Raw genomic sequence first — 72,089 nt, 5'->3', positions numbered from 1 at the left:
GAGCGTTGCCATGGTGACCCGCAGCAATGCTCTGATTGGCCAGAGATCGCAAGGTTGCAGACTGTGCTGGTTTTCTCTCCTGTGTGCCGCCAGGCCCCTTCCCGGTTTTTCATTTAAAACTACTACTGACTGGGCCGCCCACTGTGGAACTCGCCTCCACACCTGATTATATTTAGCAATCGAGTAATGAGACTCACTGCTGATTGGCTCGCTGGGGTATTTAAAAATTCTTCATTTGGAGGTAAGACTTAGCCCCTGACGAAGGTGCAACAGTATGCACCGAAACGCGCGTTGGGTTTTGTTATTTTCCACTCACTTTTTTGCACTTACGGAGGCACTGATGGTTTAGCACTTTTATTTTATTTTGACTTTGCTTAGATTTCGTTATGTTGAGGGGGGCTTAGGAGATATAGGGTGTGGCGAAACCAACCTCGCCACTGGGCATTGGAGAAGCCTGTTTGCCCGCCTCCTGCCTACTGACTATGGCCCCTGGGAGATTTGGCCCTTTAAATAAAGTATTTGGGCATATTGTATTTTATTATGCTGCTGCTGGCCCTTTAAGAACCCTCTGGGGACATACTGTGACTTTTGGGAACAATGCCCCTTTAAGACTATGGCCCCTGGAAGATATTGCCTGTTAAAGACTAATTTAGCAGATTGGATTTTAAAAGACTTGCTGCCCCTGTAAATTGTATTGGAGCAGTTCTGCAGCTTTAAATTGGCACTTCAGATGTAGCCGAAGTGCCGAAGTAGTCGAAGCATCTTTGTTCATTCGAACGAGGTCTACGGTATGTGTAGCCAAATCCATGGAACTGAAATCGGCTACACATTTCAACGAACACCGCTGACCCTTACCTCCTCCTACACTCCGTTTTCAGCTGCAGAGACGAAGTCCCGTTCGGCAGTTTGAACTCACTGCTATACTAAGCTAAATGCACGAACGGCCCCGTTCGTGCATTCGAATGGGACTTAGTAATTTTTCTGTGTAAAATAGACTGACCACACAGTCCAAATCTATGGAACTGTTTTAGGCAGGAAAATGTGCTTGCGGTCGGTCATAAAGGACTCCCAGCTAACTTTTGATCTACTGGATGGATTTGTCTGATTTTTTAGAGTGTTTATGTTTAAAGTGTGCTGATTCTGAATATGTATGAAGATTGGACGTATATTTTTAAAGTTATAGTATATGTATAAAAACTGTATTTTTCCTGCTTGTGATAATTATGTTAACCCATTGTGTACCATAATTATATCACTGGCAGAGGGAAGGATTTTGTGTATAATTGCTGGGAGTGTTTTCTTTAATGTACGTGTGTTATTGGTTGTTCTGTAAAACCCTGTGGGCAGTACTATGTTTGTGGATTAGGAATAAAAGAGGCTGTATGTGCCAGCACAGTCAGTTCTGCTTGACCTCAAAGCGAAGTGTCGTCTTGTTATTGGGGGAATTGGATTGTATGCTTTTCCTGTTCAGCGGTTTACAGCATTCATATGCCTGAGAGCATTTGTATACTTCTCCGATTCGGTGGTTGTGGTGTCTGCTGCAGTGCTTGGAATCCTCAGGAAGCGCTAGGAGCATCCTTCAACGGAGGTACCCAGTCGGGGTGCACGTCGATCCGTTACATAGGGTATCTGTATAGCGATATCAGGGACAGACTCAGAACACCCATGAAGGTTTTTCATTAGGAGCAGTAGGGATACTTTGTAGGCAGTAGTTGCTATACTTTTGATCAAGTGTAACCAGATATCCTTTTATGCTCTTTACTTGGGTTGTTATCTGTCCCTTTAGCTCTAGCTCTTGCTTTCTAACAATTAAAGCCAGTACAGTGTCTCCCCCCCTCTTGCTCTGTGGGGAGACATTTCTCGTTCACTCTATTTTTCTTTATATCTACGTCTTTTGGGTCAAGACCCATTTGGGTGGATCTGGCACCACCCCACTGACCACTGTGTGTCTATCCCAGTTGCCACTGGGGTACACACACACACACACACTATCTTTGTTTGTATCTGCAATAAGGGGGGACCTGGTACAGGACCCATTCTCCCATGGTGGTGTTGTAGAATTATTAAATTACCTATTATTGATTGACTATTATTCTTTTTCCTAACAGTATTTAGAATATTAGAAGGAAATGCTTTTCTAGAAGGTTATGAGCAGCACCGGAACAGTCAAGTTCCTGTAGTATGAAACATTGTATGCCATAGTTAGATCATGAGAACTGTACTAATAAAATGTCTATTCACTAAAGCTTGAGAAACTAACCTTGAAGCTAAATGGTGCCAAGTACTCAAAATGGCTGGCTGCCAGATCCCCCCCCCTCCCATCGAGCGAGCCTCGTGCTAAACAACAATGGCGCTTGTATCTTATGTCCACTCCCTTGTCAAAGATGACGACATCCCATGATGGGAGGATGCCCAACTAGCCACTTAACAGCTAAACCAATTAATAATATTGATGGGAGGGTATTGACTTAACCACTTAACACCTAATCCAATTAATAATGTTTATTTGTTGTTATCTTGATATTCTATGATGATGTAATATTGCTTTTATAAGGGTCTGCGAGCCCGCTTTTTATTCAGATGCCATTAAATTTTCTCGAAGTTCTTTTAACCTGAACTCCGTGTGTCAGTGTGAATTTACTTCTGCGTATACGCAATTTTAATCATCTCTGATTTGGACAGGAACAGATAGTCATTCAAACTTATTTGTTTGCTTAAAAGAATCTATATCAATTTGGCGCATCCAACATGGAGCTCTGGGTTATGACCTATCTGGCAGCCGTCCAAGAAGACGCTGGGTGGATGAATCCTTGGGGAAGGAAGGAGATTGATCACCTCTGAATACACGGTAGAGTCTGCTGCAGCACCTGGCCGGTATGTTCCTTTTCCCTGTGATTTACCTGTCCCAGTGTCTGTGATTGGCTGCCAAGAGGACATCAAAGACAGGTAATATCTTGCCCAGAGAACCTATACCTTATTTGTTAATACCTATTTTACCTGCATGTTGACTATCTGTTGCCTGGGTGTGTTTGCCTTGTTTTGTTTTTAGCTTAGTGCCCGGGAAGAGTGAATGCCTGTTTACCCCTTTTAGGAGCCACGTGGCTGTGGCTGTACGGAAAAAGTGGGGTGGACCTGTGGAAGTTTTCCTGCGGGTCTTCTTTTGCCTGTTTACCTCTTTTAGGTGCCGGGTAGCTGCGGCAGTAAGGAAAAAGGGGGGTGGGGGAATCTGTGGAGGTTTGTGTAGACTCATAGCTTCCTGGGGGTTCCTCTGGTGTCACTTTGATAGCCTAGCTAGCCTCATTGTGCACATTGCTCTGCTTGCAGAGAGGTGGTACCCTCCAGCCTCGAGCGCTGAGGCTGGTGGCATTCCAATTTTTCTTTGTGGCGCGTGGATTCGGGCAGGCATTGCTGTCTCCATCACCACGTGGTAGTGAAACTTACGGGTGGGTCCGTAGGGGCACTACGGGAGTGAGGGAAGTGGTGGTCAAGGTAGTGAGACTTGAGGAAGTCGTTCTCCGAGCGGGGACACTACGAGGTTGAGGGAGGTGGCTTTGGCCACATGAGTAAAGGAAAGGGATTACTGTTGAATTTATTTGAACTGTGATGCATGCACTGTATTTTTAATTGAAATGTTGTCTTAGTTGGGAGTCATTCAAACTCCTGTGTCTCTCTCTACTTTCACTTTTTACTTTTACTCTACTTCCTGTGTTATTTACACTTTCCCCTCCTATTTCTCTTTGTGAGAGAAGTGATTGGTCACACACTTCTCACCTCGCTCCAATCCGTGGCTACCTCGGGTAGGCGGAATAAGTGACTAGTCTACGTTTTGGGAAGACGTACGTAGGGACCCACCCTTACGTAGCAGTCGAGCATAGTAGACACTCTGGTTCCCTCTCTTCCTCTATATCTGGGACGCCTTTTATAGGGGGAATGGGACAGGGGTTAGATAAGCCCCTTAAGGGCTGGTTAGCGTGTGATCTAGTTGAAGACAGAGAGGGTGAAGAGATGGTTAAGAAAGTTGAAAAGATTGCTAAAGTGTGTGGAATTGCTGTACCTTCATGTGGTAGATTACAGCCAGAGAGCTGGTGCAGATTACTGACAGAGAAGAGAGGCAAGCTTACAGATAATGATTTACTTCGTACAGCAGAAGCCTGGTACAGAGTAGCAAGAGCTATTCAGCAGGAAGGTTGGGTTGAGGAAGAAATTGATCACAAAGGTTAAGATTGTATGTTTATCATAATAATTGTGTTACTGGGAAGCTCTCCTAGCCAGCGCCCTGTCATGGCGTCCAGGAGGTGACCACTCCCATCATCCCGTCAGTAATGACCGAAATGTAGCTGACCTCGGTCACCATCCCTGGTCCCCACCCTACCCCAATCTTAAATGCTGTGGTGTTTATGTATTTTGTGTTATTAGATGGCAGAGGACCACCCTAGTAGAGGGTTGGGGTTTTGTATTGAGTTTCACTGAGATTATTACTATATTATGATTGAACTGACTGGATCAGGAAGTTATTTGCTGTGTTTTACTGTTTATATGCGCATTATCCTAATGTGTACATGGCCATATTACTTTCTGCTATAGTATGGGTAAATGTTGTGTTTTTGTGTCTCTTTGCTTTTGCAATAACTGTAACGTAACTGTCCTTCCAGTGCTGACATGGTTAAAGATTCATGCTTGCAGTCTCTCTTGTTCCTCTCCCCCTCTTCCCCCCCACCCCTCCTTCCTTGCTTTCTATGAGACGCGAGGGGGGGTGACATGCTTGCGATTCGGGTCTGTCTCTTCAGTGAAAGTTATTCAGAAGCTACTGATAAGAGTTAGCAATGGAATTTTTTTGCTAGAAAATATTCTAATTGTGTATTTTGTTATTTACATAGGAGTTGATAGGATGGTTAAGGAGTGATGTGTCGTATAAGAGGTTTCTAGGGTTTGTATATTGTTATTGTTGTTACCATTTATATGACGCCAACAGATTCCGTAGCGCTTTATATATATATTGTGTTTTGTGATAAGGCAGTGAGGATCGTGGGGGAGACTAGCTCACAAGAATGCATTCCACCTTTCTGAGGCTGTATTTTCTTTCGCGGTGCAAAGTAAAGACTGGTGTATATGATTACGGAGGTTAGGAAAATGAATCTGCTACAAGAATAGAGGAATATTTGGACGTGTTAAGTGATTAATGGCTGGTGGATGATAAGGGAAATTGGTTGAATTCCGTGAGTTTATTTTGCATCATGTTATTTTAAAGTATAGAGACAGCTTTACAGGCTATTAGATGCATGTTGTTTTCAACTGTCTTATTTAACCTGCCAGGTTTGTTTATAGTTTAGTATTCCATTTTTGCAGAACAGAATGTTGCTTCTCTGATTTATTTTATTAGCTATAATATAGTGTAATGTTGAAAGTACATCAGCCTAGTACAAGAGGAGGTTGGCACAGCCAGTCCCGTGACCTCCACCTAATTACCATACCACTGATGTCACTTCTGCCCTTACCATATCAGTGAAGTCATTTCTGCCCTTATATCCTGTCATCATTTCCTTCCCTGCCCCTGTCATGGCTGCCTCGATCATAAGACCTACTCCTATCATGCTCATCCTATCTTAAGACATGCTGTTCTCCCTGAATCCCACATATTATGAACAGGAAAGTTATAATTACTGAAGGGAAAAATTAGAGAGTTTCAATAATTTAATTTAATGGTAACACAATTAAAGATTGGTCTCAAAATGTTTTGATCTAATTAAAAAGGAACCAGAAAACAGTATAAGCCTAACTATTAACAAATGGATAAGGTGGGCGTGTGCTCCAATCTGTCTTTATTGGATAATGATAGCCTCCAAGATTAAAGACTGACTAACATAATTTTTGAGGTAAGCCCAGATATTTTATTATTGCATATACATATAAGTCGAGACTTTGGGCATTATAGTGTATTGATTCCAGATCTGTTACTAGCAGCAAGTGCATTACATAGAAACATAGAATGTGACGGCAGATAAGAACCATTCGGCCCATCTAGTCTGCCCAGTATTCTAAATAGTTTCATTAGTCCCTGGCATTATCTTATAGTTAGGATAGCCTTATGCCTATCCCACGCATGCTTACACTCCTTTACTGTGTTAACCTCTACCACTTCAGCTGGAAGGCTATTCCATGCATCCACTACCCTCTCAGTAAAGTAATACTTCCTGATATTATTTTTAAACCTTTGTCCCTCTAATTTATGACTGTCCTCTTCTTGTGGTAGTTTTTCTTCTTTTAAATATAGTCTCCGCCTTTACTGTGTTGATTCCCTTTATGTATTTAAATGCTTCTATCATATTTCCCCTGTCTCGTCTTTCCACCAAGCTATACATGTTAAGATCCTTTAACCTTTCCTGGTAGGTTTTATCCTACAATCCATGAACCAGTTTAGTAGCCCTTCTTTGAACTCTCTCTAAGGTATCAATATCCTTCTGAAGATATGGTCTCCAGTACTGTGTACAGTACTCCAAGTGAGGTCTCACCAGTGTTCTGTACAATGGCATGAGCACTTCCCTCTTTCTACTGCTAATACCTCTCCCTATACAACCAAGCATTCTGCTAGCATTTCCTGCTGCTCTATTACATTGTACATTGTCATTAACAGCCAGAAACTGGAAAACAAGAAAGGTAAATTAATGTATAGCTATTTATAAAGCTTAACAAAATCTCCATTATTTTTTTCATTTATTTCGCAGAAAACAATGTTATTTGTCTATTTTGTATGTTTTAATACATTATCAGTGAAGAGTAGAATAAGTTTTATACCTTTTGCGAGACATAAAATTGTGATAATGTATATTTGTGATGTATGTAAGAATTATATTTTGAGATGTTAGAAATAAATAAATAAAAGAAAGAACGGAGAGTCAGGGATAGCGTCTGTCTCCACGGGCACAAGTCTGGTGTGGGAGATGTAGTGGGCTAGCCACTGCGGGATACCCACGGAGTGAAGCGTTCAAGGCCTGTTCAGACAGATGAGCATGTTAGCCTTTTATTATTTTTCTATAGGGAAAGCATAGGGTCAGTTAATAGTTGTTGTAAATGGGCTATTTGCGGCCTTCTACCTGGTCTTGAATGCTGATGGATCCTTATTCTTCCCCCCCCATCAGTTCTATAGATCTCGTCACCCTCATCCTCCCATTTACCACCCTCCCCCTCTAATCCATTTCTCCCGTCCACTTTTCCTCCCTTCAAACCCATCCACAACCCTGCCCACCTCCACTGCTTCATCACCTGTCTGCTCCCTTGCCTGCCCACCTCCTCTTACTCCTTCCACCGATCCCTCCTCCCCCTTCATCTCCTGTCCTTCCTACTCCACCTCCTACTCCTTCCGTCCTTCCTACTCCACCTTCAGCTCCTCCTACTCCTCACGTCCTTCCTACTCCGCCTTCTCCTCCTCCTACTCCTCCCGTCCTTCCTACTCCACCTTCTCCTCCTCCTACTCCTCCCGTCCTTCCTACTCCACCTTCAGCTCCTCCTACTCCTCCCGTCCTTCCTACTCCGCCTTATCCTCCTCCTACTCCTCCCGTCCGTCCTACTCCACCTTCTCCTCCTCCTACTCCTCCTCCCTACTCCACCTTCTTCTCCTCCTACTCCTCCCACTCCTCCCATCCTTCCTACTCCACCTTCTCCTCCTCCTCCTGTCCTTCCTACTCCACCTTCATCTCATGGCCTTTCTACCCCACCTTTTCCCCCTCCTACTCCACCCGCTACTCATTCCTCCATCTCCCCACCACCATATCTATCCTTTATCCTCCCTTCTTAATCCCTACCCATCTCCTCCGCCCTACCCGTGCCCCGCAACTCCGCCCTATTCAGCCACTTCCCATGTAACTTCCATTGCCACACCCCCAACCCCAATCACGCCTACCCTGCCTCAACCAATAATTCTTGCTCCTCATGATATTAATTCTATTCCCTACTGTATCCAGCCAAAGCACCTTACTTCTCTAAGACATTTCCGCCCACCGACAACTCTGCCTCTACCTGACATCATATTTTGAAGAAAAGTTGCTCCGGCCACTCTTCCGCCACTTCCCAGGGGGGAATACCACACTACGGAAAAAAGTCAGACTGGTGGAGGTACACTTCATCATGAAAGACCTGTTTTGGGCACTCTCAAGGAAATAGTGCGGTCCTGATCCAGATACCCATGGAAGTAAGACACATGTATCATCACTGGGAGGTGGCTGTCCCTCATGTTTTCTTCACTAAGTCCCCAGAAATCTCATGAAAGGAACCTGACTCATTAGAACAAAAACATGAAACACTAAAAAAAAAAAAAAAATCGATATCAGCTCTCTACAGAGGGGGGTCAGCAAGAGAACTATAAATGGAAAGACAAATACCCTTCATCTCACACAGAAATAGGTGAGGATACCTCTCCTACTGCTCCTCATGGTTGCTTTGAACAGATGAAAGAGGAAACAAGACACCTCTCAACAGGGCATACAGTAGCTTTGCCAGATCCTGACTCCACTCTGTTTGCGGATGAAGAAGGAAGGTACCATACTGGATTTGCTGTTGCTACAGAAGATCAGGTACGTCAAGCATCTTCACTTTCCTCACCCACATCTGCATGGCTATTAAAAAGTTGGTGGATGCCCTACTCCTGCTGAAGAAGTGGCCATACTGAAGGAAAAGGCCCACGGAAAACTGAATCTAGAAGAAGCACCACTCAGCTGACCAAGCTGCCAACCAAGCCACAAGTGCACCAAGGGAAGTGGACAGAAGGGTGTCCGCTGAAGAAACTTCTATACTCACCATGTAGATCCTATCCACAGATCTCAAGCTCCTGAAAGAATGACAAGCAGCTGCTGACCCTGAAGAAATACAAAGCTGGAAAACAGAAAGGGGCAACCCTTGAAGACGGGCTGTACTCCAACACTCAAGTTCTGTTTACCCAAAAACATGTACTGGGCAGTGGGCCCATGGTGACTAGGGTCTTCCTAATCACCCACTCAAATCAATAAGACTGATCTGATTGGTTAATTGAAAGGCTCATGATTTACCTATCAGAGCACTCTTATTGGTTGGCTTAAACCAACCAATCAGAGTGCTCTGAGTCAAATTGCAGGGTGTGCGAAGGCTTTATAATCCTCTGGTGCCCTCGCTGGGTGAAGATGTATTATTTTGTTAGCGTCCGTATTCTTTTTATTTTTATTTTGTGCTCGTTGATTTTATTTTATAAGTTCGATGGGAATTATGGATTTTTATTTGGCCTTTTTTGGGGGCTGAAAAAAAAAGGTGTAAAAGAAAGAAGACTTCTAATCGTAAGTATTATTTTATTTTTTTCAGGTATTTAGTTTTATTGGTTCCCACCCTCACTATTTTTAGGGTGAGGGGGGTAGGTAGGCTTTTATTTGAGGGGGTGACTAGAGGCTTGGGGACAATGGGTCCCCCCTATTGGGTTGAGCCCAGGGAGGGGGGACAATATGTCCCCCCCCTATTGTAATTTAGGGTCCCCACCTGCCACACATGGGAACGGTAAGTTCAGTATGACAGTGCCGCTTTAATTCTCCTGCAGCACGGAGTCTATTAAACGAAATAACTGAAACCATTCAGCATTTGCCCTTTCGTTTCGTATATAATTCGCATGAAGGACTTTCGTATTTATATGAACGAATATGAAAAAGTCTGAAAATTCGGACAAAATCATGTTTGTCCTGTAATGAATGCACATGTCTAATATGTCACAGTATTATACCATGGTCACAGGAAGTGTCATTGGATGCCGACCAGGATAGCACATCGCAGAGCCCGGCATATCTTGAGCCCATTAACAATAGTGATGTCGCGAACACTAAATTTTCGGTTCGCGAACGGGAACTTCCGCAAACGTTCGCGAACCGGCGAACCGGGCGAACCGCCATTGACTTCAATGGGCAGGCAAATTTTAAAACCCACAGGGACTCTTTCTGGCCACAAAAGTGATGGAAAAGTTGTTTGAAGGGGACTAACACCTGGACTGTGGCATGCCAGAGGGGGATCCATGGCAAAACTCCCATGGAAAATTACACAGTTGATGCAGAGTCTGGTTTTAATCCATAAAGGGCAGAAATCACCTAACATTCCTAAATCACAATGGATATGGATTGACACCTGACATATGACATATTGACACCTTGACATATGGATTGACACCTGTCCTCAGAGACCCTGATACACACTGACACAGAGCAGAATAGGGACTGTTCCCCCTACATAGGGTCACTTGGCAGATTTGGATTGACACCTGTCCTCAGAGACCATGATACACACTGACAGAGCAGAATAGGGAATATTCACTAAATGCCAAACATTGTTATACAGGGGAATATTCAGTAAATAAGGATAAGGTGGGGGACCTACTGTCCTCCCCCCCCCCCCCGGCGCGGTGGGTGGGGGGCATAAATCACAATGGGGGGAACCTACTGTCCTCCCCCCTGCCCCCACCCGAGAGCGGTGGGTGGGGGCCATAAAAATAATGAGGGGGGGACCTACTGTATGATGTTGTATCGATCAGGTAGTGTAAGGGTTACGCCCGCTTCACAGTGACAGACCAAACTCCCCGTTTAACGCACCGCAAACAACCCATTTCCACAACTGCAAACTCCCCATTTGCACAAGGTTGGATACCAAGCTAGTCATGTCCCGTTCCTTGTCCTCACTGATGTCATTGAAGGTCTCTTCCTCCACCCAGCCACATACAACACCAAGGGTCCCGAAAGGTGACAACAAGCCCCCTGGGACGCCTGCTGTGTTTGGTCTTCCACCTCCTCAAAGCCACCTTCCTCCTCTGACTCCTCTTCTTCAGACTCCTCTCTCTGCGTTGCCTCTCTCTACGTTATTATAAGGTGTGTTAAGTAGTACTATTCTTATCAGTTTAATCCCTGTTGCGTCCTCTATCAGTGGACGTGTATATGGCAGCGATTTTAGGAACCGAGAGATAGAAAAAGATGCTTAGTCGGTCCTCCTAACTGGAGACCGTTTTGCTGTACGGGTGGCAGGTAGAGCCATTTATAAAGTACCCACTGCCAAGGTACATTTGAATTGTGGAGCGGGGCACGGAAACGTGGAGGTGGGGCATGCAGGACCTACCCGCTGACGTTATTTTGGGCAACGACCTGGGGGAGCTGACTTCAGCTTTTGTTCCTCAAACCGCAGTACAAGAGGCGTATCCGGTTGTGACCTGGCAGCAGGCCCGTACCACAGCTCCGCTTAACCACTCTGATGCTCAGGTAAGCAATGTACCCCCCATGCCCAATGTCATGCCTTGGACATCCCCCCTAGAATTCAGTTCTGAAGTGGCCCTAGATCGTATTAATAAAGACCAGGCAGGATTAGAAGGGGAAAGGTACACCTGGGACAAGGGTCTGTTGTAGAAAAAATAGTATCCGGATCCATTCCCTTACCCATAAAGAAATTGATAGTGCCGAGAAAATATAGACTGGAGTTATTACGCATCGCCCACAACATTCCCCTGTCTGGGCACTTAAGGATCAGCCGTACTAAGCACAGGCTGACCCAGAACTTCTTCTGGCTAGGTATCTCACAGGACGTCAGGCGATACTGCCAGACCTGTGATACCTGCCAGAGGGTAGGGAAGAGGGGAGACTGATACAAAGCCCGGCTCCGTTCTCTTCAGTAGGGTAGCGGTAGATATTATAGGACCCCTATCCAAGCCCAGCCCCTCCGGCAAGAAATATGTACTGACCGTGGTGGACTATGCCACCAGGTACCCAGAAGCAATAGTTTTGACTAATGTGCACGCAGTGACGGTAGCGGATGCCCTGATGCAAATATTTTCCCGGGTGTGATTTCCCAAGGAAATTATTTTGCATAGGGGCACCCAGTTTACCGCCGAAGTCGCACAACAACTCTGGAAGATATGTGGGGTTCAGCAAATACTGAACTCCGCTTATCACCCCCAGTCCAATGGGCTCTGTGAACGGTTTAATGGAACACTTAAACAGATGATCTGTACGTTCATAGACACTCAGCCTTGGAAAGGTTCCTACCCCACTTGATGTTTGCCTATAGGGAAGTACCTCAGGAATACACCGGGTTCTCTCCTTTCGAACTATTATTTGGGAGGAGAGTGAGGGGCCCCCTAGATTTAATTAGGGAACACTGGGAGGTAGACGAGACTGTTAGCGGCACCCCCATCGTACCCTATGTGCTAGAGTTTAGGGACCGCCTGGAGATGCTGACCCAGAACGTACGCGACAACCTCCTGGAGGCCCAACACAGGAAGCGCAGATGGTACGATAAGGGAGCCAGGGACCGCAGCTTTAAGGTGGGGCAAAAGGTGCTAATTTGGCGACCCGTCCACAAGGACAAGCTGCAGGCTTCCTGGCAGGACCCATACAAGGTGGTAGAGCAGGTTTGTGATACCAACTTTGTGATCGGTCCGGTCACAGGCACGGGAGGCAAGCGCATGCTCCATGTGCACATGCTCAAGCCATACCACGAGCGCACGGAAGAGGTAACTGCGATCTGTGCACCTGCCACTGAAGATTATGATAATTTGCCACTCCCAGATCTCCTAGACCAAGAGGGCCAGAGCGGAGACCTGGGAGAAGTACAGTTAGGAGATCGGTTAGACCCCCAGGAGCGAATCCAGGTCCAAAGACTAATCCAGGACAAGGGGGCCACGTTTCCCAACCTACCTGGGTACACTCCGTTAACCACTCACAAAGTTGAAACCCTAGACCAGACCCCCCTTCGCCAAACCGCCTATCGCATACCCGAAGCAGTTAAAGAAAATATGCGGAAATAAATTGAGGAAATGCTGCAGTTCGGGGTGATAGAACACTGACAGCCCCTGGGCCTCCCCGGTAGTACTAGTACTGAAACGGGATGGCACGACCCGTTTCTGTGTGGACTACCCAAGGCTAAACGATAAAACAACCTCAGACGCCTACCCTATGCCCCGGGTAGACGAGATCCTAGACAAAATGGCCAGAGGCCAGTACCTCACCACAATAGATCTGTGCAAGGGGTACTGGCAAATTCCATTAGCCGAGGACGCCATCCCCAAGTCGGCATTTGTCACCCCGTTTGGCCTGTATCAGTTTAAGGTCATGCCATTCGGGATGAAGAATGCCCCGGCTAACTTTCAGAGGTTGGTAGATCGGCTACTGGATGGGTTTCAGGAGTATGCCTGCGCCTACTTGGATGATATACCCATTTTAAGCTGCTGCTGGACCGAACACCTGACCCACATAGGAGCCGGACTAGACCGGATTAGGGAGGCCGGACTGACCCTAAAGCCCAGTAAGTGCCATATAGGAATGGCAGAAGTTCAATACTTAGGGCACAGAGTCGGGAGCCTGCTACAGAAACCAGAACCCGCTAAAATAGAGGCAGTCGCCAAGTGGCCAACCCCCCGCACTAAAACCCAGGTCCTCGCATTCCTGGGTACCGCAGGGTACTACAGGAAATTCGTAGCCAATTACAGCACCCTAGCTAAACCTCTCACGGATCTAACACATAAAAACCTCCCCAAGATAGTAGTATGGGGCCCAGAGTGTGAACAGACCTTCCAACAGCTCAAGACGGCGCTCATTAAATCACCTGTACTTTCTGATCCTGATCCAACTACGCTTTCTCGTCCATACAGATGCTTCTATGTTTGAATTGGGAGCAGTACTGAGCCAAGTCGGAGCAGATGGCGGCGAACAACCCGGGGCTTATCTAAACCGGAAACTTTTACCCAGGGAAGTAGATACACTGCCATTGAAAAGGAGTGCCTGGCTGTGGTGTGTTCCCTCAAAAAGCTGCAACCTTACTTGTATGGACAACCGTTTACCTTACAGATCACAACCAGTTGGTGTGGCTGAAAAGGGTGTCTGGAGACAATGCCAGGCTGTTGCGCTGGAGTTTGGCGCTACAGCCTTTTGACTTTACAATTCACTATCGCCCTGGGAAGCAAAATGGCAATGCTGAAGGGTTATCCAGACAAACAGACCTTGAACAGTGATCTGTGAGTACTCCTACGGACATCCCCAAGCCGATCCTGGCCTGCTTCAGGGCGTCCTGTAAGCCTGGGTACTTATGCACAAAGCGTTGTACGATCAGATTACACACATGTGCCATGCACGGCACGTGTCAACTTGCCCAAATTTAATGAGGAGTAGAGGAGGTGGCAGCAGGCCTGCCTGCAAGTCGTGGCGGTGTCACCAACTCCTCTGCAGAGCCACGCATTCCATGCTTGGCAGCCGTCAGCAGGTTTACCCAATGCGCAGTGTAGGTGATATACCTGCCCTGACCATGCTTTGCAGACCAGGTATCAATGGTCAGATGGACCCTTGCCCCAACACTGTGTGCCAGACATGCCATGACTTCCTTTTGCACAATCGAGAACAGGTTGGGGATTGCCTTTTGTGCAAAGAAATTTTAGCCGGGTACCTTCCCCACTGCGGTGTCCCAATAGCTAAAAAATTTTGAACGCCTCAGACTCCACCAGCTTGTATGGTAAAAGCTGGCGGGGTAATAGTTCAGACAAGCCAGCTGTCAGACGCTGGGCAAGGGGGTGACTTTCTGACGCTTGCAGAAAACTAACTGCTATTCAATGTATAACAGTGAAAAAAGTTTTTTGGTTTTAAATGCATGCTATTGTGACACCAGATATGAGTGGCAATGTGCACTGGCAGAGGTTGGCAGAGTACACGCTGTAGGCCTGACACACCCGCTTAAAGACAACTAACGGCTATTCAATCTATAACAGTGAAAAAAAAATGTTCTTTGTAAAGTCACGCTATAGAGACACCAGATATGAGTGGCAAAGTACACTTGCTGAAGTTGGCAGAGCACACGCTGAAGGCCTGACACCCGCTTTAAGGACACTGACTGCTATTAGCTTACACTGAAAAACATTTTTTCTTTGTAAAGGCACGCTATAGAGACACCAGATATGAGTGGCAAAGTAGACTTGCTGAGGTTGGCAGAGCACACGCTGAAGGCCTGACACCCGCTTTAAGGACACTGACTGCTATTAGCTTACACTGAAAAACATTTTTTCTTTGTAAAGGCACGCTATAGAGACACCAGATATGAGTGGCAAAGTACACTTGCTGAGGTTGGCAGAGCACACGCTGAAGGCCTGACACCCAGACGCTTGCAGACAACTATTCAATCTATTACAGTGAAAAAAAGATTTTTAAATGTCAAGCTTAAGCTATTGTGACACCAGATATGAGTCGTGGCACTGGGCAAGTGGGCACAGTATCCACTGTGAGCCCGACACAGAAGCTGGCAGACAACTAACTGCTATTCAATCTATTACAGTGAAAAACATTTTTTTCTTTTTAAATGTCAAGCTTAAGCTATTGTGATACCAGATATGAGTGGTGGCACTGGGCAACTGGGCACAGTATCCACTGTGAGCCTGACACAGAAGCTGGCAGGCAGGCAGGCAACTGCAACTACATTACACACAAAAAAAAAAAAAGCAGACTGACGTTCCAGCCCTAAAAAGGGCTTTTTGGGGAGCTGTCCTTACAGCAGAGATCAGTTGAGTCCTTCAGGACTGTAGTGGACACTGAATACCCTAGCCTAGCTATCAATTTTCCTATCTAATGAGCAGCAGCTACACTTTCCCTCCTCTCACTAAGAATGCAGCTTCAGAATGAATCTAAAATGGATGCTGGGAGGGAGGTGGGAGGGTCTGCTGCTAATTTGCTGGAATGTGTCTGCTGACCGTGAGGCACAGGGTTAAAGTTTGCTCAATGATGACGAATAGGGGGCGGATCGAACCGCGCATGTGTTCGCCCGCGGCAGCGAACGCGAAAACGTTATGTTCGCCAGGAACTATTCGCGGGCGAACAGTTCGGTACATCACTAATTAACAAATGTATGAAACAGCGTGCACACAAACCAATTGTTAGACGATTATGAACCCAGGCCTGAAATACTACACGTTCTACTCCCATTCCAACCCACTCCCATGCCCAAACCATTCCAGCAATGTAAGTTGAACCCCCATATTCTACAAAATAAAAAAGTGAAACATAAAATAAAGTATACAACACTACTTCCGTGAAAATAATACCCCAGTTACCTCCCCATATATGCAGTGGGAAGCAAACAAAAATGTGATCGGGGGTTACTGATAAAATGGGGGTCCAGATTAAATCGAGAGAGATCCCTAAGTAGACTCTTGGAAGATATATGGACATTAGAAAATACCCACAACTGCTCACAGACAGAAGCAGATAACACTAAATTGGTCTCACTATGAAACGACCTTAAGATCCTCCTTAATTTTAGGGCCAAAAAAACACATCTGATGAGCTAACTGACTAGGTACAGCGCTGTATCTAACTTCAAAGTAAACATAGAAAATAGTGAAATCTTGAATCTAACCATGGGAGACAAAGAAGAACGTAGTCTTGCCAACAAATTCCTGTTTTCCTGGGCAAAAATCACATTAACATACTTGGGGATGAACATATCAAAAGATTTAAATGGGGGGGCGGAGCTTGACAGCCAAGCTGAGTGGTCGCACCTCAGCAGAGCGCCTGTCTAAATAGCCGGAAAAACGAACAAAATCGCTGCAAAACCTGCAAATTCAATGCCTTTACACCCCAGACACTGGGGCTTAATATCCAGTCAATGCATAACTGAGCCTGGGACCACAAAATGCGACCGATTCCAGGGGATGGACCTGAGGCCTACCTGCGGCCTACTCAGGAAGCATGGGGGAGACAGCCGATCCCTCAGCCGACTGCAGCCTATAACAAAGGAGGTCTCCCCGGAACACTCTCTCCCCCCCCCCCTCCCCTTCCCCCCCCCCCCCCCCTTGCCGGTGAGGGATATCCCGGCAACCAGAGCATGTGGATCAGGACGGAGAAACCGCGCTCAGCCACCTTGCACCGCCGACTCACAACATGGCGGAGACCACGTGGATGTCAGCATCCAAGCCCAGCTTGCCTCCACTGTCGGAGCGGCTAGACCGCCTATTCAGCGATTTTTGGGCCAAACTCACCACCCGCAGAGACACCCGGACACAAGTCCCACGGCATTAGCCACAAAGGACATTACACAGCAGCCTGCAGCTCCGGTGCGGAACCCGAGAAAGATCGAGACAGCATGGAGTGAGAGGCGGAAGAGACGCCGAATGCCCCAGCGCCCGACTCTTAGACCGCTGGTGAGTTGCCCAAAGCCTCAACAGAGAAGATCTCCAGGGCTGCCCCATCACACCCCTCTCACCCGCAAAAAGTCCTCTCTAAGAACCGGCCTAGCACACTCAGGCAGGTTCCGTCTCAGAACAGCAACCCTCCGGGTCTAAAGGCACACACAGGACTCCTAAACACTCACCACTCCAAGCCACCAGGAAACCTAGAGGCAGCACGGAGCCAACTCACTGCCCAACGAACGGGAGTGTTTGGTCCACTCGCTCCCCCGAGAGGCGGCAAAACATATGGCTGTGACATACCCCTGGCAGGTGTTGGCTGACCGGGACATTTGACAACACAGATGAGTCATTCACCCTATGCCTCATAAAGTCCCTACCTGCTACTAAGGACATTTTCTTGTTCCCCTGAGAAATATAGTGTTACTCCCATGCTCATATGCTATGCTCTGCAACTCACACGCTAACCCACTGCAATTCTCTTGTATGCCTATCGACTAACAACACTAGTATAAACATGTGCCAAACTTTTAACAAAGCACAACCTCTACACACTCTATAGGGCTATGTATAATAACAATGTTCAGCCTGCATAACACTCCATAGCCTTAATAGACTTAGCATGCTCCTACATTCCTGTATTAACCCATAAAACTGTGCAAAGTTAATAGGACACATAACTGTTTCTCTATGTCTATGTCTATGTCTAAGTCTTTAATTTGCCATCACTACTAAGCTTACGATATTATCTTGTTTACATAACTACTTAAAAAAAAAAGTGCAATGTCATTAATGCCATGTGATTAAGACTGTATGCAAACTTGACTGTACTAGCTATTGTGGCAGTACAAATTTGCCTGTTACCCTTATGCACGAACAAAAATAAAGAATAAAAAAACAAACAAAAAAAAGATTTAAATGAATGATATCAGGGAAACTACCCACCACTGCTGAAGGCTATCTAACAAGATCTAAATAGGTGTAACAAGCCCTACTTTAGAAAGTTGGCTGGGACAAGTCAATATAATTACAATTAATCTTACCCCGAATACTGTATATACTTAACACACTACCTTCAACATTCCCCCCCAAAAAATTTAAGACACTGCAGGTCTTCACAGGCTTTATTTTGTCAAGAAGCGGCCATGCATAGCGTACCTAACCTTACTGAAACCCAAATCCAGGGGAGGGATAGGCCTCCGAAATATACCATATTACCAATATGCTGTGCACCTTAGAAGAGTCAGACTGAGTCAGTGGGACTGATTCCAAATTATGGATACAAATAGAACAGACCCACATACAAATGCCCCTACAAGGATTACCATGGTTGCACGCAATTACATCTTACGACTTTATGCCTAGCCACCCAGTTATGTCCACGACCCTACAAATCCGGAAAAAAATAGCCCCAGGGATCTTACCTTATTTCCCGATAGCACACAATTCAATGTTCCAAGCAGATGTAAAGGGCTCCACACTAACACCAAATCATGTAACCCCACAGACCAAATCACCACCAATAGGAGATTGGTTATCCAATACAATGATCAAACCTATATCTCAGTTGACCTCGTAACACCCTTCGTCGTTCTCACAAAGTGTTCAATAGACTTGATTAATACCCCACCTATTTCAGTGACAGGTATCAGAGCAGAAACTAAATACGAGTAAATATTCTCACAGATGAAAACCCCTACTTAAATGATGTCAACCTGCTACACTATGTTGCAGGTCGCTAAACAATCAACACTTCCCTGGTATGTGAGAGTTTGGAACAAACACCCCACTGAACCCTTACCTGACCAGACATGGCTTATGGTGTTCCAGAGGACCTTTCACTCACATATAAATATACAATTACAGGAGGTGAACCTTAAGTTACTCACTAAGTGGTATATCACACCACAAAGCTTTGTGGCGCAGTCACAAAGAAAAGGGTTTTCTGCAACATATCTGGTGGGAAAGTTCCATAGTACAAAATACGGAAGGGAAGTGAGGGATATGATTAAAAAAGTACTGGGGTTGTCCTTGGCCCTAGATATCCAGACGATGCTCTTGCATGCATGGGAATCTAGCACATTGCAACACAAATACAAAAACTCACTGCTATACTTTATGGTCACGACAGCAAAAATAGAAGTGGCGGTAAATTGGAAAAAGGTTAATCAGCCATCAAAGACGACTTGGCATTCTCGGGTGGAAAATGTAGGGGTGATAGAGGAACTGAGAAGGTCATTAAAGAACAAAATACATGTATATGAAAAAATCTGGGAACCGTGGAAGAATTATAAAGGTCTTGCAAAGTAACAAAGGAAACATAAAAACATGCACATCTCCTGGGAGGCAAACAAGTGTTAGATACACTCACACGATAACCTAGGGGCAGTTAAAGCACAGTGGTATCCACACTAAAGAACAGGAATAGATAAATAAAGGGCAAAAGTACAAGGGGGTGTGAGGGGCACACAGACAAGGAGTATTCTGGATCCAAACTACACCACCTACGCAATAGATGACAACCGTGGGAAAAGTAATGTAAACGTAATTACAGGGAAAGTAATGTCTTTTATACATGCTGGATCAACTATCAACTTTTAGGTTTAACGTTGTTATATTTTCTGTTACAATATGTTGTATTTTATTATACGCAATATGTATTGCAACTTGCTAAGACACCTGGTACCCTGTAAATAACTAGGAGGCATCACTAAATGATGCAAATAAGAACATGCATGGTAAACGAACGCTACTCCTACCAGCACTGTTTAACTTACAAGACCAGGGGAATATAGGTCATATATATGACTTGCTGATACCGTGTGGGTGGAGTGATGATATATTTGTGATTCTACATATGAATGATGTACCTAAAGAGTACTAGATATTGTTACACTGTGAGATAAGGTGACAAATTGTAGGGTGACTTGTGATGTCGTTCTGTAATGCAAACGCAAAATAAACAACAACAAAAAAAAAACAACACTTTAAAAGTGGTAATCTCCACTGACACAAGGTGGCAGTCGGATTCTGGAATTTAACTTTCAGGAAGCTCGGAATGCCGCTGGGGATGGTCACCACTGATTGGCTGAGACTGGTCAGCTGATGCTCCCTCTATCCCAATGTCCATCTTTTTTAAGAGATTCATATTGTGTCTTTAAACTGCAATAAATGTGATTAGAAATCATTCTGTGCAAATAAGATATATTGTTTGTGTTCTAAATTACATTTTACTTGCATAAATTGTTATAAGTAAGTCAACAAAAAATTCTCAGAACAGTCCCTCCTTGGCCACATCCCCAAACACACTCCTAAAATGAAATTGTCCCTCTTTGTTCATTTGAAATTTTGGGAGGTATGCTACTGACTGTATGTGAATAATGGAAAGCTAAGTTTCATTATTAATCTCCATTCTTTTGCAGAAGGAAGAAGACAATAAAAGTTGTGGTCTGTTGTTGGCATTTGTAATTATAACTAGTAAACAGCACCAATTCTTTTTATTACATAGCATTCAAATCTATCCTCCACACTTACAACACAAAAACTGGTAGCCGTGCTCTAATTCTTGTAGTGACGCTCAGAATGTGTTGATAGGTTAGACAAACATCCCCCTGGCTCTTTCCGGTTTCACGGTCACCATTGCCTAGCAACCTATCAACACAAAGTCAGAGCTGAAAAGAAGAAACACATAACAGGCTCACCACACACAGACATCTAGGACTTTTCACAAATTTGACATTATGCCCACTACTAGGGACCCATTTCCATATCCTTGTTTTGAGAATGAAGACACTTTCCAAGGGAGGGAGATTCAGGTAGGTAACACACAGTCAGATGAGTACTTTTATCAGTAATAGATACTAGTAACAATGCTGGTAATAATCATGCATAGGATGCTATTTAAAGTAAGAATGTATAATGAATTAAGATCCAGATTTGCTTAATTCGGTTGGCAATGCATTCAGTGTCTGGTTTAAAATCAGTGATTTCACATGGAAATCCTATACAAAGTTTAGGGTTTGCAAGATTCACAAGGCACCAGTTTTAACCAAAAGTCAGAACCAAATGCATCCAGTAGGATGCACATTTGCTAACTATCATTCACTTTTTTCTTTGCAAGTGAATTGACCATTTCAAGTACTATTTGCCCTACACTAGGTGCTGCAAGGGTTAATTATATAGCAGGTTAAATAAAATAAAACTCCCATATTAATATAAGGGATGTTCAAAACATTCCCTATGTGCACAACTGCTGCACACATACTAGATGAGTGAAACAATGGCTGCCCAAGTTTCTAGAAATGCCTGTGGGCATCAGGTGGGAAACTTTATATTAAAAAATGTGATCTGTGCACCCCTCTACTAAGTTGTTAGGGCTATTTAATAAAAGAAAAAGGGGGTAGGGGAGGGCAAAACATGCTGATTTAATTTTCATTAACAAAAAAAATTAAGACAATGGGGGTGGGCATGCCATTGGTCCCCAACCCCACAGCCATACTCTCCTTGAATTAGGTGAACTCTGTTTATCCCCTTCACCCTATTAATTGTGAAAGGGGGCATTAAAGGACCACTATAGGCACCCAGACCACTTCAGCTTAATGAAGTGGTCTGGGTGCCAGGTCCATCTAGGATTAACCCTTTCTTCTGTAAACATAGCAGTTTCAGAGAAACTGCTATGTTTACCTATGGGTTAATCCAGCCTCTAGTGGCTGTCTCATTAATGCTTCGGCGCATCTCACTGTGAAAACGCCAGCGTCCATAGGAAAGCATTGAGAATGCTTTCCTATGAGACTGGCTGAATGTGCGCCTGCGTATGCAGCCGATGACATTAGAAGAGGGAGGAGAGTCCCAGCTCCGAGGGAGCCTGGCGCTGGAGAAAAGGTAAGGGATTAACCCCTTCCTCCCCCTTCAGCCAGGCGGGAGTGGAACCCTGAGGGTGGGGGCACTATCGTCATACAGAAATTAGTGCTAAAGGACCACTATAGTGCCAGGAAAACATACTAGTTTTCCTGGCACTATAGTGGTCCTTTAGCACTAATATTTGTATGACGATACGGCCTAATATTGTCTGTGGGTATTTTTTTGAGTTTCCACTAAACTGCTCCTGTAAATAAAAAAAAAAAAAAATATATATATATATATATATACACATACATACATACATACATACACACACACACACATAATGTAACTGAAGATTTCTGATGGGGAAAACAAAAACGGATGCAACAAAGATAAATCCACCTTCGCCTCGCAACGGCCCCACACAGAATGAGGCTTGAAAGTGGGAAAACACTTTTTTAATATATATATATATATATATATATATATTAAAAAAGTGTTTTCCCACTTTCAAGCCTCATTCTGTGTGGGGCCGTTGCGAGGCGAAGGTGGATTTTTATATATATATATATATATATATATATATATATATATATATATATATATATATATATACACATATACAAAAATGATGGGAGTTGCACCTCAGCTTTCCTTCAGTGTTTTGCCCGGTGCTCAGCTGCACAAGTATACAGTATATGAAAAAGCCTAGGACTTCAGTAGATAAAAAGTAGAAACCTTTTATTCCAGTGTGTCAGAAAAAAGGGTCGACGTTTCAGTCCACCGTTGTGAACTTTCTTCAGGACATACTGAAGAAATGTCCTGAAGAAAGTTCACAACGGTGGACTGAAACGTCGACCCTTTTTTTTGACACACTGGAATAAAAGGTTTCTACTTTTTATCTACTGAAGTCCTAGAGTGCTGGCTTTTTCATATAATATATATATATATATTTGTGTAAGGGGCAAATAGCCGTATATGGAGTAAGGATCCAGCATAAGCGTAGGATAATATAAAGGGAGCAAGTCGGTTGTGGTGTGCCGAGACCGACGATACGGTAGGCCTGTAAATAAAGAGGGCAAAATGAATAATCAAATATTTAATAGAGTCAACAAATATATACAAATTAACCAGACATTTCCTTAAATGCATTACAGTATTTAATTCCTGGAAGAATTTTGAAGGTAGGAATCTAGGACCGAAAGTGGACACCATTTGTTGTGGGTAGGATAGTATGTTATCTCTACTGTTGGTCCGTGTTGACTCGTTTCGGAATGTGGTAGAGCCAATAGGTAATGATATATGTGTTTACGTACGTGGGATCGTTGAAGACAATGATCTGTCTGAGTGGTGGTGATGGTAGTGGATTCTCTGGCCCGAGAAAGGCATAAAATGCAATGTGCATGGCTGGTAATGCCCAACTTGGTAGTATAATTGAATGGTTGTAGATCTAATAGGTCCGATAAGGATGAAAAGTTGAATGGCTATTGGTAATCTCTGAGAGTATCGTGGGGGAATGGATTCCTGAAAACCTCTGAGTATATTCTTGTCTGGTATGATAGCATGAAGTTATGGTAGTTTTGGCCATAGGTTATCCTGTGTTGTTGAATGCCTGTAAAATATATAATTAATGGTGTGCGAGATAGTTTAAGGTGGCAAAAAGAAGCAAAACCTAGGAGAAATGATATGACACAGGTTGAGCTATCTTGTGTTCCAATTAGATTCTTTAAGCCAGGTAAAACATTGTGTTATGTGTTCTACAAGTATGGGATGGAAGTGCTAGATGGGATAGTGCATGCTATGCTGCATGAGTATGTCTAATCCATGATTTTGTCTCTGGAACAAAAGAGTGGCCGTGACTGTATGGGCGGCTGTAGGAAGCGTATGATGAACATGCCTGGAATATAAATGAGACAATTGTCGGCAGGGATGTATACCCCCCGTCTGGTACATGAAAGTGAAATGTGATAAGTGGCCAACCAAGTGAGTTCCCCAGAAATATCATGACCTTATGGATGAGTAGTGGTGTTTGTTGATGATATGACATGTGCCTAGTTGTCTGAGTAACAACGGATTGATGACCCTGACCATGATTTACCCCATGCCACAGCAGCTGCTACAATGGGGTAGATCTCCCAAAGGGGCTGAGGTGGTGGAAAAAATTCCAAACCTGGATGCCATGGCCAACAGCTCCAAAGCAATTGTTCCCGGTAGATCGCTGCCAAACCCGTGGTAGATGCCGCATCTGACCATCTGGTTGGAGAAGTGTCAGACAATCCTGGAAGGAACATGCTTTTACCATGCCAAGTGGTTAAGAAATTCCCCCCATGTGCAGGTCTGCTGTTGCTGAGGTGTCATGGGACATCCTCTGATCGTCATGTTGGAAGTGTGGAAAAAAGGGGAAAGTACTCTGGATGTGAAAGCGTGGTCTTGTGGTATGATTGGCATGGCAAAATTAAGGAACCTGGTAGGGATTGTAGTTCCTTGCATTTGTAAGTACTAAGCAGGAGGTAGTGAATTATGTAGTTGAGAATGTTCCCTATTTGTCTTGTGGTAACTTGCGTGTATGGATGCCGACTCAAGTCATATGCCCAGTAATGTGATGATAGTGTCTGAGCCTTCTGTTTCTTATGGGGTACTGGGACGCCCAAGTGGTCAACCAGACTAAGCTGCCGTGAGGCTTCTAGTGAAAAATATCTTCTAGATAGTGTATGACTAAGGCCTCTGGATATGTTATCATAACCAGCACAGAGTATCTGCGAATATCGATAGTAGGCTAATCTACTAGCTCGAAAGATGAGCAGGGAAAGGATTGCCCAATTTATGCCATGTAAGGGCCAGTGTGTAGGGTAGATGGTAGCCGTTTACTGCGTTGATGATATTGGTCTTACTTAACCAAGCTTCAACCCATGCTTGAGTGATAGCTGTAAAGGTAGATCAATGGTGTTGTATAGTAAGAAAACTCCTCGGAGGGTATGAGCGAGTTGAGACTTGGGGTAGCGGAGGTGTGTGGTGCCAATAAGTCTATGGTTAGTCTTTGTTTAAGGGAAGATTCCTTGTGACAATACCAATGTGTTTGGTGCCATGCTGTAAATGGTGGAGATTGGAAGACCCCTCTGCAAATCTTGGCTATGAGTGTGTTTACAGCCAATGGTTTTGTTGTGCTGACTGTAAGTGAGGGCATGCTATATTCCTTGAAGGTGTTTTTATGATACCTGTATGGGAGCCCTTTGAAGCTCCAGAGCTTTAGTAAATCTACTACAAGTCTGGAAGGGTGATGAGTCAGTAGTGTTGAAAATGCATTAGTGTGTACAGATGGTGAGTACGTTATTTGTAAGTTGTATTGGGACACATGGTTTGTCATGTTCCCTGAACCATTTGAACATATATGCAACAGTCTATATGCAATGCAACTACTCATATCAATGGCCTCTGGTAGTTCAGAGGTGCTGGTACCTGGAGCCTGAGAGTGCTCGTCCATTTGTTTTGGACAAACTCCCTTCTGTATGGGTACCTGCACAAATAAACATCTCTACATATTCCAAATGCCAACCCAACCAAGGGATGGTCAGTTCCCGATTCACCTGGAATCCTTGGATCTGACCATCACAGATACATCATACATATATATATGCCTTGCTTCCCCAATGTGCTGGGATCATACGTGCAGGGTTAACGACTTGTGTGTCATAAGAATTGATTGTACCAGGTAACCGAGTTTCGGTTGGTGCTGGTTGTAGAGTAGCGTGAGGCCCAGCCTTGTGAGGGCTGTGGTGACCAACTCGAGATTGCCAGTCTATCATAAATGTTTTATTTATTTTTTTATTTTTTGGCTCATGAGTTTATGAGTGAGGCTAGCATAGCCTGGGTGTCACCTGAGTTGATGTAGCTGGGCCTTCTCCTGCCTCCGTGTTATCCGTTGATGTATGGAGGAGTTTGAATAACTCTGCTTTCCTTGCTGTAGCAGGGTAGGGGATTTGTCACCTCCTTAGGTCGGTGGTAATGTGTGGGATCGTCCAGGATCTGATTGCTGCTGGACTAGCAACATCTCCTCTGCTTGAAGGTGTATCAATTCTAGCCGGGGTGCTAGGAAGAGGCGATTCTTCACCATCTTTTGGAGAAATACTTAAATAACAATAAAGATTGCAATTATTATTTGTACCCAGGGTTCTTGTACTGGCTTTCTAGCTAAGCCGTAAGGCGAAACGATTAGGCTTGGTGTTTTTTGGTGACTGGTGAGGCCCTGCTAGTTGCCAAGTGGCTTGAGAGGCTCTATCTATGCTTGGCGCGAGGGGATTTTTTTGTGGCCACTGAATGTTGTGCCAGGATGTTGGCCTCTCGGTGACAGTAACCAGAAAATAGGAAGGGGAGTGACAGGTGAGGCCCTCTCTATGATACAATGCGAGGCGGCTAGCTCATGAGTGGCCCGAGGGGTGTATGCCTCCGAGTGTAAGGCGGGATGTTGGCCTCGCGGGACCACTAACCGAAGCATAATGCAGAGAAAAAAGGGGGTAATACCTATTGGGCCCTAGAACCCTAATTGCCAGTACACTATTACTATTCCAGGGAAGGTAAGAGATGAATAACTACGTGAGCAGGTGTATGCACCTTGTAGTATGGTATTGAACCTGACAATCCATATAAGTTTTTAGTAGTAACTGTAACCTGAATGGATAAAACCGTATGGCATAAGGAAATGTGGCATAGACCAAGCTTATCTTAATACGTACAGTATATGTGAAAAGTAAAGTGCCGTGATGTGTAAATATTAAACATCGTAGCCATACTGGTTAAATATGTATCAATCTTAACCCATTAAGTGCCGTATGTACAAGTGAAAATGTGGTCTGTCCCCACCTTGTAAGTTGTATGTCCCCTTGCTAGGGGAAAGTCTGTTGTGTGAGCAGCGTGCTGTGAAAAATGTATGTGAACTATATTACCAGTGACGTATATACAGATGCATCTGCTACTGTGTAATAATATATGTATTTATACCAGATGTTGATATAGTGCTTGCTATGTGAATTGTTGTATGTCTTATTGAATGGTAGGGGTCAGTGAACATGGTGTTGCAAAATGCAAGTGCACTGGAGATCTGCCGAGTGCCCTATAGGTGGCAGTGTAGTTGGATACTGATTGGTATGTGAAATGTTGTTTGTCTGTTGACCTATAGGTGTCAGTGTTTTGGTGTTTGTAAAACCCCATGAAAATTGGCAATGTACTTGACAGACCTGTAGGTGGCAGTGTTGATAGAACCACTGTTGGTCTTTATGTGAAATGTAAATTATTGTGAATTAAACCTGAAGTTGAGCCCGTGCTGGAGTTTAATTTATGGTTTATGGTTATGTTTAAAACAATCTTATGTGTAATTTATATTGGCTGGTAAATTGTATATGACGTGTGAAGACAGTTTTGCTGTTGACCAGTAGGGGTCAGAAATGTTGATTGTATGTTAAAATACCCTTTAACCCCTTAACCCCTTAAGGACACATGACGTGTGTGACACGTCATGATTCCCTTTTATTCCAGAAGTTTGGTCCTTAAGGGGTTAAGGACCAAACTTCTGGAATAAAAGGGAATCATTACATGTCACACATGTCATATGTCCTTAAGGGGTTAATCCTACCGTTTGACAGATAGGAGTCAGTATAAAGGCGAAAATGCTGTAGTTAGTTTGTTTGCTTATGAAGTGAAATAAAGTCTGAGAAGCCTGTAGTATACCGATTGACCGGTAGGGGTCAGCATGTAGGCGAAAATGCCGTGGTTAGTTGGTTTGTACATGAAATGCAATAATGTCTGAGAAGCCTGTAGTACACTGAATGACTGGTAGGGGTCAGTGTGTAGGTGAAAATGCAGTGGTTTATTGTTTTGTACATGAAAAGCAAAACCGTCCTAGAAGCCTGTAGTACACCGAATGACTGATAGGGGTCAGTGTGTAGGTGAAAAATGCAGTGGTTTGTTAGTTTGTACATGAAATGCAATAATGTCTGAGAAGCCTGTAGTACACTGAATGACTGGTAGGGGTCAGTGTGTAGGTGAAAATGCAGTGGTTTATTGTTTTGTACATGAAAAGCAAAAACGTCCTAGAAGCCTGTAGTACACCGAATGACTGATAGGGCTCAGTGTGTAGGTGAAAAATGCAGTGGTTTGTTGGTTTGTACATGAAATGCAATAATGTCTGAGAAGCCTGTAGTACACCGAATAACCGGTAGGGGTCAGTGTGTAGGCGCAAATGCAGTGGTTAGTTGATTTGTACATGAAATGCGATAATATCCAAGAAGCCTGTAGTACACCAAAAGACCAGTAGGGGTCAGTGTGTAGGCGAAAATGCAGTTCTTTGATTTGTACATGAAATGCAATAATGTCTGAGAAGCATGTAGTACACCAAATGATCAGTAGGGGTCAGTACGTAGGCGCAAATGCAGTGGTTCGTTGATTTGTACATGAAATGCGATAATGTCTAAGAAGCCTGTAGTATACCAAAAACCGGTAGGGGTCAGTGTGTAGGTGAAAATGCAGGGGTTTATTGGTTTGTACATGAAAATGCAAAAAACATCTAAGATGCCTGTAGTACACCAAATGACCGATAGGGGTTAGTGTGTAGGTGAAAAATGCGGTGGTTGGTTGGTTTTTACATGAAATGCAATAATGTCTGAGAAGCCTGTAGTACACTGAATGACTGGTAGGGGTCAGTGTGTAGGCAAAAATGCAGTGGTTCGATGGTTTGTACATGAAATGCAATAATGTCTGAAAAGCCTGTAGTACACTGAATGACCGGTAGGGGTCAGTGTGTAGGCAAAAATGCAGTGGTTCGATGGTTTGTACATGAAATGCAATAATGTCTGAAAAGCCTGTAGTACACTGAATGGCCGGTAGGGGGTTTAAACAAATGATATGCATGAACTTGCAATGGTTTTAGAACAGATTTAGACAAAATGCAGCCGTAAAGTGAGGACCTGACCCGTGCATGGTGCCGTGGGACTGATGCCTGGCGTAACGGGTAGGTCGACTTACGGTTTGTGAGTCACTTAGACACCATCCACGGTGATGGATTGAAGAAGGTGGTAGGCCGGAAAAGCCTGTGGCTGGATTCCTGACACAGCTCTGCTTAAAAAACCTCATGGAGTAATCAGGTAAAATGGCGTCTGGATGACCCGGAAGTGGAAATCATTCTGATGCTGACCTCAAGTGATATGAGTCAGGTAAGGGGTGTCCCTTATATAGGGGAGTGAATTAATTTAAGCCCCTCCCACAAATACAGGCCAAACGGCCTTAATACATATATAAAATTCCTCACCCACTAGCCATTGATGGGTCAGGGGGTAGACAGTGATTTTGGGTGAGACCATGAGTGGAGGACTAAGTTTCCACCCTCGTACTTTACAAAATGTTAACACAAAATAACACAGCAATGAATATTGAATATGCCAAAATATTTGTACAAAATAGGGTATGAATCAGATGATTTGCAGATTTGACCACTTCTAAGAAAATTAACGAGAACATAATTTTATTCATATATGCATTCATTATTCTGATTATTTGCACTCCTGTGACTTGCAGAAAGCAACTTACAAGAAACCATCTTACATAGCACAGCGGGAAGATCCATGGAATCGCTTAAATGCCACCCCAACACTTTCCAGTGCCAGGAGATCTTATTATTACAATGATCCAGAGGTGAGTCAAAGTCTGTCAAACTTACTTTAATTCATTAATGCAAAAATGTTCTAATCAGATCACCCATTTCAGAAAATACTGTGCTTTTCCTGAAAAACCTCAAAAAAATTTAGACCTTCCACACTTAATGTTTTGATTATGTGAAAATACAAATCTCCACTAATTTTTTTTTTTTTTTAATAGGCTCCATCTAACAGTTTAGATTACAGTCTAAAGTCCTTGTATGACCACCACAATGAACTCCTGAAAGACCGCAATAAAACACTTTTTCAGTTGGAGACTTTCACTGATGACCATAGGTGCGCATACCATGTTAATACGAAAAGATTTTTTTTTTATGTGTAGCTTACTTCATTAATAGAATCTTGCAGGCACACTTATGGCAATGTTACTGTTCAAGATACTTTTTGCAAACCAAAGTGTGCCAAAAGATCTCCTTAACCCCTTAAGGACACATGACATGTGTGATTTGTCATGATTCCCTTTTATTCCAGAAGTTTGGTCCTTAACCCCTTAAGGACCAAACTTCTGGAATAAAAGGGAATCGTGACATATCAGATGTCCCTCGGTGGCAATGGCCACACTCGCATTAGGATTTCCTAATCTATGTTGGGGAAAAAAATCTGACGCTGGAGGTCCTCATGGAGAGCGTGAGGACGTCCAGAGTCAGATAAACCAATGGTCTGTTTTGATTCCAGAAGTCCCTCTAAACAGTCACTAGAGAAGGAGTTGGTTTTCAGAGGTAATTATTGCAGTTTCTCAGAAACTGAGAAGGGACTCAGACCACTACAATGAGCTGAAGGGGTCTGAGTACCTACAGTGTCCCTTTAATGTGTTTGGCATGCTTTAACTAGCATGCACGCTCAATCAATACCATCCCCATTTGGACAAAATGGTAATTGTTAATTGATGATTACATTTCACATTACAGCAGAAATCAGAGCATGGTGTCAAGCCTTAGGCACTCTGTCAACCACTTAAATTAGTTGTGGTTGTGACGGACCGCCTGGCACCCCCGACTGGGTACCTCCGTCAATCGTTGCTTCCTAGTATTTGTGAGCACCATAAGCACTGTACTACAACAAAACCACCGTAGACACCACGAACTGCCGCAGCTTGGTTGGGGTATCGCCATTCTCCACCCACCCTGGAGCCAAGACCAAGATCCAGCTTCCAGTGGGTAGACCTCTCCTAGTCCAGAGAGCGTAGCAGGAACAGCTTTTATAAGAGCTAGTGATTATACTCAGGGGAGTATAGTGATTATAGCAATCCCTGGAGTGAATGTAGTTCTCCAATCCCTTAAACATACTCCCGTAACAAACATACAATCCCTCCTCCCTGCTTGAGATATAATTGGATCAGTAACTGTACTAATTCTAATCCATAATTATCTCCAAGCACAGAAAAAAAAACACTTTTTTAAAAACCCCACAAATGTTACATCCCCTGATCTGGGTGACCAACATATCCAAAACTCACCCAGATCAGTTCAGCGGTTCAGCCATTTTATGGAAGTCATAGTTTTTACCGACCGCAGGCATGGTCCTAGAGCCGAAAATAGTTTTACAGAATTGCGGCTAACTGCCGCTGGAAGACTGACCAAGAACTGCAAGGTTTTCATGCCGAAAATAGTTCCAGGGCATTTGCGGCTATGTCCCCCTGAAGTATTTTTGTGGTTTTGGTCCATGTGAACAAGATGGCCACCATCCCGTGGTCAGCCATATGTATTGCAGCCACACAGACCAACACTTAGAACACAGAGGTGCAAATTGCAACAGTGTATCAATTAAGCTTAACTTTTTTTACATTTTCTGGTTCTGCAAAACAGTGCATAAAATATTTGGCCTTTGTTGCCAGTGCTCCAGCTACTATGAACAAGTTAAAAGTAGTGCTTAATATGACTATTCCTACATTACATTAACATGTAGTTTCTCATAACAAAACTATCAGGGCTCAAATTGTCCACTCACCTGCAAGTGAATTTTTCAATCCGTTTTACTTGTCTCCACGCAATATCCGGTATTTCGTCAAATAAGAAGATCACATTAATTTACACACAAGAGTACGATTGGTCATCACCAAACTTCTGCAAGATTTCTGCAAACCCAGTTAGAATCTGGTCATTTTCACCCACTTCTGTCAGTCTGGACAAAATTTTTCCACATTGTTTAGTAAATAATCCCATATGTGAGCTGCTAAAAGTCTACCAATTCTGCTTTGCAGGAGAATCCTTAAAAATAGAGTTAAAACGTCACCAACTAATCAGGCAGAAAAGTCAAGTATTCGTCAGTGGGTGAGTCCTGAGAAGGTCAACATTTACAGCCTAGATGGGGCCATTGGTGAGTAAAATGTCAGTGCTTTTAAATTTAACAGATAGTATATTATTAAAGTGAAACTAGTGCCAGGAAAACAAGATCAGGTCCAGCGGCGATGCCCCTCAGCTCTGGCTTGGCCCCACCCACATGGGAGACCTAATGCACATGCACAGCAACAGCTGACCTCACGTAAGGATTTCCCTATAGGAAAGCATTATTCCATGCTTTCCTATGGGAAGTCACGTCTAGCTTTTTTTAAAAAAAAAAATGTACTTATCTTTTTCCAGTGCTGAGGCTCCTTTGCCACTGTACACCTCAAGTATCATCTCATAGGTGGCATAGGCTCCTCTGTGATGGTCCAGCGTGCGCATTAACCGCCCAATGCTTTCAAGAAAAGCATTGGATTACCTGAGGATTTCAATTCTGATGATCTTAGTCAAGGAGGGGGAGCAGCCAGTGTGGACCTAAGTTGTGCTTGGTAAAGGGGTAAGTAACAACTCTTTTTGAAAGAAGGCAAGAGGAAGATTGGTCACCTAGTGTTAGGAATACACTACAAGTATAAAAGTTTATTTTCTTCTAAAATACCCTAACATATTAAAGGGACACTCCAGGCACCCAGACCACTTCTGCCCATTGGAGTGGGCTGGGTGCCAACTCCCACTACCCTTAACCCTGCATCTGTAATTATTGCAGTTTTCACAAACTGCAATAATTACCTTGCAGGGTTATCTCCTCCTTTAGTGGCGGTCTGTCTACTAGACAGCCACTAGAGGGCACTTCCTGCTTCCGGTGCGAGAGCGTCGCTGGACATCCTCACGCTGTGTGAGGACCTCTAGCGTCGCTCAATTCCCCATAGGAAAGCATTGAAAAGCATTTTCAATGCTTTCCTATGGAGAGCTTTAATGCGCATGCGCCGGCTGACGTGATGAAGGGAAGGAGTGGCAGCGTCCGGAAACCACCGCCGAGGGACATCGGCAGGGGTTGCAGGTAAGTCACTGATGGAGTTTTCACCTCTTTAGCAACCGGGGATGGGTGGTGGGAAGGGACCTGCAGTGCCAGGAAAACGGATTGTTTTCCTGGCACTGGAGAGTCTCTTTAACCCCTTAAGGACCAAACTTCTAGAATAAAAGGGAATCGTGACATGTCAGACACGTCATGTGTCCTTAAGGGGTTAAGAGAGCAGCTTTCGAAGCAGGACATACATTTGAGGACAGAGCAAATTTAGCATTTTTTTTATGTTTGGGTTCAATTAAAATTTGTATTTTTCATATTTATTGCACACATTCTATACCTTTATTTAACCCCTTAAGGACACATGACATGTGTGACATGTCATGATTCCCTTTTATTCCAGAAGTTTGGTCCTTAAGGGGTTAAAGGACAAAAGGCGCTTTAATTTAATATATAAATTCTCATTTAATAAATAAAAAAAATATTTTCACAGTTTTGGCAATAACATTTTCATATGTCCAACTTTGGAACAGTAATTCAAAATAAATTAATTCATGTGTCTTGCTTTACACAGTACATAACTATTTATGTTATTTTGAAAATTACAGTTCACAAAATACAAGGAATACAATTTTACAATTTGTTTTGCAAGTTTGTACCTAGTGTAGTGATAATAAGCATAATTTCTGCCTTTTTGATACAGTGTGTTTTTACAGGATATTTTGCAAACCTTGTGTGCGCTACGGCTATATAATACTTAGTATGTCTTCTGAGTACATCAATACCCCCATATTTACCTTGGTCAGGTATATGTGGATGTTTGAGAGACAATTCAGTCTTGCTACGAAGGGGTTAATACCTCCACTGTCTAAATACAAATCAGCACGGTTTAGTAGATATACCCCCAAATTAAAGGCAAGCATTTAATTAGACTCAGTGTTTGTGACTAAATGGATACTCAACCCCCCCCCAAAAAAAAAACAACAACCCACCACAAACAAACATACCCCATTTGCAATACTTTGAGTTGTCTATTTTTCTGATCTTAAAAAAATACCCTAAGGATCAAAACGTCGATTGAAATTTTATTTTTTTTATTTTTTTTGCGATGTAACTATGGAACAAAACGACACAAAATTTTTTTTCATTGAAAAGACCTGTCAGAGTACCTCTTTTTCAAAAATATAAATTTTTAACGCGGGATTGCACCAAGGCATATACTACCTGGATTAAAGAAAGGGTGAGTGCCAAGTATATATTTATTTTTTAATACAATGTTAACCCCTTAAGACCGCAGGGCGTCCTATGCCGTCCTTGTTTTGGTGGCTCTAAACGCCGCAGGACGGCATAGAACGCCCTGCGATCTTTTGTACTTACCCGGTCGCCGGCGATCTCGGTATGGGGGACTTACCTGGGAGCCCAGGGAGTCCCCCTCCGTCCTCTTCAGCCCCCCAGGGCCATGTGATCGCAAGGTCCTTGCGAGGACCCCGCGATCACATGGACGGCATAGCCGTCCAAGGCATTGCCAGCAGGGGGAGTGCCTGTAATGACAGGTACTCCCCCTGCTGCCTGAAAAAATTAAGTAAAATGTTTAAACAGTGTAAAAATAAGATTATATATACTTAGATCATATATATTTATTATATATATGATCTAAGTATATAGATACACATAAATACATATACACTGTCTACGTGTATTTTAATATTAATATATACATAATTATATATATATATATATATATATATATATATTAATATCAAAATACACGTACAATGACATTGATTAAATATATAATAAAAATAAATATATAAATACGTAAAAAAAAAAAAATAGATAAAAAATATATAAACATGCGTAATTTCGTTCTAACTGTATTTTAAAATTAATATATATATTGATATCAAAATACATGTAGAACGAAATATATATATCTATATATAAATTTAAAAAATTATACATTATATATATATATATATATATATATATATATATATACACACACACACATATAATTCTACGTATATATTTATGTAATAATTTTACATAATTAGGTCATTTTATTAATTACAATTTGCAGGACCTGCCTGACAACCCAGGCCGAACGTTCAGGGAATTTAATCTAGCACTATATTTAACCCTGTAACTTTCCAAGACACCATAAAACCTGTACATGGGGGATACTGTTTTACTCGGAAGACTTCGCTGAACACAAATAGTGTTTCAAAACAGTAAAATATATTACAACGACGATATCGTCAGTGACAGTGACACTTTTCACACACAAATGGCACTTACACTGACGATATAATTGTTGTGATACGTTTTACTGTTTTGAAACACTAATATTTGTGTTCAGCGAAGTCTCCTGAGTATAACAGTACCCCTCATGTACAGGTTTTATGGTGTTTTCAAAAGTACAGAGTCAAATATAAGGTTTGCGTTTCAGTTTTTTTCACATTAAAATTCGCCAGGTTGCCTTTGAGACCGTATGGTAGCCCAGGAATGAAAATTATCCTCATGATGGCATACCATTTGCAATAGCAGACAACCCAGGGTATGTTCAGTTTTTTTTAGTAGCCACTTAGTCACAAACGACAACAAATACAGGGTGCGCTAAATAAAATAAAGGGAGATGAAAAAGTCTTTATAGGTACAATGTGGACCTTGAGTGAGTGTTCTTATGTTCTTTCTTTGGGATCTCAGTAGTCGAATATGGAATACAAAAGCAGAGAGGAGAGACCAATAGTGCAAAACCGTAATGCGGAAAGGATCACGAACAACACAGACGTGGAGAAGTGCCAACTTACAATTTAAAGAGCTAAGCCCAGCTCTAGGTAAAACAGCATACAGTGGTATTTAGTACCCCCCACATGTAGGATATTGCTGGACAATTGGAGGTGTCTTCACAAGATTCTTTACACCATCCCAGACAGACGTCAGCATATAAAAGATGGAAAAACCCAATGGTGCAATAACTTTGGTAATACTGCAACAACAGACAACACTGAGGTCCTAAGAGTGCCAACTTACAATTTAAAGAGCTATGACCAGCTCTGAGTAAAACAGCATACAGTGGTATTTTAACTCCCCACGTGTAGGATATTCCTCTAATGATGCTTGCAGTGCCGGTCTTATGAAAATAAAATCACAAGAGAGGGCCCATAGTGTTTTCCATATATAAAATGACAGTGGAATAAAAATGAAACGTACTTACAGTGTTCAGAGCAGCCACACTGCTCTATGAACCAAGCGTGGGTGGAATAATCCCCACCAGGGATTTCTTTTGAAGTACTGGATCTTGTTTAAAAAAAAATCAGCCAGGATAAAACAGCAACATATAAAGTAAATGTACTAACCAAAGATAAGTGGTAGTCACAAAATATTTTAATTAAAAACAAAGTAAAAATACACAACGCGTTTTGCCAAACAGTAGGCTTTTTCAAGTGTAGAGTAAATAATCCTGGCTATTCACATTATATAGGCAGCTAATTTGCAATGAATTTCAAAGATTGGCGCCAAAATGGCATCATTACCACGTGACCGCGGTCACATGACTTTCAGTTATACATATGATAGGTGGACATATTAAAATAGTGAAAAAATAATAATTTGTTTTTATATTTTAATAGTATAGGGTAGTACTAAACCCACATATGACCTGAGGGGTATAAAAAGAAATAGACTTTTATGCGAGGGAGGGAAGAAATTAGGTTGTGAAATGAAAGGTTAAAGGTCGCGAGGGCGTGGCCGTTTTTAAACCAATAAGGAGGGCGGGTAGGCATAATGCTGTGTCTATTCGCTGGGAATGCAGGGAAATGTAGTCCGGGTCACATGACATTGGTTTACACATATAAATAGGATGTAAGTGTTTGTTGGGATAGATTAAAAATACCCCTTTCTTAAATAGGTTTTTGGTTTTCTATTCTATTAACCTTTCTCTCTTGCTCTCTTCTGCCACCTCTCCTTCCTCTAATGTATAGCTCCTTTTTTTCTTGGATTTGAAAATCACACCGTGTCCAAGCATTTTCTAACACACCACCAAAAAAAACCCAACGTTCTTAAATTCACCCCTATTCAAATATGCAATATTCCATGGCGAGGCGGTGATATAAGAAATATTCTGGGAAAAGCCGAAATGGAATGGGTTTTTAATCTTAAAACACTAACCCCAGATGGCTTAAATGCAGAATTTGACCTTTTTAATTTTTTGTAATTCTTTGTATTGTTTCATAATAATTTATATTCACTTTTAATTAATATGGTTATTAGGATTATTCTTTTAAAAGTAGCAAAATACATTGTAACCTTTATTAGAAATATTTATCCATATACAATCTGCAACTTTATTTTTAATATTTGCACATAAAATTGTATTATATTGTCACTGTTTTTTTAAAATGTTTTAATATTCTGTATGTTCTCCTCCAACCATAATTACATTTCACCCCTTTGCCCTTTAACCCCTTAAGACCGCAGGACGTACTATGCCGTCCTTATTTGGGCGGCTCTAAACGCCGCAGGACGTTGCCTGGGGACCGCGGTCTGCAGCTTCCGATCGCAGTGACAGGCTGTCACTGCGATCGGTATTTACCATGTGTCAGCCGATTTTAAAATCGGCTGACACATGGAGCCGCGGCATTTTCAATCTGCAGATCGCGGTCGGGGGACATGCCTGGCCCCCCAGGCAGTCCCCCTGCGGTCAGTGACCGCGATCTGCAGAGTATGATCGCAGGGAGAGGCTGTCTCTGCGATCTGAATGCAGAGACAGCCTCTCCCTGTGATCTGATCGCAGTGACAGCCTGTCACTGCGATCAGAAGTTACTATGTGTCAGCCTATTGGCTGACCCATAGTAACTGCAGGCAGGATCCCCCTGCAGATCACGGTGGGGGGCATGCCTGGCTACCCAGGCACTCCCCCTGTGGCCAATTACCGTGATCTGCAGGAGGTGATCACAGTGACAGCCTGTCACTGTGATCACTGATCCTGTGTGTCAGCCAGTGATGTAAAATCACCCCACAAAGGGAAGTTCCACTTTTTGTTTATTAATCATCACTGTTTTTTCACTGGGGTTGTGTACACATATTCTGTTTTGATGTAAAATCACTGGCTGACACTGTCTCTGCCCCTCTGCTCCCCTCTTAACCCCTTAAAGTTAAAAATAAAATAAATTACAGTTACACATCAAATATACTTAGATCATTTATATATATATTATATATATGATCTAAGTATATATATATATATATAGACACACACATTTACACATACACTAAGTGTATTTTAATATTTATATATATAATTATATATATATTAATATCAAAATACACGTAGAAGGATATTGATTAAATATATACATAATTATAATTATATATATATATATTTTATAATAAAAAAAATATAAATATGTTAAAAAAATAAATAAAAAAATTTAAAAAATAATTAAAAATATATACCGTATTTTTCGCTCCATAAGACGCACCTCACCATAAGACGCACCTAGTTTTTAGAGGAAGAAACCCAGAAAAAAAATATTCTGAACAAACTGTCCCATAGTGTTTCTTACTATGGGACAGTTTGTACAGAATATTTTTTTTTCTCCCCTGTCCCATAGTGTCCCCCCCTTCCATAGTCTTCTCCTCTCTCCCATAGACTTCATCTCCCCCCCTCCCCACAGACTTCATCTCCCCCCCTCCCCACAGACTTCATCTCCCCCCCCTCCCCACAGACTTCATCTCCCCCCCCTCCCCACAGACTTCATCTCCCCCCCCTCCCCACAGACTTCATCTCCCCCCCTCTCCATAGACTTCCACCCCCCCTCCCCATAGACTTCCACCCCCCCTCCCCATAGACTTCAACCCCCCCTCCCCATAGACTTCCACCCCCCCTCCCTCCCCATAGACTTTATCCCCCTCCCATACTGTCCCCCTCCCCTTGTCCTATAATTACTTACCTGTCTTGCAGCGTTGGCCGGCAGCACAGGGCGCACCGCGGTAGTGGAACTTGAATTTCATGTTCCGGTTTCCGGCGGGACTGAAAGGAAGTGCGCACTCAGCTTGTGCGCACTTCCTTTCAGTCCCGCCGGAAACCGGAACATGAAATTCAAGTTCCACTACCGCGGTGCGCCCTGTGCTGCCGGCCAACGCTGCAAGACAGGTAAGTAAAGCTTCATATTCACTCCATAAGACGCACAGACATTTCCCCTCACTTTTGAGGGGAAAAAAAGTGCGTCTTATGGAGCGAAAAATACGGTATATGTGTGTAATTTCGTTCTAACTGTATTTTGATATTAATATATATATATTGATATCAAAATACACGTAGAACGAAATAATATATATATGTATATACCTAAGTATATACGTATACATCACTATATGTATACCTATATATAAATAAAAATAATTGTAAAAAAATTATATACATATATATATATATACATATATATATCCACACACGTGTATATATAATAATTTTACATATATATTTATGTAATAATTTTACATAATTAGGTATCCTAATTAATTACAATTAGCGGGACCTGCCTAACAATCCAGGCCGAAAGTATAGGGAATTTAATTTGCTAGCACTATATTTAACCCTATAACTTTCCAAGACACTATAAAACCTGTACATGGGGGGTACTGTTTTACTCGGGAGACATTGCTGAACACAAATATTTGTGTTTCAAAACCGTAAAATGTATTACAACAATGATATCGTCAGGGAAAGTGAAATTTATTGCATTTTTCGCACACAAAAGGCACTTACACTGACGATATTTTTGCTGTAATACTTTTTACTGTTTTGAAACACAAATATTTGTGTTCAGCAAAGTCTCCTGAGTATAACAGTACCCCTCATGTACAGGTTTTAGGGTGTTTTCAAAAGTTACAGAGTCAAACATAAGGCTTGCGTTTCAGTTTTTTCACAATGAAATTCGCCAGATTGGTTACGTTGGGTTTGAGACCGTATAGTAGCCCAGAAATAAGAATTACCTCCATAATGGCATACCATTTGCAAAAGTAGACAACCCAAGGTATTGCAAATGGGGTATGTTCAGTCTTTTTTAGTAGCCACTTAGTCACAAACACTGGCCAAAATTGGCTTTCAAATTAGTTTTTTGCATTTTTCACACACAAACAAATATTAACGTTAACTTTGGCTAGTGTTTGTGACCAAGTGGCTACTAAAAAAGACTGGACATACCCCATTTGCAATACCTTGGGTTGTCTACTTTTGCAAATGGTATGCCATCATGGGGGTAATTCTCATTCCTGGGCTACCATACAGTCTCAAAGGCAACGTAACCAAACTGGCAAATTTCAATGTGAAAAAACTGAAAAGTGTAACATGCTTTATTTGACCCTGTAACTTCCCAAAACACCATAAAACCTGTACATAGGGGGTACTATTTTACACGTGAGACATCGCTGAATACAAATATGTGTATTTTATTGCAGTAAAAGCAAACAGTATTATGACATTCACAGTTAGAATGTCACATAGAACTAAGAAAATGTAAAAAAAATCTTATTTTCTCTCATTTTTTTATATTGTATTCATATTAAGTTATGTTCCATACCTAAATATTTGATGTTAAATGAAAGCCCTGTTTCCCCTGAATAAAATGATATATAATAAGTGTGGGTGCATTTAATATGAAAGAGGTGAATTACGGTTGGACAGACATATAGCGCAAATGCCAGGTTTTGTTTACGTTTTTTTTGGATCACAACTTGTACATTTTGCTGCGGTCTTAAGGGGTTAAATATAGTGCCCACCCTTACATTTCACCCCTTTTGCCCTTCAATAATATGGCCGCTCTATTTACACTCCACTTTACTAAGATTGTCCCCACACCCCTATTCACGCTATTTGTAGCGTTCTAATCACATCTTTCATTTTGGACGTTATCAGGACTACATTTCCCTCTATGCCCAGCAAATACACAGTGCATTATGTAGAACCCGCCCATCCGCCCGCCTTATTAGTTTATAATGGCCGCGCCCTCGCGACCTTTCACCTGCCATTTCATCACCTAATTTCTTCCCTCCCTCGCTAAAAGTTTATTTCTTTCTATCTCCCCTAGGTCATATGTAGACTTAGTACTAACCTATACTATTAAAATATTGAAACTATTATTTTTTACTGTTTTAACTTGTCCACCTATTATATGTGTAAACGAATGTCATGTGACCAGGACTACATTTCCCTGCATTCCCAGGGAATACACACAGCATTATGCCAACCCCGCCCACCTTATTGGTTTAAAAACGTCCGCGCCCTCGCGACCTTTAACCTTTCATTTCACAACCTAATTTCTTCCCTCCTTCGCATAAAAGTCTATTTATTTTTATACCCCTCATGTCATATGTCGGTTTAGTACTACCCTATACTATTAAAATATAAAAACACATTTTTTTTTCTCACTATTTTAATATGTCCACCTATCATATGTATAACTGAAAGTCATGTGACTGCGGTCACGTGGTAATGATGCCATTTTGGCGCTAATCTTTGAAATTCATTGCAAATTAGCTGCCTATATAATGTGAATAGCCAGGATTATTTACTCTACACTTGAAAAAGCCTACTGTTTGGCAAAACGCGTTTTTTTACTTGTATTTTTACTTTGTTTTTAATTAAAGTATTTTGTGACTACCACTTATCTTTGGTTAGTACATTTACTTTATATGTTGCTGTTTTATCCTGGCTGATTTTTTAAACAAGATCCAGTACTTCAAAAGAAATCCCTGGTGGGGATTATTCCACCCACGCTTGGTTCATAGAGCAGTGTGGCTGCTCTGAACACTGTAAGTACGTTTCATTTTTATTCCACTGTCATTTTATATATGGAAAACACTATGGGCCCTCTCTTGTGATTTTATTTTCATAAGACCGGCACTGCAAGCATCATTAGAGGAATATCCTACACGTGGGGAGTTAAAATACCACTGTATGCTGTTTTACTCAGAGCTGGTCATAGCTCTTTAAATTGTAAGTTGGCACTCTTAGGACCTCAGTGTTGTCTGTTGTTGCAGTATTACCAAAGTTATTGCACCATTGGGTTTTTCCATCTTTTATATGCTGACGTCTGTCTGGGATGGTGTAAAGAATCTTGTGAAGACACCTCCAATTGTCCAGCAATATCCTACATGTGGGGGGTACTAAATACCACTGTATGCTGTTTTACCTAGAGCTGGGCTTAGCTCTTTAAATTGTAAGTTGGCACTTCTCCACGTCTGTGTTGTTCGTGATCCTTTCCGCATTACGGTTTTGCACTATTGGTCTCTCCTCTCTGCTTTTGTATTCCATATTCGACTACTGAGATCCCAAAGAAAGAACATAAGAACACTCACTCAAGGTCCACATTGTACCTATAAAGACCCTATTTACTTAGTCACAAACACTGGCCAAAATTTGCGTTCAAATTAGTTTTTTGCATTTTCAAATATTAACACTAACTTTGGCCAGTGTTTGTGACCAAGTGGCTACTAAAAAAGACTGGACATACTCCATTTGCAATACCTTGGGTTGTCTACTTTTGCAAATGGTATGCCATCATGGAGGTAATTCTTAATCCTGGGCTACCATATGGTCTCAAAGGCAACGTAACCAATTTGCCGAATTTCAATGTGAAAAAAACTGAAAAATGTAACATGCTATATTTGACCCTGTAACTTCCCAAAACACCATAAAACCTGTACATAGGGGGTACTGTTTTACACGTGAGACATCGCTGAATACAAATATTGCAGTAAAAGCAAACAGTATTTTGACATTCAGTTAAAATGTCACGTAGAACTAAAAAAAATATATATTTTTTTAATATTAAATTATGTTCCACACCTAAATATTTGATGTTAAACGAAAGCCCTGTTTCCCCTGAATAAAATGACATAGAATAAGTGTAGGTGCATTTAATATGAAAGAGGTCAATTACGGTTGGACAGACATATAGCACAAATGCCAGGTTTTGTTTACGTTTTTTTGGGATCACAACTTGTACATTTGGCTGCGGTCTTAAGGGGTTAAACAAAAATCTGCACACCAGTCAAGCAACAATACTTGCTTTTCCTACAGAAATCACAAATTTGCAGTGATGTTACTACTGACAATGATTCTGGGTGGGCATATGCAAATTAGTATAACAAAGAATCACATTTTTGCCGCATTCCATTTTAAACATACCAATTGTAATGAAAGCTGGTATTTCATCTACCCATTCGTTTGGTTCCTTCCAAACTGTTAGGTGCTTGGTGATTATAGCTCGCAGTTCGGGCGACGAGTTGTACGTTCCCCCGAGAACCCCAGTGTCACATTAATAAATTACGCTGTTCAGCAGTTACATACCCAAACAGTCGAGACTAGATGAAGGGTACAACAAAATACACACATTCTAAAAGTACTTTTATTTACTTTATAAAACTTTTGTTCAGCCATTAGGGGCTGTCAGAAAGTCCCCAGGATTGCGACTGCCGGCATGTACGTTCTATGCCCCCTCCTTAAGGAGGGCATAGAACACCCGCTGTCCTTAAGGGGTTAATGAAGAGATATATATAGATATATATATATATATATATATATATATTTTTTTTATTCTCATTCCCGGTACTCCCTCCTGCTGAATACATTACTATTTAGGTATCATTGAAATCAGGGTATTATAATATTGAGTGAATTTCAAATATAGGTCCCAATAACCAACTTAAAGATTTCTCATTTTCAGTTTGGCTATTTTTATATTAAATTTAAAAGGTGCTTTAAATCCCTGACAATTCTCACTTTAGTGAATAACTATGCTTTTGTAGCCTAAGTAACATCAATAATAGACTTGATTTTCAATCAATAAGACACCACAGGCAAATCCCAGAAGGATCGATTTGTTTGTTGATACCAGCATTATGCACAAGTCTAATCTCCATTAGCACACCAGTTAGAAAACTGAGAGACAAGAGTATTGCAATACTTAAGGAAGTGTAACATACACATTATTATTGCCATTTATAGAACGATTTACAATATTATGAGGGGGGATTTAACTATAAATAGGACAATTACAAGAACACTTGCAGGAACGAAAGGTTAAAGAGGACCCTGCTCAAAGGAAATAAAGAAAACTATTACCCAAAAGTTTGACAAAGACTGGTGGAAGAATTAGTGCATTGAAAGTGTTAAAATACCACCATTTGAAATACCCTACTGTGTCCACTTTTCAAAAATATATGGTTTGATGGGGGGGTAAATTACATTGACCGGCTTAAAAAATGTCCCAAATAGGAAATGGGTGCATTATGACCAGCTGGGAAAATTCCAAGTTGGAAAACTGTAATGCACACTCAAAATAAGGTCTTTAGCCCCCCGAAATCCCGACACACCTATACATGCAGGGCCGGACTGGTGATACAAAGCAGCCCTGAAAAAACAAAAAACCTGCCAGCTTCATAAGTCATTGCGCCATATATTGTCGCATGTAATATGTAAGGCTGTCTTGCCACCCCAGATGAAATATAAATATATATTTGTGTTAAGGGCTCATGATAGTACAGAAGATACAAACACTGATAAGTGTAGGATGGTATTAAAAGAGCAAGTCGGTTGTGGTGTGCCGGAACGGACGATGAGGTAGGCCTGTAAATAAAGAGGGCCCACCAAGAAGAAATGTAATGAGAAAAGGAGTTAATAATGAGGAGTGGGTGGGAGGGTGATGCAGCGCTGACCTCGAACGATATGGAGCCAGGTAAGGGGTGTCCCTTAAGTAGGGAAGAGGTGTGTCATACGCCCCTCCCACAATTACAGGCCAAAAGGCCTTAATACTTGTGTTAAGGGCTCATGATAGTACAGAAGATACAAACACTGATAAGTGTAGGATGGTATTAAAAGAGCAAGTCGGTTGTGGTGTGCCGGAACCGACGATGAGGTAGGCCTGTAAATAAAGAGGGCAAAAGTAGAAAATCAAATTTATTACATACCAGCAATATACATACTTTAACCAGACATGTCTTGAAAGGCATTTCTTACTTCTTGTACCGGGTTAGGTATGTATCTAGAGTAAGCCGATGATTTCCAGCGCCCTAGTGACTTGATAACATGAACTGGAATGTTTGCACTGGATGCTGTGGAGGCCGCTCCTATGCGGAAGGAGTGGCCCGAATAGTTAGCTGATTTGAGGCCCAGCTGTGTAAGTAAAGACCTGACGTGTGTCATAAAGGTGGTGGTAGTGAGTACCGAACCTTGTAGACTGAAAGTGGTTGAGAAGGTGGTTCGTTGTTATGCTGGGTATATGAGTCCAGTAGTTTGATGGGGCTCCACCTGTTGTGAGTAGGATAGTACTTAACCTCTACTGAAAGTGCATGTTGACTGGTTTTGGAGTGAGGCAGAGTCAAGATATAATAGTCCATGTGTTTTGTTAAGTGTGAATGAAGTAGGATGTGAGTGGACTGTGTTGTGCTGATGGCGGTAAATTATCTTGGTCTCAAGAAACCATAAACAAGGCTACGTATATGGCGGTTTTAACGATGAGGTTTGTGTTGTTGGCAAAGGGTTTAAATCTAGTGAATTGTATAAGTCTTTAAAAATATGGAAATCTATGGGTAGCCTCTGGGCCGTACGTGGGGGTTCGGATCTCTGAATACCCCTAAGGATGTTCTTAATTGGTAGGAGGACACTTGATTTGTCTGGTTGTAAAGTTAGCATGTGATGTTGGATGCCTGTCAGATATGGTTTGATTGTGTTGTATGATAGTTTGAGTTTGAGGTGGCAAAAAGAAGCAAAGCCCAACCAGGATGTCACGATGAAAGGTTGTAAGATGTTGTGTTCAGAAAGGAATCTTTAAATCAAATGAAAGCTCTATCGTAAGTTTCCCGGGTATTAGTAGACAGTGCTAATTGGGACAATGTTCTGCTATGTTGCATAATAGCATCTAGTCCATTACTAGATGGTGGAATAGTGGGGTGTTCGTGGCTGTGAGTGCGGCTGACGGGAGTATTTGACGAAAAGCCTGGAAATTAAAGCGAGACAAATTGTCAGCAGCAGTGTTACATACACCTGGAACATGAATACAAAACAAGAGAAAATTATGACATGCAGCCAGCCAAGTGAGTTTCCTCAAGAATCTCATAATAGTCAGTGATTTGGATCGGCCTTGTTTATAATGTGACAAGTTACTTGGTTGTCTGAGTAGCAACGTACAGACGAACCTGCCCATAAATGCACCCATGCCACGGCAACCGTCACGATGGGATATATCTCAAACAGAGCTGAGGTAGTGGAAAAACCCTCCAGGTCCTGAAACTTCTGAAGGCCAGCTGCCCCAAAGCTATTTGTTCCTGAAAAATTGCTGCAAAACCTGTGGTAGACGCCGCGTCTGACCAAATGGTAGGTGAGGAGTCAGACAATTATGGAAGGAACATGCTTTTACCATTCAAGGTGGTTAAAATTTTTCTCCACATAATTACGCCTGCCGTGGCTTGGGTATCCAGGGGTGACCTGTGTCCATCATGTCTAAAAGTGGGAAACATGTAAAGGAGTTGTGAGATGAAAGCCCGGCCTTGAGGTATGATGCGAATGGCAAAATTCAGTGACCCAAGCAGAGACTGTAATTCTTGCGGTTGCAAGTACCGAGTTGTATGTAGAGATTATGTTGATCAGAATGTTTTCTACCTTGGGCGTAGCAGGCTAGCTAGCATGGTGGCTGAGTCTAGTATGATACCCAGGAATGTGATGAAGGTATCTGGTCCTTCAGTCTTGGTGGAGGAGACTGGGACACCCACCTGTTCAAACAGACTGATGGTTTCTTTTAGGCTACTGGGAGGGGAAATATTCTCCTCGACCAGTAAGAAATCATCCAGATAATGTATAACTGTAGGGCATCTGGCTATATTTAATAAAACCAGCATAGGGTTTCGGCGAATACGTCGAAAATGGCCGGACTACTTTGGAACCTAAATGTTAAAACGTGAGCAAAATAGTAGTTCCCTGCCCACTTGATACCATGCAGGTGACACAGTGTAGGGTGGATAGGCAGTAACTTGAAAGCATTGTGATATCAGTCTTACTGAGCCATGCTCCGGCCCCTGCCTGCATGATAGCCGTAATGGCGTGATCTATGGTGGAATATTGCAGTGAAAATTCCTCAGAGGGTATGAGGGAGTTCAGACTAGGAGTGGCAGAGGTATGAGGTGTTGATAGATCAATGATAAGTCTCTGTTTGTGAGAAGATTTCCCCATGACAATACCGATGGGGTTTGTCCGCTATGTGGTGAACGGAGGGGACTGGAAGGGCCCCCATAGGAAGTCCTCTGCCACTTCCTGGCTATGAGTGTCTCCACCGCTGTAGGGTTTGTTGTGCGGATTGTAAATTGGACATTCCAGGATTCCGGAAGGCATGTGTATGAGGCCTGTGTGAATCCTTCTGATAGACCCGAGATAATGAATTCCACCAAATGTCTAGATGGATGATGTGGCAGTAATGTCGTAAGTACAGAAATGTTTATTGATGTTAAGTATAGTTTTGGGATACATTTTATTTGGACACAGATTTAGCATGTGCCCTGAAACAGATGGCTGGAGAAAGTGATTGCAACTCAACCAGTGCTGGAGGGGTCACAGCGGCCGACCCAGCCATGGTAAGGTGTGTAGTGACCGATTCCCCAGGGGTGATACTGGCAGGCTAACTAGGCCTGAAAGGCGAAAAATTCCTCTTGTTTTGTGACAGGTGAGGCCCTGCTAGTTGCCAAGTGGCTATGAGAGGCTCTGTCTATGAGTTGGCGCGAGGGGTTATTGAGGCCACCCGTCGTAGTGGCAGGAATCGTAGGCCTCTCGGTGATAGTAAAAGAAAACAGGGGGAGGGAGTGACAGGTGAGGCCCTCTCTATAATATTGCGAGGCGGCTAACTCACGTGTGGCCCGATGGCGTTTGCCTCCGAAACGTTGAGGCGGGGTGTTGGCCTCGCGGACCACTAAACGATAGGCAGAAATGCCAAGAAGGGAGGTACCTATTTGGGCCTATACCCCTAACTTGCCAGTACTCTATGGCCTAGAAGAATGAAACGTATGTGAACTACAACGTGAGCAGGCTTACGTACCTGGTAGTATGTATGAAGTTTTGAGATTCGACAGGTATGAAAACCTGGATAAACCTAAAAAGGGATAGAGTGAGAATGGATCCTGTGAGACCTGTGTAATCTGTATAGGCTGGGATTAGGGCTTCTAGCAGTATGTGTGGGAGGTGTAAAATCTATGAGTATGATAGTGACATGACTGCCCATGCTTGGTGACAAGCGTTACGCTGAGTCCAATACCTGGCAGCAGGGGATTGGCCGTGTAATGTGTATATATGGAAGGTGATCAGATGATATGCATGTCACTAAACTGATCTGGGAATGCAAGGGACTTTTTAATGTGAAGTGACAATATGCAGAATCATAAATGTTGCTGTAAAGTGACGTATGAATGTATGAACCAGAACGTGTGATTCAAAAACCGAAAGTCTTGTGAGACGTATATGCCGTGTTCTTGAATACTCGTGTTAAGTCGTCTGAGTGTGTCAAGAAAAGGCCTGAGTTTGTAAATGCCATGTGAAATTATGTGAAATGACAATCTATGCAGAAAATGTTGTAACGTGACGTATGAGTGGTTGAACCAATGCGTGTGATTCAACCCGAAACCCTCTGTGGAAGGTAGGACCGTGTTCTTATATACTCGTGGTATATCGTATGAGCATGATAAGAAATGGCCTGAATAGTTAGTGCCATGTAATCGTAATGTACATGGTTGTAATAACATCATATCTCCATTATACTCTTTGAAAATAGGACCGTGTCCTTGAACTCGTGGTATGTCGTACGAGCATGACAGAAAAAGGAGCCGTAATGTAGGCTAACCATAACAGTAATATACATGTAATATCTGCATTGTAAAATAAAATAACTATTATTATTAAAACCATATATATATATAATAAGCAAACTGAAACAAAATAGACAACCTAAGATCGTGTAAAATAAGTATTTGAAAGTTTAACCGATTACTGTGCAGGAAACGTATGATTGGTTGGATCAGTACATGTGATTCAACCCGAGTATGCATGAAAAGGAATTAAATCCTTGTGTCATGGTTAACAACAAAGAAATGAGGCCTGTAACGTAGGCTGATTTAATTGTAATGAAATGGATAATTAGATAAAAAAACTCCAGTAAGCGTGGGAGTCCAATGTCTATACAGAAATGTTAGCTGGTTTCATACCCTTGATGTAATAAGTGATACCTTAAAAATAGCATGAAAATGGTCTGTCTATTTAACCAAGCAACTTTTTAACCAAATGTAAATACATGAAATGTAACTCACGAAAAAGATCTATGTGAATACATAGCAGAATAACCGAATCGTAGTATGAAGGGAAACAGAAGTTAGCATGAATAGCTTAACCGTATGCATTTTAATGCGAACAGCAATCGTGCATAGAATATACTATGAATAAGTGCGGACCAGAAAACACAAACCGAAATGACAATCGTTTAAATGAAGCAAGGTTGGTTTTTACATTAAAAGCAATAATGTCTGAGAAGCCTGTAGTACACTGAATGACCGGTAGGGGTCAGTGTGTAGGCGAAAATGCAGTGGTTCGATGGTTTGTACATGAAATGCAATAATGTCTGAGAAGCCTGTAGTACACCGAATGACCGGTAGGGGTCAGTGTGTAGGCGAAAATGCAGTGGTTCGTTGGTTTGTACATGAAATGCAATAATGTCTGAGAAGCCTGTAGTACACCGAATGACCGGTAGGGGTCAGTGTGTAGGCGAAAATGCAGTGGTTCGTTGGTTTGTACATGAAATGCGATAATGTCTAAGAAGCCTGTAGTACACCCAAAGACCGGTAGGGGGTTTAAACGAATGATATGCATGAACATGCAATGGTTTTAGAACAGACAGACAAAATGCAGCCGTAAAGTGAGGACCTGACCCGTGCATGGTGCCGTGGGACTGATGCCTGGCATAACGGGTAGGTTGGCTTACAGTTTGTGAGTCACTTGGACACCATCCACGGCTATGGATTGAAGAAAGAATGTGGTAGGCCGGAAAAGCCTGTGGCTGGATTCCTGACACAGCTCTGCTTAAAAAACCTCATGGAGTAATCAGGTAAAATGGCGTCTGGATGACCCGGAAGTGGAAATGATGCAGCGCTGACCTCGAACGATATGGAGCCAGGTAAGGGGTGTCCCTTAAGTAGGGAAGAGGTGTGTCATACGCCCCTCCCACAATTACAGGCCAAAAGGCCTTAATACATATATATATATATGGGGTTTTTTTTTTCTAACAAAATATTGGTTCCATCAGAGTAAAATGTTTAATTTTACAGTAAGCATACTCACATGCAAGCTTGATGATCTAAGCCATAGAGGCAGGGCCAGTCGAGGGGAGACCAGCGCGGCGTCGAGAAAAAACACTTTAAACACACATATACCATGACACAGACATGCATATTATTGCTACCTGTGGGCGACCGGCCAGGCAGACAGCTGGGTGTGATGGCGGCGACAGGGGGAAATTGTGCTGTCTCTGCTCCCCAGCTTAATGAGACCGGAATATGACATCATATTCCAGCCCTGGTCTCATTAAGTAGCGCACGAGGGCGGGGAGCAGAACAGATACAGCACAGCTCCCCCTGCAGCCGCAAGCACACCCAGCTGTCTGCCCGGCCTGCCTGGAAATTTTCAGGTACCCCGGTGGGCCACTCCGGCCCTTTATACATGGGTGGTATCACTGTACTCGGGAGATGTTGAACACATATTGGGGTATTCTTTGGTAGTAACCCTCAACACTGAGATATCAGTGTCACAATTGTGTTAATTTTGTAAGGGAAGAAAAAAAAATATGGTTTGGAAATAGTAAAGTGCTACTTGTACTTATTGCCCAACAACTTTAAAAAAAAAAAAAAATAAGAACATGTCAATATTGGGCATTTCTAAACTTAGAAACTATTTAGCACGGGTGTTTTTTGGTGGTCGTAGATGCGCAACAGATTTTGGGTGTCAAAGTTAGAACAAAAGTGTGGTTTTTAATTCCCCCCCCATCATATGTTATAGTAAATTATGATGAAAATAATGGTATCCTTAGAAAGACCATTTAATGATGAGAAACAGTATATAATATGTGTGGGTACAGTAAATAAATGAGAGGTAAAACAGACACCGCAGTAATGTAAAAAACAACCTTGGTCTTTAACAGTAAGAAAATTGAAAAGCTGTCTGATCACTAAGGGGTTAAAGGGACGCTATAGTCTCCAGAACAACTACAACTTAATGTAGTTGTTCTGGCAAGTATAGTATGTCACTATAGGATTTTTCACGTCAACACTGCCTTTTCTGATGAAAGGTAGCGTTTACTGCCTAGACTAGGGCCACCGCCAGTCATTTAGATGGCCATTAGAGGTGCGGGATGCAAGGAGAGGCACTAAAGAGTCAGATATACACGTTTGTATTCCTGACCTGATAACGTTCCTTAACCCCTTCAGGACGGAGTCAATAGTACACGTTCTGATCAAAACAAAACGTAAACAAAAACTGGAATTTGCGCTATATGTCTGTTCAACCGTAACTCACCTCTTTCATATTAAATGCACCCACACTTATTATATATCATTTTGTTCAGGAGAAACAGGGCTTTCATGTCATATAAAATATTTATATATGAAACAATCTATTATGAATAAAATAAAAAAAAAAACTGAGAAATTTTAATTTTTTTTACATTTGTAGTTCCGCTTCACATTTTAGCTGTAAATGTCATAATACTGTTAGGTTTTACTGCAACAAAATGCACATATTTGTAATCAGCGATGTCTCACGAGTAGAACAGTACCCCCCATTAACAGGTTTTATGGTGTTTTGGAAAGTTACAGGGTCAAATATAGAACATTCCATTTTCAAATTGAAATTTGCCAGATTAGTAATGTTACCTTTGAGACGGTGTGGTAGCCCAGGAATGAGAATTACCCCCATAATGGCATACCATTTGAAAAAGTAGACAACCCAAGGTATTGAACGTGGGGTATGTTTAGTCTTTTTTAGTAGCCACTTAGTCACAAACACTGGCCAAAGTTAGCGTTCATATTTGTTTGTGTGAAAAAAGCAAAAAACTAATATTTGGCCAGTGTTTGTGACTAAGTGGCTACTAAAAATTACTGGACATACCCCATTTGCAATACCTTGGGTTGTCTACTTTTGCAAATGGTATGCCATCATGGGGGTAATTCTTATTCCTGGGCTACCATACGGTCTCAAAGGCAACATAACTAATCTGGCAAATTTCAATGTAAAAAAATGAAATGCAAGCCTTATATGTGACTAACTTTCCAAAACACCATAAAACCTGTACATGGGGGGTACTGTTATTCTTGGGAGATTTCACTAAACACAAATATTAGTGTTTTAAAACAGTAAAACATATTACAACAATAATATAGTCCATAAAAGTGCCGTTTGTTTGTAAAAAAATGCAAAAAACGTCACTTTTACTTAAAGGGACACTATAGTCACCTGCACAACTTCAGCTTAATGAGGTTGTTCAGGTGAGAGCTACAGCTCCCTGCAGCCTTTTTCTTGTAAGCACTGTATTTTCTGAGAAAATGCAGTGTTTACATTGAAAGCTTGGAACACCTCTTGTTGCAGTCAATCAGACGGCCACCAGAGGGACTTCCGAGTTAAAAGGCCCTAAAAAGGCCTCTCGTCTGATGCATTCTGGGTGAATACTTCAGACGGGCTATCAGCACACAAAGCACTGTGAACGCGCTTTGTGTGCTGAGGCTGTCAGCACTGCTGTGGGCGTGGCTTCAGCTGACGCCCGAACCCACAGGGGCTCTTTCTGTCCACAATTGCGGTTGAGGGGGGGGGGGGGGGGGGGAGAGACCTACTCTCCTTCCCCCCCCCCCCGGCCCCCACCCCTGTGCGGCGGGTGGGGGCCCTAAAATTAAAAATAAGAGGGGGACCTACTGCCCCCCCGGCCCCCACCCCTGTGCGGCGGGTGGGGGCCCTAAAATTCACAATAGGGGGGGACCTACTGTTCCCCCCCCGGCCCCTCATTATTTTTAGGTGAGGGGGATAGGTAGGGAGATATTTTTTGGGGGGGGGGGGGGGGGGGGATGGGTTAACTAGGGTCCCCCCCCCCCTTTGTATTTAGGGCCCCCACCCACCGCTCAGGGGTGGGGGCCGGGGGGGACAGTAGGTCCCCCTTATGTTTATTTTTAGGGCCCCCACCCACCGCTCAGGGGCGGGGGCAGTAGGTCCCCCCCCCTTATTGTTAATTTTAGAAAACGAGCTGAGCTGTCAGACAGCTGAGCTCGCGAATGCGCATTCCGCGCACATGCGCGGTAAAGCGCTGAGGTTCTTCATAGGGCGGCTGTCAATGCCGCTCTATGAAGAGCGCGATTGGTGCAGCGCGAAGCCGCGCATGCGCACCACATCGCGATGACGCTTCTCTGTGAGAAGCGTCCTATTGGCCCCGCGATTTCGTCATTTTGACGAAAAAGGGGGCGCGGCATGGCTGGGAGCTCGGTGCTGGAACGGAGGTAAGTTTTTAATATAAAAACCAAGATATAAAAAAAGAAATGTACTGTATTTTATCCCAAAAGAATATTCTTTTTAATATAAAAACACCTCAAAAATAATTTTTAATCCATGAAAGTTCATATAAAAGCAAGAAGGAAGGCTGGGGGACCTGTCTTTCTTGCTTTTATATGTTGACTATAGAGTCCCTTTAAAATATCATTGTTGTAATACAATTTACCAGTTTTAAACACTAATATTTGAGTGCAGCGAAGTCTCATGAGTAAAACAGTACCCCCTATGTACAGGTTTTAGGGTGTCTTGGAGAGTTACAGGGTCAAATATAGTGCTTGTGAATTAAATTCTCTGCACTTTCTCCCTGTGTTGTCAGGCATGTCAATCAAATTTTTATTAATCAAATGACATAATTATGTTAAAAAATTACTTAAATATCCACGTAGAATTTTAATATATATGCATTTATAGGTATTTAAATTCTACGTGTATACGAATGTAATCTTTTATGTATATATATATATATGCGCGGTTATTTGTAATATATATATATATATATATATATATATATGCGCGGTTATTTGTAATATATATATATATATGCGCGGTTATTTGTAATATATATATATATATATATGCGCAGTTATTTGTAATATATATATATATATATATATATGCGCGGTTATTTGTAATATATATATATATATATATATATATATATATATATATATATATATATATATATATAGCTATATATATAGAATGTCATTCTAAGTGTATTCTGTTTCCAATATATATTAATAACAAAATACAGTTAGAATGAAATTACATATGAATATATAATTTATTTTACATTTTGTTTCAATATTTTATTTAATTATTGTATTTATACGTAAATATATATGTAGAGATACACATATACACACTTATATTAGTATTAAAATACATTATGTATGACGTTACATATACACACACACACACACACACGTAAAAGATAATCAGCACTCCCAGGTTTCGCCAAAAAAGCTTCTATTTATTCCGAATGTCAACGTTTCAGTTCCTCTAGGGAACTTTCATCAGGACAGCAAGCAACAAACAAATGATGCACAGAATGTGTTTAAATAAGACCAACAATCAAAATAGACTTACAGATCAGCTGTGTATGGGGGCCGGCCATCCCAATTTCCGAGTGCGCGGGCAAACACCATCAGAAGTCTGCGTCTCATTACTCGCGCTAGCTACTTCCGTACGTGGGCTGGTTGCCATGGTGATTATGACGCTAGGCGCCTAACTTTCACTCATTGGCTTATTCCCAAAGCGCCAGCGTAACCACGGAGATTTTGAGCGCATGCGTATAGAACACTAGACTCGGATATAGTGTCTGTTCCCAGAACGGATATGAGATATAGCCGGTAACCCTATTAAATACAAGGGAAGAAGTTAAATGCATAACAACCTTACAATCCCCTAGCTAGTCCTTCTATGGTAAAACCTATCTCAACGTGATTATTGTTTTACAGTGTTTGTGTCCCGACCTGAAGGTCTGATCTATTCCATGTGAACGGTAATTTATCCAAAGTGGGACTTCAACAAGAGTGTTATCTATGGAGCAAAAAAACCTATCTATGGTTAGACTGATGTCTATTAGTGTACTATATACAATTGGTTCCAAGTGTTCCTTGCAATATTCTGGAAATATAAACTGTGTTCGAATTCATGTGAAAATGTGATAATCAATAATAAATATACCTGTGATAAAGTGCTAGTGCTGGAGAACATGCAAAATAAGATATGGCCAAAGGCCAGTACTAATAATGGTGATACTGTAGTATAAGCCATGCAGTGCTTGTGATAATATAAGAAGAGTCTTATATACTCGTAATCTGCGTTTATATTGGACAAAGTGATAAACATAGTGTGAAAAGGGGAGAAGGATGTAAAGAAAGGGGGAGTTTATGATATGCCCTTATTTAATGTATAGTTAAGTAAGCATCTGTATTATAGTCTATAATGCAAATGTGTATCTATTTCCTAAACTCGAAACAACTACTGAGTACATAATCAAATATATACTTGTTAAAACATAAAAGTCCGACACCTGGACTACAAATTAAAATTAATGAAGAAATTAATACAAATTCCTCCTGTTTCTTACTGATCATTTATAAAAAAGATATATGATAATTTTTCATTAAGTCCATCAGGAGCAAGAGTTCCCAATTTTTTAATCCACCATGTTTCTTTCTGCAACAGTTTTTCCTGCCTGTTGCCCCCTCTTCTTGAAAGCGGAAGATGGTCTATCGCGACACATTTCAATGATGTTAGAGGATGACCTTTCTCCAAAAAGTGTCGTGCCACTGGTTTGTCCGACTTATTGTCCCTATAGGCGAGCCGAATACTCAACCTATGGCCCCGAATTCTTTCACATAGGGCAGTTGCTGTCTTGCCTACCTAGTTCAGCCCACATGGGCACGATAGTTTGTATATGACGAACTCTGTTCGACAGCTTATCCTATGTTGGATTTTGAATAGCTGGCCCGTGTGTGGATGATTGAAGCTTTTACATGGAATGAGGTGTCCACAAGTGACACACCCTAGGCATCTCACACATCCATTATTCATGATATTCCTATTGGTTGGCATATAGCTCTGAATCGGGTCTGTATGGACCAAAAGGTCTTGCAGACTTTTGCTATTTTTATAAGAAAACATCGGTTTCTCATGGAGGCTGTCAGGGAGCCTAGGGTCATTTTCCATAATGTGCCAATTCTTAGTGACTGTTTGGCAAAGTCTAGTAGTAGAGGTGTTATATGTCATAGGAAAAGGAATCCTAGATTTGGTATCATGCGATTGTTTCGCTCTCCCTTCTATGTGGTCTCTCACTTTTTTAAGTGCTCTATCCAATACTTTACATGTGTAGCCTCTAACGATGAATTTGTTATACATTTCCTGTAGCTGTACTTCCCATTGGGCTACTTTCGAGTTATTTCTGATGACTCTCAGAAATTGTGAATATGGCAAAGAGTCCCTCACATGTTTGGGATGCGCACTCTCGTAATGGAGTAAAGTGTTTCGATCCGTTGGTTTTGTATACAATTGATATTCAATTTTTCCTTGGTCGAGTATAATCTCTAGATCCAAAAATTGGATTTTCTGACTGTTGATATTTGATGTTACTCTGATAGATGTTTCCAAGCCATTGATGTCTTCAACAAATTTTGTTGCATCTTCCAGACCGCCTTTCCATAGGATTAGAATGTCATCTATATACCGGAAGTACTTTAGAATATATCCTGAATACTTATTGAGGATATGTTCCTTCTCATACTGGTACATGTAAGAATTGGCGTACATTGGGGCCATAGCCGCCCCCATGGAAGTCCCAGCTTTTTGTAAGTACCACCTAGTTTCAAATCTGAAATTGTTATTTTCCAAGGCCAAGGCGAAGAGATCCAGCGTATACTCTATAGGGGGTCCTCGATAGTTTATAGGGGGTCCTCGATGGACATACACAGGGGTCCTGTGTACGTCTCCAGTCTGTACACAGTGATACCCCATGAGGGGGGCGTTGATGCAATGAGAGAACTACTGTGCGAGACTGAAAACTATCGAGGACCCCCTATAGAGTATACGCTGGATCTCTTCGCCTTGGCAAATAACAATTTCAGATTTGAAACTAGGTGGTACTTACAAAAAGCTGGGACTTCCATGGGGTCGGCTATGGCCCCAATGTACGCCAATTCTTACATGTACCAGTATGAGAAGGAACATATCCTCAATAAGTATTCAGGATATATTCTAAAGTACTTCCGGTATATAGATGACATTCTAATCCTATGGAAAGGCGGTCTGGAAGATGCAACAAAATTTGTTGAAGACATCAATGGCTTGGAAAAGTCTATCAGAGTAACATCAAATATCAACAGTCAGAAAATCCAATTTTTGGATCTAGAGATTATACTCGACCAAGGAAAAATTGAATATCAATTGTATACAAAACCAACGGATCGAAACACTTTACTCCATTACGAGAGTGCGCATCCCAAACATGTGAGGGACTCTTTGCCATATTCACAATTTCTGAGAGTCATCAGAAATAACTCGAAAGTAGCCCAATGGGAAGTACAGCTACAGGAAATGTATAACAAATTCATTGTTAGAGGCTACACACGTAAAGTATTGGATAGAGCACTTAAAAAAGTGAGAGACCACATAGAAGGGAGAGCGAAACAATCGCATGATACCAAATCTAGGATTCCTTTTCCTATGACATATAACACCTCTACTACTAGACTTTGCCAAACAGTCACTAAGAATTGGCACATTATGGAAAATGACCCTAGGCTCCCTGACAGCCTCCATGAGAAACCGATGTTTTCTTATAAAAATAGCAAAAGTCTGCAAGACCTTTTGGTCCATACAGACCCGATTCAGAGCTATATGCCAACCAATAGGAATATCATGAATAATGGATGTGTGAGATGCCTAGGGTGTGTCACTTGTGGACACCTCATTCCATGTAAAAGCTTCAATCATCCACACACGGGCCAGCTATTCAAAATCCAACATAGGATAAGCTGTCGAACAGAGTTCGTCATATACAAACTATCGTGCCCATGTGGGCTGAACTAGGTAGGCAAGACAGCAACTGCCCTATGTGAAAGAATTCGGGGCCATAGGTTGAGTATTCGGCTCGCCTATAGGGACAATAAGTCGGACAAACCAGTGGCACGCCACTTTTTGGAGAAATGTCATCCTCTAACATCATTGAAATGTGTCGCGATAGACCATCTTCCGCTTTCAAGAAGAGAGGGCAACAGGCAGGAAAAACTGTTGCAGAAAGAAACATGGTGGATTAAAAAATTGGGAACTCTTGCTCCTGATGGACTTAATGAAAAATTATCATATATCTTTTTTATAAATGATCAGTAAGAAACAGGAGGAATTTGTATTAATTTCTTCATTAATTTTAATTTGTAGTCCAGGTGTCGGACTTTTATGTTTTAACAAGTATATATTTGATTATGTACTCAGTAGTTGTTTCGAGTTTAGGAAATAAATACACATTTGCATTATAGACTATAATACAGATGCTTACTTAACTATACATTAAATAAGGGCATATCATAAACTCCCCCTTTCTTTACATCCTTCTCCCCTTTTCACACTATGTTTATCACTTTGTCCAATATAAACGCAGATTACGAGTATATAAGACTCTTCTTATATTATCACAAGCACTGCATGGCTTATACTACAGTATCACCATTATTAGTACTGGCCTTTGGCCATATCTTATTTTGCACGTTCTCCAGCACTAGCACTTTATCACAGGTATATTTATTATTGATTATCACATTTTCACATGAATTCGAACACAGTTTATATTTCCAGAATATTGCAAGGAACACTTGGAACCAATTGTATATAGTACACTAATAGACATCAGTCTAACCATAGATAGGTTTTTTGCTTCATAGATAACACTCTTGTTGAAGTCCCACTTTGGATAAATTACAGTTCACATGGAATAGATCAGACCTTCAGGTCGGGACACAAACACTGTAAAACAATAATCACGTTGAGATAGGTTTTACCATAGGAGGACTAGCTAGGGGATTGTAAGGTTGTTATGTATTGAACTTCTTCCCTTGTATTTAATAGGGTTACCGGCTATATCTCATATCCGTTCTGGGAACAGACACTATATCCGAGTCTAGTGTTCTATACGCATGCGCTCAAAATCTCCGTGGTTACAATAACGCTGGCGCTTTGGGAATAAGCCAATGAGTGAAAGTTAGGCGCCTAGCGTCATAATCACCATGGCAACCAGCCCACGTACGGAAGTAGCTAGCGCGAGTAATGAGACGCAGACTTCTGATGGTGTTTGCCCGCGCACTCGGAAATTGGGATGGCCGGCCCCCATACACAGCTGATCTGTAAGTCTATTTTGATTGTTGGTCTTATTTAAACACATTCTGTGCATCATTTGTTTGTTGCTTGCTGTCCTGATGAAAGTTCCCTAGAGGAACTGAAACGTTGACATTCGGAATAAATAGAAGCTTTTTTGGCGAAACCTGGGAGTGCTGATTATCTTTTACACATATTGAATAGTGCAATCGAGCACCGGGTCATTTACTAAAAGTGAGTAGGAGTGCAAGGTTTTTTTCTTTGCTTGCATATATATATATATATATATATATATATATATATATATATATATATATACACACACACACACACACACACATATTATAGATATAAAAAGGCATTTAATTTATTTTTTAACATGTTAAAAACATTTTTTACACTACCTACCAGCAGGGGGACTGCCTAATATTTTAGACACTCCCCCTGCTGGCAGATCCATAGCCAGCTATAGGGGGCCATGTGATCAAATGGCCCCCGGGGGCTTCATTTGCCGGAGGGGGGCTGCCTGGGTTCTCAGGCAGCCCCCCAGAAGAGGATCGCGGCGGAGGAAAGTACGCCGGACCTCCAGGGGCTGCAAGCCGTTACGGCGTTAAAATACCTTTTATTGCTGAGGCAAGAGTCCAGAGACCTAGACAGTGGGTTGAACACTAGTGTCAGGAAGGGGTTAAAATGCATATGTGGCCAGTGTCTTAGTCTAGCAAACACTCATCAATAAGACAGCCCTTTACTGGTTAATAGTTCATCAGCAGCTAACCCCAACCAATTACTTGTCTCTTCTCCTTTGTAGTAAGCCACCACACCGCAGCAACTAACCGTGGATACTCCCGAAAACATGACGGAGGATACTACAGCATCTGACCATAAAGTCTTGTCTGTCCAGTGAGGACATAACCTTTTCGCACCGTGTTAAATAAAGATAGGTTGCTCTGTGTATCTGCTTCCCCCTTTATTTGACCACATAGCACTATCGAGCGATACCTTACGGGACAATTTAATTCGTATCGCTGTACAGAATGCGGGCCGGCCACGAGATTAAAGCGGGCCGGCCACGAGATTAAAGCGGGCCGGCCACGAGATTAAAGCGGGCCGGCCACGAGATTAAAGCGGGCCGGCCACGAGATTAAAGCGGGCCGGCCACACCTGCGCAAACCAGCACCATACGCTCATTATCCGCAGTAACTGCTTCAATCAGGCAGCGCGCTAAAACTTCCAACTGGAGAGCGCTCTGTGCCCGCGCACACACTCGCGGCCCTCGGGCATTGCATGCCGGGCTGAAAGCACTCCGATCAGAATCGCCTTTATACTCACAGACAGAAGAGATCCCCGTGAGAGCCTCCCGGTCTAGTATATCTGATCAATTCATCATGTCGGGTGCAGCAGCCTAAAGACCTAAGCTCAGCGCACACAACCCGCTGGGGGCTTAGCCAGAGTGGTTTTATCATCTCACCCCTGGTGTAGGCTGCGACACGCAGGGGAGATCAAATAAGATCAGTGTGTAATGAGAAAACACAGGAGCAGCGAGACATTCATACGGAGACACAGTCATTCATACGGAGGGAGACAGAGACATTCATACGAAGGGAGAGGGAGACGGTGAGACCATTCATACGAAGGAAGACGGAGAGACCATTCACAACCACATCTCGCACGATCGCTGTTCCTGCATTAACTTCCGCTCCCAGCTCAGCCTTATATTGGCTGTAGTAGCAATGCATTCTGGGATTTGCCAAACTATTTCAGCAAGACTCCAGTCATGGCGAATTTGTGGCGCCATCTTGTGGTAGGAGGAGTCGAACCAAGCTAGTTATATATATATATATATATATATATATATATATATTATTATTTTTTTTTCTTCTTCTTGTGATTATTTAGTACCCTGGGAATTTTAAAATCTCAGGCAAAAATAATATTGAGAAGTTTTCCATTTCAGCAATGAATTGTGGCCTAAAATATTAAATTTCTTTGAAAATTCACTGCCGTTCACAGATTAATGATTAAATATAGCCGAGGCCCCAACAACATATTTTGGCATAATTCCAATCAACCGTGCCAGCCTCTAACCTACTACAATCTTAAAGGAAACAACTCACCAGAACAACTACAGCTTAATGGAGTTGATCTGGGGTCTACACACTGTCGCTGCTGGCATTTCCATATAAACACGGCCTTTTTACAGAAAAAGCAGTGTTTACATTACTGCCTAGTAACACCTCTAATGGCAGTCACTCAGACAGCTACTAGAGGCAGTAGTGGAACTAAAAAAAAAATGACAGGCTGCAATCATTTTTTTTTTGGCAAGGATGGCTAAAATGTAGATTCCCATTTGTCATATAACTCCCACAATGCTTTACCAGCTGAGGAGTGGGGATCTACTATTTGTCCATCCTTGCAGGATTGTATTTGACACTGAGCAGTTGTTTGTGATAGTGCGGGCAACATGTAGCTGTAGAGGGAGGGGCTTAGGTTTCAGTTAGTTTTAGTGGAAAAATAGTCTGTTTTAGTAGCCCATGCTAGTTTAGTGCAGGGCTGTGATTGGAAGGCAGCATGCTAGGATAGCACGCAACAGTTTAGTTTTATATAAATAGCTGAGGTAATTCTCAGCTCACTTAGACAGGATAGCTTAAAGGAGCTGTAAGTCACCCTTATAATGCAGGTTTGAGGGTGGATATTTAGAAAAGTGGACAGTTCAGGCTATTAAGGCTATACTGGGATAAGTAATGGTTTAATACTCTGGGTAATGGTTATGCCAAGAGTTTGTTACTTAATAATAAAAACTTGTGGAATAGAAAAGGTTTTGGTATATGTCAATGTTTGAAAGAACAAGTTGTCTGGTTACTTAAATTTCGTAAATAAATATCCACGGCCTTTCTCCAATCTATTGTGTCCTTGTCTTTATTTATCTATTGCTACCTACAGCACACATGTGTTTGTATGGAGCATGTGAGTGTGAATCTAGGAGTGAAATTGTGTGTAATGTTGAATGTTTTTATGTACTGTTGTAAAAGTTAAGTAAAAGATACACAGGCGCACATATCCACACACTGATGCTAATGCAAATATACAGGCACACACATACAGGTGCACATATACACACACTGACACATGCAGATACACTAACACACAGATACATTGATGCACAGATACACTAACGCCCATGCAAGTACACACACACACTAACACACATGCAGATAGACACACTGACACACATGCAGATACACAGACACACAGAATGATAAACAGATACAAATAATGACACACAGTCAGATACAGACACACAGATAGATACACAGACAAACATGCAAAATGTAAAAAATTTTAGCCACCCTCCTGTTTCCTAACTTTAGGGTGCAGGAAGATGGCTTCCCTGTGGTCCATTCGGCTGCCTGAGGTTGTTGGGAGTCAGAATCTCTCCCAGTCCATGCTACCTCCTTTCTGCCTCTACCTTGCAGCGCGATCTATTAGCTGGGAGGAAGTGACTGCAACGACGAGAGAGCTGTGTTCTCCCTGCTCTGCTCCCTTGTGCACTAGTGATGGTGGAGACAAAATATGATGTTCCGTCGGCCCGGCATCATTGAGCACGAGGGAGCAGAGCAAGGAGATCTGTAGGTTAAACTCTCTGGTCTCTTGGATCTCTGGACCACTTCAAGTTGCATTGATATTATTCAGAATTTCACACTTTGGGACCTAGGCTGGTAGTGCAATTACCCAATCTGTTTTTATTTTTATTATACATTATACATTGCTTTGATATTAAGAATCCTCTGATACTCGCAGTAATGTGCTTTTAAACTACTATAAATGTTTAGAAGTCAGTGTGTGTAAATAAAATACATTGATCTTCTGAATTACATTTTAGTTTTACAAATTGTTATTAGTAAGCATTAACAATTTCTCCAAACAGTCCCAATCCTGGCCACACCTTCAATCATTCACCTAAAATTAAAGTGTCCGACAATGTCCTTTTCAATGTTTGGAGGTATGAGTTGGTTTTATAACTGATGGACAGTGCCTTCAGTTTTAATTCTGCTGTGTTATTGTAGCGGGACCTGGGTAACCTGGCTGGTTATCCCCTTTGGTTAGAATAGGTCAGACCCATTTCCCCAGTAACCGGACGGGACACAGTTTCAGGATACAACATTTGACAATCTTTATTTGGGCGCACAGCTTTTTATGCACAGACCCCCGCAGGGGGTCTCCATCCAACACAACACAAAACACATATAGGAGGGGGCTGGGGAATAGATAACCATCCCACGCTCTGGGAGATACTAACTAGACACAGGGACACGCATGAGTACATTTTACATTCAGGGGGATACACTTTGGGGCTCGGCGCCCTGGGACAGGAAGGGGTTACAGGGTTAACACTTACATAGCTAAATAGCCCCCTCTGGGACCCCTGCAAAAAGCGGGGCGATCGGATGTACAGAGTCAGAGATATCAGCATCAAAAGTCTGGGGTTCAATGCTCTGTACATCCCCGAAAGTAGTTCCATGGTTTTGCTTGGTATAGTCCGGTGAATTCAAACTTCACACCTAAACCAAGCAACAGCCAATCAGCTGAAAGGGAGCAAACCAAATCGCGCCAATCAGCGTTCAAGGGAGGAAGGAGTTTCGCCGCCCAATCTGAAGAAAGAGCGCGAAACTCGGCTGCACCAATCGGTGCTCGAGGAGGGGGTTTCGCCGCCCAATCAGGGGAAAGGGCGCAAAACCCGATTGCACCAATCCGCTGAAAGGCGCAAAACCAGTTCGCGCCAATCAGCGCCCGGGGCAAAGGGGTGTTTCGTCACCCAATCTGAAGAAAGGGCATTAAACCCCGTTTGAACAAGCGCTCCTTCACTGATTGGTCGCCCGCTCATGACGACCAACCAGGAGAATGGCGCAAACCCAGTTGGAATGGGCGCTCCTCCCATTGGTCGGCACAGTCTTCCATGCGGCCAGTGGGAACCCTGCGGCCATGAGACCAACTCACAGCCCCAGGGATTCCCTGCTGGCGCACGCTCCTCTCTCCGGTGGATACCCACCCTCAGGCATCCGCTGGAGAGAGCGTTCTCCTGGGCAGCCACGAGCCTAGCCTCGTAGCTCCCAGAAAGGGGACAGGGGACAAGTGATTACAGCTCCTTTCAGTGCGGGTAAGACGGTCCCTGACACCAGGATCAAAGACAGTGTATGCAGGCCAGTTCGGGAGATGAATGCTCCCCCTGGTGGGTGCTCGGCAATACGAACCGGCGGCCACTCATGGGACGTACGCGCCCCCTGTTCCCTTGCAGTTTGCGGTTTTCACACCTCGTCAGCGAGGTGTGAACGTTCTAATTGGAGGATCGGGGTGGTCTGGCATGGTTTGGGAAACGAATGCTCCCCTTGGTGGGCGTTCAGCAATACGAACCAGGGGCCACGCAGCGGAAGCACATGCCGCTAGTTTCTCTACGCGAAACTTTGCTGCACCAATCAGTGCTGAATCAGTCCAATCAGGGGAAAAGGCGCAAAACCCGATTGCACCAATCCGCTGAATGGCACAAAACCAGTTTGCGCCAATCAGCAATCGGCAAAGGGGGGTTTCGCCACCCAATCTGAAGAAAGGGCACGAAATGCTGTTTGAACAAGCGCTCCTTCTCTGTCAGATCACCCGCTCCCTGTGGCGACCAATCAGCACTTTACTCATGCCAACCAACCAGGAGAATGGCGCAAACCCAGTTTGAATGGGCGCTCCTCCCATTGGTCGGCAAGGTCTTCCATGCGGCCAGCGGGAACCCTGAGGCTGTGAGACTGACTCACAGCCCCACGGATTCCGTGCTGGAGCACGCCCCTCTCTCCGGTGGATACCCACCCTCAGGCAGGGGACAGAAAGGGGACAGGGGGGCAAGTGATTACAGCTCCTTTCATAGCGGGTAGGACGGTCCCTGACATCGGGATCGAAGACAGTGTACGCAGGCTGGTTCGGGAGACGAATGTTCCCCCTGGTGGGCGTTCGGCAATACGAACCGGCGGCCACCCAAGGGAAGCTCGTGCCGCTAGTTTCCCTGCGGTCTGCGTTTTTTTACACATTCTAAGTAAACGTTCTAATTGAAGTGCCGGGGTGGCTAAAAGGTATATTTTATGGAAAAAGAGGAATGTGAAGGAGGGGAAACACACTTCTTAGGAGAGTATATCCATGCATATAAAACACGGCAATTCACAGTTTTGGCAGTCCCGCCACAGTTATTATTTCTGGGGAGATAAGAATTGGTGAAATCTGGTAATTTTCATTTTGCTTGCATTTGCGCAACCAGGGAGGGTACACATCCAGAAGAAGGCTATTACATAAGTGTGCTATACCTGTGGGACTTGTAAAAATATGACTTTCCACTTTTCTAAATTATAGGCTGGGAAAGACTCTGATGTTTTAGAAGGTTTTAATATAGAGTACAGAACTTCTGTGTGTTTAGATGGCTGTGCAAGCAAACACTTGCCTATACAAACACAATCATTTACACTGGCCAGCACAACCCATATTGTTCAGTATGGTCCAACTGGTCAATATGGGTGCAAACGGGAAGAAGAGAAGAGGCCATGATCCCTGATGTATCGTGGTGGGGACGTAGGTACACCTTCCTGCTTCCCTTCTATAGGTTGCACAGTTATCACTCCGCACTTGCTGCCTGTATCAGGCCCCTGGTTGGCCCTACGGTGCCTCCTCACTCCTGTGCTGTGTTTTCGTTTATTTGTATTGGTTACTGTGTTAACTTGATGGGCAAATAAAGAGCAACTCTAGGAGCCAAGCTCCAGGACAATTATACAAGGGAAAATCAAATGTGGGGTATACCAAAGTAATGCACTCTCCCCAATAGTGATGTCGCGAACACAAAATTTTCGGTTCGCGAACGGCGAACGGAAATGTGACGAGGCCAATCTCGCCACATTGTATTGGAGGAGCCTGGTTGCCCGCCTGCTACCTCTGGACTATGGACCGGCAGCTAAAGGGTTAATTTTACTGTGCAGAATGATTTATTTCTCCCTTTCTGCACAGCAGTTCGGTAGATTTCATCTACCGAACAAACAGCCGTTCACCAACCTCCCCAGAGCCGTGGGAAGCCGGCCGGCGTTGTTAATTGGCCACCCAGAAGCTGGAGTGTGCCCTCCATTTACCTCCCTGAAGCTGCGGTTAATTGCCTGTTAACTGTGTGGCCGCTGTTACACTTAGCGGCCGCTAGGTGGCGCTGTTCTGGAGCTCCCCGGGCAGCCAACACTTTTCTGCCCGGCTTTCATGCACCAAAATCGGACACTTTTACGTGCAGGCACCGCTGAACCTCCAGCCCCTGGTTCTAATTCGAATGGATTTGGTGAATGCAGGGAAATTCGGTAGTTTATGTTTTATGTGAACTGTAGTAACCCAGATAGCCTGCCATGGAGCCTGTTCGTATAATTAAAGACTTTAGCTCCATGGCAGTTAAAATGTATTTGTGTGATCTGGGTGCCATTCACCTAATGGTGTGCGCCCAGACCTGAGCTATCTGGGGATATGTTACATGTCTGTGTTTTATGTATAAAATGTGTCTGTATGTATTTTAAAGTGATAGTCTGTTTCTGTGTCACCATGTGCATAATGGAGTCTGGCCTTTGTCTTAGGAGATAATTGAATTACTTCATTAATTATCTCCAGGGCAGGGAGGAGGAAACCAGGATGCATTGTGGGAAAGTATTGTGGCTGTGTGTACGAAAATGATACATGTCTGTCTGCTGTTTCAGTCTTCCATCTGGTCCCCTAGGGGAGTGTCCACCAGGTGGGAGACCTGCATAAATACAGGGGCAGGTAGCCCTGAATAAACAGACCACACTGCTTGACCTTCAACACGGAGCCTTGTCTCGTTCTTGGGGGGATTCACTGTATGCTGTTGGAGATTGATTGCTAAGGAGTGTAAGCTGATGTCTGCTTTTCCCTATTCATCTGCTAGCAGCTATTCGTGAGGTTCCAGCTGGAGTGCTACCTTATTCCCTTGTATGCAGTTCGGGAGTTTGGTGCATTCATTTATATCCGAATTCGTGAGTTTTGGTGCTTTTATAGTAGCTGTGCCTTGTTTGGGAAAAGGGGATTATCGCCTAAACGGATTTTTCCCCTTTTATGCTGAAACGGTCCGTAACAATTGGTGGCAAGCGGCGGGATCGTTCCTACAGCCAGAAGGACAGCTACAGAACACCATTGCTTTGGATTTTTACAATTTGAGGGCAACGCATGTCCCAGTACAGCGACCCTAAAAGCAACAGCATGGAACCAGCAGTGGAGTACGATGAGGGTGACATGGATGACCGGGAGGCGTTAAGGAAAGGCATCTGGTACCAGGCACTGGACATTGTGGAATACCAACGAGGTGAGAGACTTCCCAAGGAAGATCAGCGTTTGCAGGAGCGACTAGCCCTGCGGATGCCCTTCCTGGGAGAGCAGCCCAGGGAGGAATGGGTAAAAGAATTGGAGCTCCGGGTATGGCAGGAGATGTGGCTGGAGGATGCCTACCAGGCGCTTTGGTGGTATGTTGCACGGCACCTGCCCTGGACAGCCGAGCATGACAAGCCAGAGGGAGAGGAGTTTGATGGTCCTGGCTTGTTATGGGAGACTTTTGCAGAGCCTGAATTTGGGAGCCCCACACAAGCCCGGTTCAGTGATCTCTTTGAGTGGAGGGAGAGCAGGTATGACTGGGACGACACTCATGAAATTGAGCAAGACCTGGTCCACCTAGTAACCCTAGAGATGGAGCTGGAACAGGACTACCAAAATCTGTTCCACTCCAGTGAGAAGGCTCAACAGGGAAGCGCAGACCCAGATCCAGACCCCTTCAGCTGGGAAGATATTGTACAATTTTACTGGGAAGAACCCCAGGTGGCCAGTGGAGATGGGACCGAGGTCTCTCCACCGAGCCTGCAGGGAATTGGGAGCCCAGTCTCCATTCCCCAGCGGCAGGCTGAGTTACAGGGGGCAGAGGTAGTTGTTCCTGCCCCCCAGCAGCAGAGTGATATGCCAGGAGGGCAATGTGAAGTGCAGGGAGAGGAGAGCAGTGGCCTCCCTCCCCAGCGGCAGGCTGAGTTACAGGGGGCAGAGGTTGTTGTTCCTGCCCCCCAGCAGCAGAGTGATATGCCAGGAGGGCAATGTGAAGTGCAGGGAGAGGAGAGCAGCGTCCTCCCTCCCCAGCGGCAGGCTGAGTTACAGGGGGCAGAGGTAGTTGTTCCTGTCCCCCAGCAGCAGAGTGATATGCCAGGAGGGCAATGTGAAGTGCAGGGAGAGGAGAGCAGTGGCCTCCCTCCCCAGCGGCAGGCTGAGTTACAGGGGGCAGAGGTAGTTGTTCCTGCCCCCCAGCAGCAGAGTGATATGCCAGGAGGGCAATGTGGAATACAGGGAGAGGAGAGCAGCGTCCTCCCTCCCCAGCGGCAGCGTGAGTTTTCGGGAATTGGGGGCCCAGTCTCCATTCTCCAGCGGCAGAGTATCCAGCAGGGAATAGAGAGCCCTGTCTCCTTTCCCCAGCGGCAGGACTCTGTATTGGGAGGAGAGACAGTCGGTCTCCCTCCGCAAAGACTAGGAATATGTATGGGAGAGGAGCTTGTTACCACCTCTCCCCAGCGGCGGATCATTAATGTGCAGAGTGTTCTATCGGGAGAGGAACTTGTTACCCCCTCTCCCCAGCGGCAGCTTAATGTACCAGGGGGAGACTGTAAACCCCCCACCAGTGCAGATGGGACCGTGGTCTCTGCACTTACCACACAGGGGGTAGGGATGGTCGGTCCTACCCCCCCACGACAGAGCTGTGTATCCAAGGGGGAGACAACCGGTCTCCCCACTCAGCAGCAGAGCTATGCAACTAAGGGGGAGACAGTCCGTCTCCAGCAACCAGGCTCCAACCAGACTACTCCGGTGGTAGTGCTGGCACCAGGACAGAGTACCGCTGGTCTCTGCCCACTCAGCAACCCACCAAGGCAGCCTACCAGTCCCCTACACAGCCGTGGTGAGGCACCTGGACCGGGACAAACTTCTCCTCTACCCAGGTGTAGTAACTATTTATTGTGGGTGGGCTGTACTGTTTTTTTTGCTTTGTGGGTGGGTTGCTGGACTAACAAGGGCACTGACCGGCAGGAGGTCAGGTACCCTGTTAGTCTTTTTGGAAAGGGGGAGAGATGTGACGAGGCCAATCTCGCCACATTGTATTGGAGGAGCCTGGTTGCCCGCCTGCTACCTCTGGACTATGGACCGGCAGCTAAAGGGTTAATTTTACTGTGCAGAATGATTTATTTCTCCCTTTCTGCACAGCAGTTCGGTAGATTTCATCTACCGAACAAACAGCCGTTCACCAACCTCCCCAGAGCCGTGGGAAGCCGGCCGGCGTTGTTAATTGGCCACCCAGAAGCTGGAGTGTGCCCTCCATTTACCTCCCTGAAGCTGCGGTTAATTGCCTGTTAACTGTGTGGCCGCTGTTACACTTAGCGGCCGCTAGGTGGCGCTGTTCTGGAGCTCCCCGGGCAGCCAACACTTTTCTGCCCGGCTTTCATGCACCAAAATCGGACACTTTTACGTGCAGGCACCGCTGAACCTCCAGCCCCTGGTTCTAATTCGAATGGATTTGGTGAATGCAGGGAAATTCGGTAGTTTATGTTTTATGTGAACTGTAGTAACCCAGATAGCCTGCCATGGAGCCTGTTCGTATAATTAAAGACTTTAGCTCCATGGCAGTTAAAATGTATTTGTGTGATCTGGGTGCCATTCACCTAATGGTGTGCGCCCAGACCTGAGCTATCTGGGGATATGTTACATGTCTGTGTTTTATGTATAAAATGTGTCTGTATGTATTTTAAAGTGATAGTCTGTTTCTGTGTCACCATGTGCATAATGGAGTCTGGCCTTTGTCTTAGGAGATAATTGAATTACTTCATTAATTATCTCCAGGGCAGGGAGGAGGAAACCAGGATGCATTGTGGGAAAGTATTGTGGCTGTGTGTACGAAAATGATACATGTCTGTCTGCTGTTTCAGTCTTCCATCTGGTCCCCTAGGGGAGTGTCCACCAGGTGGGAGACCTGCATAAATACAGGGGCAGGTAGCCCTGAATAAACAGACCACTGCTTGACCTTCAACACGGAGCCTTGTCTCGTTCTTGGGGGGATTCACTGTATGCTGTTGGAGATTGATTGCTAAGGAGTGTAAGCTGATGTCTGCTTTTCCCTATTCATCTGCTAGCAGCTATTCGTGAGGTTCCAGCTGGAGTGCTACCTTATTCCCTTGTATGCAGTTCGGGAGTTTGGTGCATTCATTTATATCCGAATTCGTGAGTTTTGGTGCTTTTATAGTAGCTGTGCCTTGTTTGGGAAAAGGGGATTATCGCCTAAACGGATTTTTCCCCTTTTATGCTGAAACGGTCCGTAACAGGAAACTTCCGCAAACGTTCGCGAACCGGGCGATCCGCCATTGACTTTAATGGGCAGGCGAATTTGAAAACCCACAGGGACTGTTTCTGGCCACAAAATTGATGGAAAAGTTGTTTCAAGGGGACTAACACCTGGACTGTGGCATGCCGGAGGGGGATCCATGGCAAAACTCCCATGGAAAATTACATAGTTGATGCAGAGTCTGGTTTTAATACATAAAGGGCAGAAATCACCTAACATTCCTAAATCACAATGGATATGGATTGACACCTGACATATGACATATTGACACCTTGACATATGGATTGACACCTTGACATATGGATTGACACCTGTTCACAAAGCAGAATAGGGACTGTTCCCCCTACATAGGGTCACTTGGCAGGTATGGATTGACACCTGTCCTCAGAGACCATGATACACACTGACACAGAGCAGAATAGAGACTGTTCGCCCTACATAGGGTCACTTGGCAGATATGGCGTGGTCGTGGGAGGAGGAGGATGACTTTCACCTCTTCCCCTGTTAGATTCCCGTTGTGCTGTGACATCACCCTTATACGCTGTGTGAAGCATACTTTTTAATTTATTTTGCAAATGCTGCATCCTTTCCGACTTGTAATTCGGTAACATTTCCGCCACTGTCTGCTTATACCGGGGGTCTAGTAGCGTGGACACCCAGCACAGGTCGTTCTCCTTCAGCCTTTTTATACGAGGGTCCCTCAACAGGCACAACAGCATGAAAGACCCCATTTGCACAAGGTTGGATGCCGAGCTACTCATTTCCCGTTCCTCCTCCTCACACAGAGCAGAATAGGGACTGTTCCCCCTACATAGGGTCACTTGGCAGATATGGATTGACACCTGTCCTCAAAGCCCCTGATACACACTGACACAGAGTAGAATAGGGACTGTTCCTCCTACATAGGGTCACTTGGCAGATATGGATTGACACATGTCCTCAAAGCCCCTGATACACACTGACACAGAGCAGAATAGGGACTGTTCCCCCTACATAGGGTCACTTGGCAGATATGGATTGACACCTGTACTCAGAGACCATGATACACACTGATACAGAGCAGAATAGAGACTGTTACCCCTACATAGGGTCACTTGGCAGATATGGATTGACACCTGTCCTCAAAGCCCCTGATACACACTGACACAGAGCAGAATAGGGACTGTTCCCCCTACATAGGGTCACTTGGCAGGTATGGATTGACACCTATCCTAAGGATCCCTGATACAATCTGACACAGAGCAGAATAGAGACTGTTCCCCC

General features: G+C 43.2%; 1 protein-coding gene and 1 non-coding gene across 2 annotated transcripts; one reads left to right on the top strand and one right to left on the bottom strand.

Annotated features, from left to right (window-relative positions):
• Window positions 1–20,807: 20,807 nt before the first annotated feature.
• Window positions 20,808–60,353, top strand: CFAP276 (cilia and flagella associated protein 276). The gene is made up of 5 exons (XM_063444429.1): window positions 20,808–20,958; window positions 29,549–29,665; window positions 29,849–29,964; window positions 31,889–32,004; window positions 60,210–60,353. The coding sequence occupies exons 1-5, from the start codon at window positions 20,884–20,886 to the stop codon at window positions 60,278–60,280; spliced, it is 495 nt and encodes a 164-aa protein (XP_063300499.1). The 5' UTR covers window positions 20,808–20,883; the 3' UTR covers window positions 60,281–60,353.
• A 350-nt stretch (window positions 60,354–60,703) lies between these two features.
• LOC134577070 (small Cajal body-specific RNA 2) lies at window positions 60,704–61,093 on the bottom strand. The gene has a single exon (XR_010085919.1). It is a non-coding gene; the product is annotated as a small Cajal body-specific RNA 2 (non-coding RNA).
• Between the last annotated feature and the right edge of the window lie 10,996 nt (window positions 61,094–72,089).

This window comes from Pelobates fuscus, chromosome 1 (genome assembly GCF_036172605.1).
Source record: "Pelobates fuscus isolate aPelFus1 chromosome 1, aPelFus1.pri, whole genome shotgun sequence".
Taxonomy (NCBI): Eukaryota; Metazoa; Chordata; class Amphibia; order Anura; family Pelobatidae; genus Pelobates; species Pelobates fuscus.
This window is presented reverse-complemented; position numbering and strand designations above follow the sequence as displayed.

What these genes read in the sequence shown, in the direction of transcription:
- CFAP276 (XM_063444429.1), top strand. Translation starts at nt 20,884, where the DNA reads ATGCCCACTACTAGGGACCCATTTCCATATCCTTGTTTTGAGAATGAA. An exon ending in ATTATTACAATGATCCAGAG is followed by an intron (nt 29,666 to 29,848) that starts GTGAGTCAAAGT and finishes TTTTTTTAATAG; the next exon opens with GCTCCATCTAACAGTTTAGA. An exon ending in CAGCCTAGATGGGGCCATTG is followed by an intron (nt 32,005 to 60,209) that starts GTGAGTAAAATG and finishes TCTCCTTTGTAG; the next exon opens with TAAGCCACCACACCGCAGCA.